The sequence below is a fragment of the Malus domestica genome, chromosome 08 (assembly GCF_042453785.1).
Source record: "Malus domestica chromosome 08, GDT2T_hap1".
In the NCBI taxonomy this organism is placed as follows: domain Eukaryota; kingdom Viridiplantae; phylum Streptophyta; class Magnoliopsida; order Rosales; family Rosaceae; genus Malus; species Malus domestica.
The window spans coordinates 12,211,326-12,281,888 of NC_091668.1; the positions used below are offsets into that span (position 1 = coordinate 12,211,326).

At 39.0% G+C, this 70,563-nt stretch overlaps 8 protein-coding genes across 14 annotated transcripts; 3 read left to right on the forward strand and 5 right to left on the reverse strand.

Moving 5' to 3' along the window:
- The first annotated feature begins 382 nt into the window (after positions 1–382).
- On the forward strand, positions 383–3,115 carry LOC103421244 (FCS-Like Zinc finger 11-like). Its single transcript, XM_008359270.4, has 3 exons — positions 383–676; positions 1,367–2,458; positions 2,566–3,115. Exons 2-3 carry the CDS (start codon positions 1,410–1,412, stop codon positions 2,711–2,713), a joined length of 1,197 nt encoding a protein of 398 aa, XP_008357492.3. The 5' UTR covers positions 383–676; positions 1,367–1,409; the 3' UTR covers positions 2,714–3,115.
- Positions 3,116–3,314: 199 nt separating this feature from the next.
- LOC139198033 (pentatricopeptide repeat-containing protein At3g22690-like) lies at positions 3,315–5,570 on the reverse strand. Its single transcript, XM_070826272.1, has one exon. The coding sequence runs from the start codon at positions 5,568–5,570 to the stop codon at positions 3,315–3,317; it is 2,256 nt and encodes a 751-aa protein (XP_070682373.1).
- A 1,504-nt stretch (positions 5,571–7,074) lies between these two features.
- On the reverse strand, positions 7,075–11,883 carry LOC103421242 (probable E3 ubiquitin-protein ligase RZFP34). 2 transcript variants are annotated; one of them, XM_029107034.2, is made up of 12 exons: positions 10,001–11,883; positions 9,344–9,880; positions 9,169–9,256; positions 9,021–9,080; positions 8,884–8,916; positions 8,635–8,712; positions 8,441–8,484; positions 8,149–8,189; positions 7,980–8,062; positions 7,781–7,872; positions 7,566–7,677; positions 7,075–7,477 (listed from the first exon to the last, which is right to left on the reverse strand). In XM_029107034.2, the coding sequence occupies exons 2-12, from the start codon at positions 9,481–9,483 to the stop codon at positions 7,367–7,369; spliced, it is 882 nt and encodes a 293-aa protein (XP_028962867.2). In that variant the 5' UTR covers positions 9,484–9,880; positions 10,001–11,883; the 3' UTR covers positions 7,075–7,366. The 2 variants fall into 2 exon arrangements, with proteins under 2 accessions (XP_028962867.2, XP_028962866.2); XM_029107033.2 differs by having other exon boundaries at positions 8,441–8,514; positions 10,001–11,757.
- A 10,515-nt stretch (positions 11,884–22,398) lies between these two features.
- Positions 22,399–25,745, forward strand: LOC103421249 (leucine-rich repeat extensin-like protein 4). The gene has a single exon (XM_008359275.4). The coding sequence runs from the start codon at positions 23,093–23,095 to the stop codon at positions 25,259–25,261; it is 2,169 nt and encodes a 722-aa protein (XP_008357497.4). The 5' UTR covers positions 22,399–23,092; the 3' UTR covers positions 25,262–25,745.
- On the reverse strand, positions 25,093–29,842 carry LOC103441391 (uncharacterized). 2 transcript variants are annotated; one of them, XM_029107037.2, is made up of 9 exons: positions 29,731–29,842; positions 29,467–29,532; positions 28,907–29,178; positions 27,904–28,564; positions 27,559–27,758; positions 27,209–27,453; positions 26,049–26,809; positions 25,764–25,828; positions 25,093–25,422 (listed from the first exon to the last, which is right to left on the reverse strand). In XM_029107037.2, the coding sequence occupies exons 2-7, from the start codon at positions 29,485–29,487 to the stop codon at positions 26,118–26,120; spliced, it is 2,091 nt and encodes a 696-aa protein (XP_028962870.2). In that variant the 5' UTR covers positions 29,488–29,532; positions 29,731–29,842; the 3' UTR covers positions 25,093–25,422; positions 25,764–25,828; positions 26,049–26,117. The 2 variants fall into 2 exon arrangements, with proteins under 2 accessions (XP_028962870.2, XP_028962869.2); XM_029107036.2 differs by having other exon boundaries at positions 25,764–25,833.
- A 3,446-nt stretch (positions 29,843–33,288) lies between these two features.
- On the forward strand, positions 33,289–35,112 carry LOC103441389 (molybdate transporter 1). Its single transcript, XM_008380066.4, has one exon. It carries the CDS (start codon positions 33,472–33,474, stop codon positions 34,855–34,857), a length of 1,386 nt encoding a protein of 461 aa, XP_008378288.3. The 5' UTR covers positions 33,289–33,471; the 3' UTR covers positions 34,858–35,112.
- Positions 35,113–35,699: 587 nt separating this feature from the next.
- LOC103421250 (probable ADP-ribosylation factor GTPase-activating protein AGD14) lies at positions 35,700–40,872 on the reverse strand. 4 transcript variants are annotated; one of them, XM_029107039.2, is made up of 14 exons: positions 40,655–40,856; positions 39,815–39,933; positions 39,475–39,536; positions 39,288–39,375; positions 39,145–39,206; positions 38,928–39,066; positions 38,283–38,711; positions 37,462–37,986; positions 37,174–37,335; positions 36,953–37,060; positions 36,773–36,856; positions 36,415–36,571; positions 36,294–36,339; positions 35,700–36,047 (listed from the first exon to the last, which is right to left on the reverse strand). In XM_029107039.2, the coding sequence occupies exons 2-14, from the start codon at positions 39,911–39,913 to the stop codon at positions 35,888–35,890; spliced, it is 2,121 nt and encodes a 706-aa protein (XP_028962872.2). In that variant the 5' UTR covers positions 39,914–39,933; positions 40,655–40,856; the 3' UTR covers positions 35,700–35,887. The 4 variants fall into 4 exon arrangements, with proteins under 4 accessions (XP_028962872.2, XP_028962874.2, XP_028962871.2 ...); XM_029107041.2 differs by lacking the exon at positions 40,655–40,856 and adding an exon at positions 40,535–40,594; XM_029107038.2 differs by lacking the exon at positions 39,815–39,933 and having other exon boundaries at positions 40,655–40,871.
- A 747-nt stretch (positions 40,873–41,619) lies between these two features.
- LOC103441387 (uncharacterized) lies at positions 41,620–48,465 on the reverse strand. Of its 2 annotated transcripts, none has more exons than XM_008380062.4 (5): positions 47,969–48,465; positions 45,331–47,808; positions 43,400–45,181; positions 42,877–43,129; positions 41,620–42,757 (listed from the first exon to the last, which is right to left on the reverse strand). In XM_008380062.4, the coding sequence occupies exons 2-5, from the start codon at positions 47,722–47,724 to the stop codon at positions 42,186–42,188; spliced, it is 5,001 nt and encodes a 1,666-aa protein (XP_008378284.3). In that variant the 5' UTR covers positions 47,725–47,808; positions 47,969–48,465; the 3' UTR covers positions 41,620–42,185. The 2 variants fall into 2 exon arrangements, with proteins under 2 accessions (XP_008378284.3, XP_070682982.1); XM_070826881.1 differs by having other exon boundaries at positions 45,331–47,791; positions 47,969–48,209.
- Positions 48,466–70,563: the final 22,098 nt, after the last annotated feature.

A 70,563-nucleotide genomic window follows, 5' to 3' on the forward strand; every position in this document is an offset into this window, starting at 1 on the left:
CAGCATAAGCTCTTAAAAAATAATTCCATTACTAACGTATTATTTGAAATTCAATGTGGATTAACTTTGATCAATAGATCTCGATACAGAGTATACAAACCAATAGATTCGTAAGCGATAATAAACGCTCTTAATCACTATAAACGGCACACAATTCAATGTAAGTTGATTATCACCTAGATTGAGATTGAAAGGATTTTACTCAAAATAATTATCTCAGTTACTATTACATGCATTCTTCCAAAATTTTCCAAAAATAAACCAGAAAGTGGTCCAAAACCATTTTGATGCTGACGTGGCAACAGGAGGAGGAGGAAGGGATGTATGTAGTGGCAGATGCTGGTAAAATACGTACAAAAGCCATTTCTGTGGGCAAAAATACATCGTCGCATACAGACATAATTTTATTCTAGAGAGAGAAAGCGAGGTCAGAGAGCGAGAGAGAGAGAGAGAGACTGAGGAGTATTTCAGAAGCTCACTGCTACGCTGATTTTGAGGCACGAAATAGAGGGGAGAGAGAGAGAGAGAGAGAGATAGATATAGAGGAGTGGAAAACAAGTTTCACACACACATAGAAACACCGATACTTCATATATTTACTACATTTGGGCCTTCTTCTTCCATCTGAGCCATCATCTCGCTGAAATTTCCAGAGCTAGAGAGAGAAAGAACCCAGGTGGGGTTTTCCTCCTTTTAACTCATCGTTCATCTCAGTTACTCTTTTTCCTTGAATCCAATGCTGAGTTTAGTCCGTTTATTCTATTAATTTTTTTCTGGGTTTTGCGGATTGAGCAAAAAGATTCAAGCTTTTTGTTTTTCCTGGGGATTAATCGCCTTCTAATGCATGTTTGATCGGATTAAATGGGTTTTTTCTATCTGGGTTTTCTCTGTTGCAATTAATTAAGTTGATTTTAATTATTTGTTGGTAATGCATTAATGATTTTTCAGGGATTCAACCCCCTTTTCTCCCTACATTGAGTTTTTACCAAGAAAGTCATTTTTTCCTCTGCCTTGGATTTGATTAGATATTTCTCTGTCATTCCAGACACCCTTAAATGCTCTCTAATAATCGACCCAATAAAGAAAAAGAAAATAAAAATCTTTATATTATTCATTTGGGTGATCCAAAACCACCACCGAAATATATCTTTCAACTGAAAGGCATCAAGTTCTTTGTGTATGTGTGAGGTCTATTGATTTTTGTGTATTTTCTCCTTTATTTCTGCAATGCAGCTCTTGGATTAAAGCAGATGATTAATGGGTTATTAGCTGTTGAATAATCTTTGATTAGTTAGCTTCTGAATATGGTAGAAATAATGTATTTATTGATTCGTAAAACTTGTTGGATTTTTTTTTTTGGGTACAGAAAAGAGGGCTTTTGGTTTCCCAAAAGGGGGAAATTTGAGAGAATGCTGAGGAAGAGAAGCAGGTCAGTTCAGAAGGATCAGCACCAAATGGGTCGTCTGCCAATTTCTGATGCTGCTGCTGTGTCTGATGTTTTAGGGCACAACCCTAAAAGCAACTCTTTTTTCAGTGTTCCTGGTCTGTTTGTGGGGTTGAGTACCAAGGGTTTATCAGATTATGATGCAGTTAGGAGCCCAACTTCTCCTCTAGATTTTAGGGTCTTTTCCAATCTAGGTTACCCCTTTAGGTCCCCAAGGTCCAACCAGGATGGGGGGCAGCAGAGGAGCTGGGGTAGCAGTAAAGTAGGATTAAGCATCATAGATTCTATTGATGATGTGAAATTTTTCGGGAAAGTTCCTCAGTCATCTGAGAGTAAGAACATTCTTTTTGGACCCGGAATGAGGATTAATAAAATCCCAGAGCCTCAGTCCAATGCCAAGTGTTTTGATTATTCACCGAAATCTCTGCCCAAGAACTATGCAATCTCCCCTCATTCCAAAATCAAATCTCCTTTACAGAAGGGTAGTTCTGATGTTCTTTTTGAAATCGGAGAAGCCCCATCAGAACCTGAGTCATTCGGGAAAATCCGGTCCTGTTCATTAGATTCTGGTAGAGCATTTTCGACCCTATCAGGATTGAGCAACCTTAACCCCAACTCCACTTCTGGAGGTTTTTGCCCGGAAAATTTAACCACCCGTCAATTTATTGGAGGAAGCCCCAATTTAGCCACCCAAATGAAAACTGGATCCATCGAGTCTAGCAATGGGTTTGTCGGGTCTCTTTCGGCAAGTGAGATTGAGCTTTCTGAGGATTATACTTGTGTAATCTCTCATGGTGCCAATCCCAAAAAAACTCATATCTTTGGTGACTGCATTTTGGAATGTCACTCTGAGGATGTGAACAATTTTGGTAAGAATGTGGAAAAGGAAATTGGATTTGCCCACCTGGGTTCGAGCTTGGAGAATTTTGGTCACTACCCTTCAGACAATTTCCTGAGCTTCTGTTACTATTGTAACAAGAAATTGGAAGAGGGCAAAGATATATACATATACAGGTACATTTACCGAAACAGACACATCTGCTAGCCTTCTTATGATATGCAAAAGCTTTTGCTAAATAGTTTTGGTTTTAGTATGATTATAATCATATGACTTCTTGCAGGGGTGAGAAAGCATTTTGCAGTTTGAGTTGCCGGTCGGAGGAAATTTTGATTGATGAGGAGTTGGAAAAATGCAATGACCAGTCTTCTGGGAAACCTCTCGAGTCGGATGAGGAACTTTTTGAAACTGGCTTGCTTGCCGATAAATAAGAGACGCCTCTCATCGTCAGCCACCATGCGTGTGATTGATGAGCCTCTCGCAGGCGCAGCTGATCATCCGTTTAGAAAGAGCTGTTTATGGGCATCGCCCGGCAGCCATGGATGATCGTTTTGTAAATTCACTCGTTTGCTAATCGTGCTTTCAGCTTTCACGGTCTTGGTGGATGATAGGATTCAAAATTAACTAGTTTTTCTTTCCATAAAATGAGACATTTGATGTATGCCATCAAAGTACTATATTTCCTTGTAATTCAAGTAAAAGGGCGATAGCCGCCTTTTTTGGCTCCCCATTTTTACTACTTCAGCCTTAAGTCTCTCTTGCCGCCAGAGTTGCTGTGTAATCTTGAACCAGTTTTTGACTGAATATATAAAAAGTAGTACTATTACATACAAGTCTTTCTCTTCATCTTCGAGTTTTGGACAAGTACTCCGGAGTATTGAATAACAGCCGTCGAATTGGATCAAACGGCTTTAAGTGGCGGAGTATTCAATACCTCGGAGCACTGTTGATTTTGAGCAAATTTTGATTGATCTTTAGAGAGGATGGATGTGAAAGTTTCTTGAGCATATAGATTGAAATTATGATATGAATTCACCAACAATCTTTACAAGTGCAGTTTCCGTCAACGAACCGATGGAATCTGTAGTTATCTCTGATTACAATCTCTCTGTTGTATGCCTGTGATATCAGTTTCATAGCTGAATGGCAATCTCTACATATCTGCAGATTATTCACTACTCGAATCGGAGTTCTGGGAGGGTTGCTTATAAGACCAAAAGCAACTGCCAGTCTTTCACTGTGGTAAGCTGAAGTTTCTTCCGGCTTCTGCTTTTGTAGTAAGCACTTTATCTCATCCAGCATTGCATAAATCTCAGCAGATTGAGGGTCTGAAAAATCCCAAGCTGTAAATGCATGAACATTTCCATCCTGTTCTATCAGACTGCATCCTGGCTGCTTTCTCACTCCTAGTTCATGTAGCTTCTTTCTTGCCCAGCTCACGTCATCCAATCTTCCAGCTTTTTCATAAATGTTGGAAAGAAGAGCATAAGCAGAATCACTTTGAGGGTCTATTTCTATGAGCTGCTGAAATGCTTTTTCTGCAAGTGTTACGTTGCGATGGCTTCCACATGCTCTCAACAAGGAACTCCATATAGAGATATCTGGTTTAATGGGCATGTTTTCGATCAATTTTACTGCCTCGTCTAAGCACCCGACGCGACCTAGGAGATCAACCATACAACCATAGTGCTGGATCTTAGGAACAATGTTGTAGACATTACTCATCTTGTTGAAGTATCTGTATCCTTCATTGACTAAGCCTCCATGGCTACAAGCAGATAGAAGAGCTACGAAAGTGACGTGATCCGGCTTTATTGATAGGGCTTCCATTTTTGTGTAGAGATCAATAGATTTCGTGGCTTGCCCTTCCATGGCATGTGCTGCTATCATAGCAGTCCACACAAACACATTTCTTTCAGTCATCTCTGAGAATATCTCGTAGGCTTTTTCGATGCTTCCGCACTTTCCATACATGTCGATCAGAGCAGTTCCCAACATGTTATCTACTTCAATGTGTTTCTTTTTTATGTAGACATGAACCCAAATGCCATGATTCAGGGCTGCAACACTGGCACATGAAGATAGTACACTGACTAACGTGACATTGTCGGGTTGTACATTTGAACTCTGCATCTTACGGAACAACCCAAACACTTCCCCGAATCGATGAGACATAGAATAGCAGTTGATCATGGTGTTCCACGAGACCACATCCTTCTCAGGGATCTCATTGAAGAAGAGTCTAGCCTTCCTAACATCTCCACTTCTGCAAAACGCATCCAACATCGAATTCCACGAAACGACACTCTTGCAAGGCAACTGCTCAAAAACTAAGCAAGCCTCTGACAGCCTTTCACATTTGGCATACAAATCTATCAGAGCATTCCCAAGAAATCCTTCAACATTCATTCCATATTTGACAACCAGACCGTGAATGGATCTGCCTAACCCGGAATCTCCCACGTGAACACATGCCGAAAGTACTGTGACCATAAGAACATCATCCGGGATCAAATCTGTTTCCCTCATTTGCCTAAACAACTCCAGACTTTCCTTATAGTAACCTCCTTGAACATAACCCGAAATCATCGTCATCCACGAAATCAAGTTCTTTTCTGCCATCTGATCGAACAGGAGCCTAGCAGCACATATTTCATTAGATTTCACATACCCACCAACCATAATAGTCCCCAAAACAACATCAATCTCAGAGCTTCCTCTACCAACAAGCTCAAGTGCCTTATCCATTCTGCCACACTTGACATACATATCCACCATACAATTCATCAAATTCCCCCCAATTTCCAATCCATTCTCCTCAATATACCGGTGCAACTCCTCCCCCGTTTCCAAATCCCTCAGCTTTGCGCACGCCAAAACTAAGCTAAGCATCGTAATCCCATCGGGTTTGACCCCATCAGCCTGCATTTCCTGAAACAAACTCAAAGCCTCATAACACATTCCCATGCGCACATTGCACGATATCATCGTATTCCAACTAACCACATCTCTCTCAGGAAATACCTCAAACAGCTGCCGCACTTCATCCAACTTCCCACATTTCGAGTACAATCCCATCAAATTCTTAACCAGGGACCTATTGTCCCCCAACCCATTTTTCAAAATCCGTCCATGGATCTCTGTCCCGTGTCGAAAGGCCAAAAGCCTCGAACAAGCATGAATCAAGAAGTGGAAAGTGGATGCATCCAAAGGCACTCCTTCACTGACCATATAACAGTAAGTTACAAGTACATCTCTAAAAGCTCCATTTCGGAGCTTGTTTTCCATAAGGGTGTTACAAATAACGGTCTCTGTCTCGTGGGTTTGGCTGAAAATTTGATGAGCATGATGAGAATGTTTGATGGTGATGAAGAACCAGAGAGCGTGGCTCGCCGTGAAGGGGTCACGGATGAGGTTTGTGGTGATTAATCGGGCGTGGATCGGTGCGAATTCTCTGAGGTTTGAGCAGGATCTCAACAAGGTGATGGCGCAGTTTGATCCTCGGGTGGTTTGATTAAAGACTTCAATTTTGGTTGTTTTTTGTGTGGAAGATAAGCTTGAGAGAGGAGCAGGAATGGCTACGGCCATCCTTGCATTTTTGGCCGTTACTTCCCTCCAAATTTCATTTTGTAGCATCTGTAAATGTAAGTTTATAGATAAGATTTTTTTCTTTCTTTTTCCTAATGCTTATGTGGGTCTTCTCGGCTACTGTAATGAATGAATAACCGTGACTTATCACCAGTTATCCCCCTTTAAAAAAAAATTATTGTTCATGGATTTGATAATTATGATTAGTTTAGGTCATGGATGCGATGATTATGATTAGTTCGTCAATTCATTTATTATTACTGTGTCGTGCAAGATATATAGATTATGTTGTCTGCATATATCATAACACATCAACTATTATTATTGTGCCGTGCAAGATATGTGAATTATGTTGCCCGCATATATCATAACATGTCGATTAGTAACAAAATTTTCGGACAAAGTATACTTTTGTGACTTGTGAGTCATCAATTTGTAGAGGCATTGAGAATGTACGATTAAATTAGAGGGCAACTAATGTACGGTACAACATATTAACTCCAAACCCATGCGTCTCGACGCAAGGCGGATGTACATTAGGACCAAAGTGGTTTGAGGACTAACCAGAGTTTGAAAAATACGTATAAAAGTCTTTTAAGAACTTTCTAAATGTTTAGAAATGGTTTTTTTTTTATTTTTTATGTCCACCAAGTGTTTAATTAATGTGTACTAAGCAAATTTCGATAGGTTACGTTGACAACACTAAAAAAATCCTCTTATATCATTTATTAGATTGCTTAGATATATCGATATCTATTGACATATATGTATCATAATTTGATTGATGACAAGAAGACCACCACGTAATCAAAGAAATGTCTTGGGAATAAATTCTTTTTTTAGCGTACTTCGCTCTGTTTCTAAAACCTTGAGACCCCAAGTTCGAGTCATGGTACGATTACAGAAGTGCAACCTCCCTCCCCGCCCATTCTTTTTTTCGGGGCTTTCCCCATATGCACACTCCTCTCCTTTCGTCGAGTAACCAAATAAGCTAGCTTCGCCCCAAAACTAATAATGGAGAATGGTTATCCAACTGATTTACGACTTTACCAAAAATACTTGGCTGCTTAAGACCGGAATTTACCTAACGCTTAACAAGATTCGATTCGCTCTATAAAAAAGACTAAAATGGCTGTACAGGGCAGACGAGGACGACACACAAAATCGAAACAGAGAAACGAGAAAAGAACATTCAGACGGTAACTTGAGAAACCATCACAGCTACTCTTGCGTTAATTACGAAGGAAAGCAACACATACAAAAACATGACAAGAAAATAGAATCAAATGAAACACGACGGTGCACCCCCGGCCAGAGCACTCCAACAGAAGACAACATGGAGGACCACAATTCCCTTCTTTCCACCACCGATATGGCCAGGGGGTTCAAAAGAGTCCGGAGCCTTTGTTGTGACTGCGAGTCTCGTGACACATCCGCAGCTGCACAAGGATAATCAATGCCAAAACCAATTTGATTGCAACCACATTGCCACCAGCTCAGCCTCTCGTTTGGCGAGTGTTGTAAGATTTACAGTTCAGACATTTCCGGGCCACAACATGGTACTGCACCTGTGAGCTTTTCCCGCAGTCGTTGCAGAGGATCGAAACCTGTCCGATAGGATCAAATAAGGAATTCTAACCACAATACTTACACACTAGGAAAACGTTGAGAGAGAGAGAGAGAGAGAGAGAGTACCAATCTGTTTTGATAGGGTTCAGGCATCGGTTGAGCTGCAATCTCTATGTCATATTTCTCCCATACCTTAGACATATCGCAAACTGACTTGGAGCAAAGAGGGCAAGCATATCTATCATCAAATATGAACAACCGGGTCAATTCGATACTTCTACTTATGATGCTCAATCAGGTAAATAAAAGGAATCAAAAGACGAAATCCGTCATATACTCACTGATAATGATCCCTCATCTCTTTTAAGCAATTCTTGTGAATTGTGTGCCCACATGGCATGACGGTAACATCATTTCTTGTTTCGAATAAGAACTGCAAAACACCAATGTATGTTCGCTAAGTCATCAACAATATCAAAACAGAATACTTTAGTATCCGTCATAACTCAAAAGCGGATAAAACCAAAACTCCAGTCTTACCTCAAAGCAAACAGGGCAGTCGTGATGCATTGCTCCCTCCACACAGGGGTGGCTGTTCTTCAACAGCACTGAGTAGCAGCAACCTGACAAGAAGGTTGGTTTACATCAGTAACGTGACGATAAGAAGGATGCTAAATCTCTTTGAAAATAACAGGCAGGCATTGCTTACCACACTTGTAGCAGTGAAAGAAATTCTCGCGCCCCCCAATTCTGTCACAGAAGAGCACCCGATTGAGTGAAACAGTAATTAAAAATTTCGGTAGCAGAACTACAAAGAAAATGGTGAAGGCAGACAAGAAAACGTGCATGAGTGAGTGTCGCAAGAACCGATGCCAATAAAAAGACCGTCACGTTCTGGTGCCAAAAATTAATACGGAAGTGAAACTTGCATAATAGGTAATGACAGTTCAGTCGCCAGGCTTTTCAAAAAGACAATTATAACAAGGATATGGAAATTCTACCTGCAAATCCCACAGCCATTGCAATGGTACTGTTTCTTAGATACCTGCAAACAAAACCAAAAAGGTTTATCCGCCTGCACGAGCTCGGCACTTAAATGCGTCAATATTTCCCATTCCAGGCTTACACCACTATCCTAATCATATATAATCGAAAACGAAAACGAAAACATCTTTTGAGAAAGTGAGGCACTTACATCATCATCAAATAGCTTGCAAGTCTCACAGAAGTATTTCCCCATACATACACCACAGTTGACACAAACTTGTTGAACCTGGTAAAGAAGCAGCATACAAAAGACACTTGAGAAAAGTGCGAGCAAAATTCTCAACCCTAAAGCATCTTCTTTTCTGCTACACCAACTTAGTTTCACAATTGTAACTATCTTGATTAAGGACTTGACACAAATCCAAAAGCAATAAATCTGTCGATAACCCAAACTCACATCTTGCTCAGTGTCGCAAAGTGAACATATCACCTGAAATATCATGCATATTTTGTCAGATTACGAAGCAGAACAGTATAAGTTAGCCTATTAAGAAGCAAAGATAAGGAGATGCACTAACACATAAACGGATTTACCTGTTTCACTTGATGACGCGGCATGTCATGTCTATGCTTCTGATCAACACTAATATCATTCTGTACACCAAAATGAAAAGTCAATGCAAATCGCCACAAGTGTTTATAATGGGTTACAATCTGAAACTGTTTAAAATCAAATACTCACCTTAGCTTCATTATGACAATGGCGACAATCAAAAATCTCATTGCAGCAAGGAGCTCTAATACTGCACCTTCGCCGATAGTGTGGACATCTGGAAAAATAAAACCATCATAAAGTTATCTTCGTGGCAACCAAATAAGAAAAGAAAATCAACAAAGAAATGAGTAAGAATAATTACCCATACTGCATGTATCCTTTCTCTAGCAATTCAGTGGCCTCCCCAGTAACCTTCGATTCAAGTTTGAGCTTATACTCGCCATTTGATAGATTACAGTGGGCATCCCCCATTATGTTCTGCCTAACCATTATATCTTGCATATCTCCAAACGGATATGGCAATACTTAGAAGCTGGAAATAAGCCTAAAGCACCTGCACGTACAAAGTTTAGCATCACTTGTTAAACCTCAGAGGCATTTAGTCACCCGATCAAGGCACGCAAACACCGCATGCCACTGCTTTCTTCTATAATGCTGCAGGCATTTGAAATCAGCAACAACAAATCCAAGCAAGGTTGAACAGCTCCAATCAGCATTTCCCCAAGAGAAGGATTCATCAAAACAAGTAGATATATAAACAATAGCTACAATGCAGCGCTCGGGAACTCCAGAGATTCCATCTTTGGAAAATAAGAAATAACAATGCATCACTTGATTCCTTGAAGAAGTCTCATAACCAAATCCAACTAGACTGGGCATGACGACTTGACGCCCCAACCTATGGTACAAACAATAGATCACACAATCAAATGCGTTTTAAAAAGTTGTAAAAAATAGGGAAAGAACGCTAGAGATGGAAAAATGTGTTTTGTTGATTGTCCATAGAGGACAGACCTACCTCAATTGGAATTCTGCACCATCTCTGCTTCGAGTACTGAACTCACCCAACAGGCAAAATTTTAAAGCACTATACCATCAGACTTTGAGTGGCTCTGCTCGAACCTTATAAGTTCTCTCATTATCAACATCGTGAACTACAAAAATAATCACAACTTTATCTCTTGACTTCCCTGATAGAAGATAACCCGCCTTCACAGCCTCACGAATAATACCCCCTAACCAAAAGAATGGGTGCCAAACCCGTCTCACTACCATAGTTGCAAATTGATAGGTTTTGAAAGACTAATGACCAGAGTATGAGCATTGAGACTCATAATACCAAGAGGGAATCAATGCTCGACTAGCACTAGTTTGGGGGGATGGATGAAGAAAACCCAGAAAACCATGCCACACCAGGAATTTCAGATACACGCCATACGGCAAACTCACAATGCTGTGACAACAAAGAAGTGGCGACAAGACCAAACTTGTAATATAAGAAGCCACATTGGGATAGAGCTTTGAAGACCCAGTTTTTACTTTTTAAGACATTCAAACCCCTCAATCAGAACCATGATAAACAAGCATATACGCTCTGCACTTGGCGATTTCACCTCTAGAACGGATACAACAGCCCTGTAGATACTGCCGTAGAAAAACCGTCAAATACTACATCATACTCACTCACGGAACGCTCACTGTGTCCATACTCGAAATTCGCTCATTCTCCACTTCTTCAGTAACGCTCACGTTTCAACAAATAAACCAAATTCGGAAACTACAGCAGCATGTCTTCACCATACGAACATTTCAAGCAGGGCTAAACATTTCTCTCGAAAATTAGCAAACCAAACATAATCATTATCGTGCCACTTAGTACTACGGTACAGTGATATTCCTTCTCACTTGTAAGTTAGAGGTCTTAGTTCGATTCTCACCAAAGACGAATATTTTTTTTTTTTTAATGCAACGATGGATGATTTTCATTAAACAAAGGTCGTTACAGATGGTACACTAAGGCAGAGAATCTTCAAGGAGGATATCCAAAATTATGGTCGATGGATAGTCCAACCAAATACATTCATGGGAAACTGTAAGACCAAATCTAGCTAGACGATGGGCAACCGCGTTATTGCTAGCCCATGCTATGTCACATCATTGCTAGCTCTTCCTGAGGCTAAACCTACCCATCTTAATTTAGATAATATCGTTTGTTCAAAAAAAAAAAAAACATAATCATTATCGTCATTAGCAACAACCACCAAATTACATCACACTCAGTCAGCTAAAATTATCACAAAATTAAATACTACAGCAGGTCTAATCCAATCAACAATTCACCAAATCAAATAAACCAGAGACCACGCAATGCACCATAAATTCACACAATTCATTGCACGTTACCATGAAATCAAAAGTTTCAGAATTCACGCAATAACACAGCAAACAGACCTAAAGGTTAAACAGAATCACAAAAACAACACAAATTTCAGCAATTTCAGAACCAAATTCCCTACAATTGTAATCAATCAACGAAGAAACCAAATCCAATTCAAATCAAATCAACACAAATTACGCAATTATACGAACTTCTTAAAGAATAACGAACTTTCAATCTGCTGCGACACAAAAGCGGTGCAGTTGCCGATCTGAATCTGATAACAAACGGCGATGGGGATCCGATTCGATATCCGGAGCTCCGAAACTAACAGAGAAGGTCGTAGAGAGAGAAACGCCGGGATAGTGACGGAGAGAGAGAAAGCAATGCGGAATGATGAGAGAGAATTCGAACGCGATTGCTATTTATAGCATTTGCGAAGATAAGATCGCTTCGCGAGCCTCCGAAATTGGCCCGAAATGGAAAGCGTGGGGACCACTGGTGACAGCTCTCAGCAATAAATTGTCTGAAAATATCTCCGCTTTTTCCATATTTAATAATAACGTACTCATTCCTATGTATCATCACCCACTGTATTATCCTGCATATGCGAATCGAACAGTCCTCATACCATAAATTTGCATCCAACAGTCATAAAGAGAGGGATCGCAGTAGTTACAGTGAAGACGACTGCAGAATATCATTATCCTTTGAAAGTCGGTGATTTATGTGATCCAAGCGTACAAGTCACGTGATGGCGATCCAGCTTGCAATTTGGATTTGCGTTGACAATACGTGTTACTAAATTTGGTCAAGGTGCTTGACTGCTTGCCCCGCGTGCAGACGAATTAAGTGTGGATGATTTTGGTGGTATCAAATAGATATCTAATTAATTAGTCATGATTATATTGTTGTTATATAGCTGGGTACGTTAATTTTACTTTAGAGTAACGTTAAGGACACATCGTATAATCAACATCTCATTAAATATATTATTAAAGATTAAGTACTTAAAACTCTTTAAATTTTTTGTGTCATTTCGAATTGATGTCAATATTTTTTAACATTCTAAACAAGTACCCAACCTATTAGAAATGTCACATCTGTTAAGCTCAGTTAAAAATTTGTTAAATGAACTAGGACTTACTTTGTCTTTACAATCAATAGAAAGTCATAGAAGCATATAACATTCACCAACTAACGATCACCACCCCCCATTAGGCCATTATCTCCAAACACAAAGCAAAATCATCAGCTCCACCGTACAACTCAAGTCGCCAACATTGAAAAGAAGGTCATGAAGGTTGCTAAACTGGTGTCGACTACCATGATGCGGCCACCACCATTTGCTCACAAACAAGAACTGAAAGTTTTATGAGCCGAGTTCCGACGAATGAGGAAATTACATGAGGAAAATCAAACTCCTTGAAATCCTATTTGAATTCTTAACTCCCTTCTTTGTTAGGAGATAGCTCTCCTGATGTAATTTCAATGTGGGTCCATTTTCAATTCAATTCAATACATGTTTGATCATTGAGTTATACAATTTATAATCTATATTTGAAATTTAGATTTTTGAGGCAACTAATATTAATGTTGACCATGATATATCCAGTTGGTGGATTTTGAATATAATGTATGTTTGAAAAATTAACTAGGGCTTAACAGATGTGACATTCAATAGGTTAGGTATTTGTTCAGAATATTTGAAAATGTTGAGACCAATTTAAAATGAGATTAAAAAGTTGAGGGTAAACTAATGTGATATTCCTGACATTTTTCTTTTTCTAATTGATGTCTTAATTTCTCTCAAATTTCATGTTTTACTTATGAGCATTTTTTTTTCATTTATTAATACGATGATGTTTATCCAGTTGTCTTGAATCTTGATAACCTTTTTGGTTTGTATGGCTCAACGTTCTATCCTTTCACTATGTCGATAATAATCTGATATTTGTTTTTGTATGACTGTTCCCACAATGTGCCCTGTTATCTTGAACACACAGTAGACACTAGGCAGGCACCGATGACCAGGGAAAGGGATCCGGACCGATGAACAGGTAAAGGATTCGGAGAGAATTCCTTCCTTCTAATCCATCAAATCAAATGATTTGTGCCGTTGAAATTTGATCAAATGACTACGAACAGGGGATCCACTTTAAAAGTTATAATAACTTCAACCGTTAGATCAATTTTCAACAGCATGAATTCTCTGATTTGATGGATTAAGAGGAAGGGATCCTGAGAAGATTTCTTTCCCAATGACAATATCGTTGTCATGGAAAAAGTGAAAAACTCTGCCCTTCTTCACAATCACATGCCGCCTGCCCCGTTTCCTTTGTTTCTTACTGTTGTCCCAAACGAGAATGTTTTGTATGTCAAGAATACAATTTGGTACACCTTGTTGAGAGTGTTTGATTCAACCAACTTGACAAAAGGCCACATACGCTTCACGTCACCCAGTTGTTGTCCATGTGTAGGCTTGAAAATCCGACACACGTGCTGGGGCGTGTTGAGAGTTGTCCCCACATCGGTGAGGGACAATGTTTGTTATGTGCTTATATGATCTTGGGTTACTCCTCATATTGCCAATTGATTTTATGGTAGAATCTCAATTTCATCACAACTGTCATATTTTAAGTAGGATTTTTTTATTTTTTATTTTTTTATGTATCTACCACTTGTATTATGGCAAATTTTTTTTTGTCAAAGTATTATGACACTTATTGTATTGGGCCGTGTTCTTAACACAGTGAAAAATATCTTTTAGAAAACCTAAAGAGTTAAAGAGGATGACATAGCGACTGTGACAAAGGTTTGTAGTTGAACCAACTTTCTCGCCCTCGATATGTTAACGCTTCATTAGAAGTGCTTTTATTAAAAACACGTTTGACATTTTATTTATAAAATAAATAAATAAAGTGCTTTTTGAAAAAGCACGTCCGAATGCTTTTCTAAATGTACTTCTATGACTTTAGAAACGGATTTGGATCCTATCTGGATCTAAATTATGGGGATCCTACGGATCCTCACATCTTAACCATTCATCGTAAATTGTGCGGTCAAAAATCATTTTGAATTTTTTTATTTAAAATTAAATACAAATAGTACCTAACAAAAATTGACCGCACGATGTACGATGAATTACTAAGATGTGAGGAGTCTTAGAATCCCAAAAAGAGGATCCGTAAAGGATCCTCATCATTTAAAACACTTTTAACTTTTTTTAGAAGCAGCTTGATTGGATAGCTGTATTGATCTTTGCATTTTGCATTGCATGAATCCTTCAATTCCCACTTTTCACTTTTGTAACGCTGAAGCTTATATATGTGCGCGTGGATGATTGTTAGCTAAATGTATATAAGTTAGACATGCATAATCAAACTATTAATGTTGTTACATTCATGCATGTACAATGACGCATGTAGATTGTCAACCATTAATGTATATATAAAATCTTACCGACGTAATCGAGTATCTTTGAGACTCATTTGCAAGTACAGTTGAAAGTTGCTTCTGAATGTGATGCAAGTGTCAATTGTTAAGTATCTAGGTCTAATACGCGTTATCTAGGTTGAAACACTGTCATCGCCCACTGTATTATCCTGCACATGCGATTCAAACAGTCCTCGTATCATAACTTTACATCCAACAGTCATAAAGAGAAGGATCGCAGTAGTTATAGTGAAGACGACTGCAGTATATCATTATCCTTTAAAAGTCAGTGATTTATGGGTGTGTTTGGTATGCGGGATGGGACGGGACGGAACAGAACGGGATGAGGCGTTCCGTCCTGCGTTTGGTACGCCAAAAATGGGTGGAACGCGCTGTTCCACGGGACAGAAATTGGGTGTTTTTGCGTCCTGCCTCCTCCCCTCGGAACGGGTTGTTCCACGTATGTGGAACACAAAAATTCCACCGTTTACCCTCCCTCTCTCTCCCGCAGCCTCCTTCTCCTGTACCTTCGTTACCCTCCCTTTCTCCTGTAGCATCCTTCTCCACCACAAACCTAGCAACCCAAATGCTTCGTTACCCAGCAACCCAGATGAATTCGAGCTCGATTTCGGGCTTTCCGAGCTGAGTCGGCTTTCTCTTCCTCTTCTCTTCTATTTCTTTCGTCGGCTCTCTCTCTTTTAACTGAACAAAAATGGACAAGAAGCTCAGGAGCTTACCTCACGTGCCAAGGAAACATATTTTACAGGAACCCCATCAAGCATGCTCGTAGAAATCAAGCTCCTAACATTCGACGGGAAGCTGAAAGCCTGAAAGCCTGAAAGCAGCAACTCCACGTCCACCTTCCAATGGCTTCCGTCAACCCCTGTTGCTCCTCAATGGCTCTTTCCCCTTCTCCGTAAGCCCCCACCCCCTCTCTCTCTCTCTCTGGGTTTAAAATTTGTATTATCCGTTTATTGATTTGAATAATCACAGTGATCTGAAATGTTAATCCTGAAATTGTGAGAGATAAATCGAGGTTTTTCATGTTTTGGAATTGAGGCATTGTGTGTGTAATGTGTGTTTAATGTTAAATCTTCAAATGGAGGAGGTAAATTGATATTACGCTAAACCAGGTAGTGGATGGAAATTGGGAATCCATATTCGCCTCCCTTAGCCTTTTCATATCGTTGGTTTTAAATTGGGGAAAAATAGTTTGATTTACTGGAATTGAAGAGAAAGATAATGAAATGAAGAGAAAGTATGAGTTTGATTTACTGGGTTTGATTTTTACTGGGAGATCTGAGCATGCGGGAGAGAGAGAGTCAAATGGAAGAAGAGAAAGCAGAGAAACGGGAGAGAGAGAGTCAAATAAAAATGGTAAGTTAGTCATTTAATCTAGTTTCGTTCTGTTCCATCTTGCCAGTACCAAACATGACATGAATCTTTGTTCCGTTCCGTTCCGTCCCGTCCCGTCCCATCCCGTCCCGTCTGTGTACCAAACGCTACCTATGTGATCCAAGCGTACAAGCCACGTGATGGGGATCCAGCTTGCAATTTGGATTTGGGTTGACAACACGTGTTACTAAATTTGGTCAAGGTGCTTAACTGCTTGCCCCGTGTGCAGACGAATTAAGTGACTTGACGTGGATGATTTTGGTGGTATCAAATAGATATCTAATTAATTAGTCATGATTATATTGTTGTTATATAGCTGGGTAATCCATGTACAACGGTTTCGTTAATTTTACTTTAGAGTAGGCCTGGCAATTCCTGACACGACCCGATAACCCGACACGACACGACCCGAAATTAACAGGTGTTCGAGTCGACACGATAACGAATCGGGTATTATCGGATAACCCGATAAGCACCTGTTAAGATAACGGGTTGGTTCGGGTATACACGTGGGTAACACGATACACGATAAGCAGAATATTAATTTAATAATTTTATAACCCTAAAAAATACTATAATAATTATATATATTAATTTAACAATTTTATACCCCTAAAAAGTTTAAAACTATAATTATATATATATATATATATATAATTAACTATAATAATTATATATACTATAATAATTATACCCCCAAAATATTAACTATAATAATTATATATATATATATATATATATATTAAATTTTAAATTAAAATTTATACCCCTAAAAACTATAATAATTATACGTACAAAATAAATAGATTTAAATCTACATAATAAATAAATATACATATATATACACACCATTGAACTTGATGGGATACACGAAACTAATTTCAACGATCAAACTGTCAAACTTGTTTGTATATGCTTCGAGATCGCATAAGCCAAAAATCACAAAAAATAAACATTCAGAGATCAAGTAATGAGACAAAACTTTTCGACGATTATAAAACAAAAAATCACGATTTAACGGTTATTTTAACTCCGATTTTGATTATTTTTTACATCTACACTCCTTGACCTTATATGAATACAATGAATGAACTCGATCTTCATTTTAAAATAGTTACAATAGTGGATACCACAAAATCTTATGTTATACTTAATGAAAGTATAAATAAACTCTTAAGTATTAGTGAATCTATTGTTTTTATGGGATATGCATTATACGAAACTAGTTTCAACGATCCAACCGTCAAACATGTTTGTATATACTTCGAGATCACATACACCAAAAATTGAAAAAAATAAACATTAAGAGATCAAGTAACGGGACAAAACCTTTCAACGGTTATAAAACGAAAAATCACGATTTAACGGTTATTTTAACTCCGATTTTGATGATTTCTTACAGCTACACTCCTTGACCATATATGAATACAATGAATTAACTCGATCTTCAATTTAAAATATTTACAATAGTGGATACCACAAAATCTTATGTTATACTTAATAAAAGTATGAATAAACTCTTAAGTATTAGTGAATCTATTATTTTTATGGGATACGCATTCTACGAAACTAGTTTCAACGATCCAACCGTCAAACATGTTTGTATATACTTCGAGATCACATACGCCAAAAATTGAAAAAAACAAACATTAAGAGATCAAGTAATGAGACAAAACTTTTCGACGGTTATAAAATGAAAAATCACGATTTAACGGTTATTTTAACTCCAATTTTGATTATTTTTTACATCTACACTCCTTGACCTTATATGAATACAATGAATGAACTCGATCTTCATTTTAAAATATTTACAATAGTGGATACCACAAAATCTTATGTTTTACTTAATGAAAGTATGAATAAACTCTTAAATATTAGTGAATCTATTGTTTTTATGGGATACGCATTCTACGAAACTAGTTTCAACGATCCAAGCGTCAAACATGTTTGTATATACTTCGAGATCACATACGCCAAAAATTGAAAAAAACAAACATTAAGAGATCAAGTAACAGGACAAAATGTTTCGACGGTTATAAAATGAAAAATCACGATTTAACGGTTATTTTAACTCCGATTTTGATTATTTTTTACATCTACACTCCTTGACCTTATATGAATACAATGAATGAACTCGATCTTCATTTTAAAATATTTACAGTAGTGGATACCACAAAATCTTATGTTATACTTAATGAAAGTATAAATAAACTCTTAAGTATTAGTGAATCTATTGTTTTTATGGGATATGCATTATACGAAACTAGTTTCAACGATCCAACCGTCAAACATGTTTGTATATACTTCGAGATCACATACACCAAAAATTGAAAAAAATAAACATTAAGAGATCAAGTAACGGGACAAAACCTTTCAACGGTTATAAAACGAAAAATCACGATTTAACGGTTATTTTAACTCCGATTTTGATGATTTCTTACAGCTACACTCCTTGACCATATATGAATACAATGAATTAACTCGATCTTCAATTTAAAATATTTACAATAGTGGATACCACAAAATCTTATGTTATACTTAATAAAAGTATGAATAAACTCTTAAGTATTAGTGAATCTATTATTTTTATGGGATACGCATTCTACGAAACTAGTTTCAACGATCCAACCGTCAAACATGTTTGTATATACTTCGAGATCACATACGCCAAAAATTGAAAAAAACAAACATTAAGAGATCAAGTAATGAAACAAAACTTTTCGACGGTTATAAAATGAAAAATCACGATTTAACGGTTATTTTAACTCCGATTTTGATCATTTTTTACATCTACACTCCTTGACCTTATATGAATACAATGAATGAACTCGATCTTCATTTTAAAAATATTTACAATAGTGGATACCACAAAATCTTATGTTTTACTTAATGAAAGTATGAATAAACTCTTAAATATTAGTGAATCTATTGTTTTTATGGGATACGCATTCTACGAAACTAGTTTCAACGATCCAACCGTCAAACATGTTTGTATATACTTCGAGATCACATACGCCAAAAATTGAAAAAAACAAACATTAAGAGATCATGTAATGAAACAAAACTTTTCAATGGTTATAAAACGAAAAATCACGATTTAACGGTTATTTTAACTCCGATTTTGATGATTTTTTACAGCTACACTCCTTGACCCTATATGAATACAATGAATGAACTCGATCTTCAATTTAAAATATTTACAATAGTGGATACCATAAAATCTTATGTTATACTTAATGAAAGTATGAATAAACTCTTAAGTGTTAGTGAATCTATATATTAAATTAAATTTAAAAATTTGATTAGAACTGTATAAATGTTTTTTTTATTAAGCTCTTATTTTCGAGTGTAGATGTAGTACTTAAACGATAAATGTGTTTTAATGTTTTGAAGTAATATTTATGTGACAATGTGTGGTATGTGCAAATTTAAGAAAAAAATATATTTTTCTTAACGGGTCTTAACGGGTCATAACGGGTCGGGTCACTTTACCCGTTGGGTAAAGTGACCCGACCTGTTAAGGACCCGTTAAGATAACAGGTGTGACACGACACGACCCGTTAAGATAACAGGTGTTACACGAAAACGACACGAACACGACAGACACGACCTGTTTGCCAGGCCTACTTTAGAGTAACGTTAAGGACACATCGTATTATCAACATCTCATTACCCTTAAATATATTATTAAAGATTAAGTACTTAAAGCTCCTTAAATTTTTTGTGTCATTTTAAATTGATCTTAATATTTTTTAACATTCTAAATAAGGACCTAACGTATTAGAAATGTCACATCTATTAAGCCAAGTTAAAAATTCGTTAAATGAACTAGGACTTACTTTGTCTCTACAATCAATAGAAGGTCATGGAAGCATATAACATTCACCAACTAACAATCATCACCCCCCCCATTAGGCCATTATCTCCAAACACAACGTAGCTCCACCTTACAACTCAAGCCGCCAACATTGAAAAGAAGATCATAAAGGTTGCTAAACTGGTGTCGACTACCATGATGCGGCCACCACCATCTTCATTGCTCGCAAAGAAGAACTGAAAGTTTTATGAGCCGAGTTCCGACGAATGAGGAAATTACATGAGGAAAAACAAACTCCTTGAAATCCTATCTGAATTCTTAACTCCCTTCTTTGTTAGGAGATAGCTCTCTTGATATAATTTCAATGTGGGTCCATTTTCAATTCAATTCAATACATGTTTGATCATTGAGTTGTATAATTTATAATCTATGTTTGAAATTTAGATTTTTGAGGCAACTAATATTAATGTTGATCATGATATACCCAGTTGGTGGGTTTTGAATATAATGTATGTTTGGAAAATTAACCAGGGCTTAACAGATGCGACATTCAATAGGTTATGTATTTGTTCAGAATGTTTGAAAATGTTGAGACAAATTTAAAATGAGATTAAAAAGTTGAGGGTAAATTAATGTGATATTCCTGATATTTTTCTTTTTCTAATTGATGTCTTAATTTCTCTCAAATTTCATGTTTTACTTGTGAGCATTTTTTTTTCATTTTTTAATACGATGATGTTTATCCATTCTTTATCTTGAATCTTGATAACCTTTTTGGTTTGTATGGCTCAACGTTCTGTCCTTTCACTATCTCGATAATGATCTGATTAATTTGTTTTTGTATGACTCTGTTCCCACAATGTGCTCCTAGCTTATGTATATTCCTGACGTTCTATCCATGATAATGCGTTCCTAGCTTGCAGAACTACAAACCGGAGAACAAAAAACATACCCCCTTTCGATAAATCTTAAAAACGATAAGATTTGAATTAAAGACCTTACTTTCGCAGATGTCGCGTCTTATAATGTAAAGTGCTTATGCCAATTACAATCATTGAGATAGAAGGCTATAAATGTGCCCTGTTATCTTGAACACACAGTAGACACTAGGCAGGCACCGATGACCAGGGAAAGGGATCCGGACCGATGAACAGGCAAAGGATTCGGAGAGAATTCTTTCCTTCTAATCCACCACATTGGATTAAGAGGAAGGGATCCGAAGAAGATCTCTTTCCCAATGACACTAGATCGTTGTCATGGAAAAAATGAAAAACTCTGCCCTTCTTCACAATCACATGCTGCCTGTCCTGTTTCCTTTGTTTCTTACTGTTGTCCCAAACGAGAAAGTTTTGTATGTCGAGAATACAATTTGGTACACCTTGTTGAGAGTGTTTGATTCAACCAACTTGACAAACGGCCACACGCACTCCACGTCACCCAATTGTTGTCCACGTGTAGGCTTGAAAATCCGCCACACGTGCGGGGGCGTGTTGAGAGTTGTCCCACATTGATGAGGGACAAGGTTTGCTATGTGCTTTATGATCTTGAGTTACTTCTCATATTGCCAATTGGTTTTATAGTGAAATCTCAATTTCATCACACCTGTCATATTTTAAGTAGGATTTTTTTTATGTATCTATAACTTGTATTATGACACTTTTTTTTCTTCAAAGTATTATGACACTTAATGTATTAAGCCGTGTTTTTAACATAGTGAGAAATCTCTTTTAGAAAACCTAAAGAGTTAAAGAGGATGACATAGCGACTGTGACAAACGTTCGTAGTTGAACCAACTTTCTCGCCCTCGATATGTTAACGCTTCATTAGAAGTGTTTTTATTAAAAACACGTTTGACATTTTATTTATAAAAAAAAACATTTAAAGTGCTTTTTGAAAAAGCATGTCCGAATGCTTTTCTAAATGTACTTCTATGACTTTAGAAATGGATTTGGATCCCATCCGGATCTAAATTGTGGGGATCCTACGGATCCTTACATCTTAACCGTTTATCGTAAATTGTGCAGTCAAAAATCATTTTGAATTTTTTTATTTAAAATTAAATACAAATAGTACCTAACAAAAATTGACCGCACCATGTACGATGAACTACTATGATGTAAGGATTCTTAGGATCCCCAAAAAGAAGATCCAGAAAAGATCCTCATCGTTTAAAACACTTTTAACCTTTTTCAGAAGCAGCTTGATTGGATAGCTGCATTGATCTCATTTTGCAATGCATGAATCCTTCAATTCCCACTTTTCACTTTTGTAACGCTAAAACTTATATATGTGCGCGTGGATGATTGTTAGCCAAATGTACATAAGTTTGACATGCATAATCAAACTATTAATGTTGTTACACTCATGCAACTACAATGGCATGTAGATTGTCAACCATTAATGTATATATAAAATCTTACCGACGTAATCGAGTATCTTCAAGACTCATTTGCACGTACGGTTGAAAGTTGCGTCTGAATGTGATGCAAGTGTCAACTGTTAAGTATCTAGGTCTAATTATCTAGGTTGAAACACGCGTTATCTAGGTCGAAACACGCATTATCGACTTTTAATAGGTTCATCATGAGACTCGTACGCATCAACGGTTAAAAGTTATCTACGATCATAAACAACCGTCATTAGCTGAGCTCAAACTCTTAATTATGTTTCCTCACTATAAATCCTCCCAAAATTATCGTATCTTTACAACACACACCCAGCTTAGCCCCCCCTAAAGTGGTGTCAAAAACTTGATCAAGTCCAAGATGAGCGTTAAAATGGGAAACCACCCCAAATTAACGGTGTCTATGTTTGGACTGATCCAGTTTCACACAGATGTAATAAACACATGCGCTCATCACTTCCAGTAAATCTAGTTTTTTTACCCCTAACTGCCGCTCCTCGTACACTTGGAGTACAGTGAAAACCGAAGATTTACCTAATCAGTGGCACTGAGCTTTTTTTACTTTCACCCTGGAGAATTTGATCAGTTTTCCACCTCCAAACCCCTCTCTTCTTCTCTGATACCTGCTGAGAAAGCTAGCCCGGAGAAATTGAACCCATTAGATGTGATCTCTTTGCATGTGATGAAGAGAAGAAACATTCACATTTTTGTACTCTCCATTTTCCTCATACCGATCTTATTCCTCGGTGCTGCTGCTGGCGAAGAGCTTCAGATTTCGCACAATGCCGGCCTGAGAGACTCGTTGCGGACGTCACATTACAAGCAAAGGCAGCTCTTGTATTACATTGACCAAGATGGGTCACGAGGTGAGACTGTGACAGTCCCAGACGCCCTTGTTTTTGAAAACTCAAGACTCAGAAGTGCCTACATTGCCCTCCAAGCATGGAAGCAAGCCATGGTCTCGGATCCTCGGGATCAAATATCCAACTGGGTTGGATCCGATGTGTGCAAATACACTGGAGTCTTCTGCGCCCAAGCCCCAGACGACCCGTCGGTCCAAACGGTTGCCGGCATTGATCTAAACCATGCTGACATTGCAGGGTTTCTCCCGGAAGAGCTTGGTCTTCTCTCGGATATTGCATTGTTTCACATCAACTCAAATCGTTTCTGTGGCAAAGTCCCAAAGAGTTTCAACAAGTTGCAGCTGCTTTTCGAGCTTGATCTAAGCAACAACCGCTTTGCTGGGGAATTTCCTGATGTTGTTCTTCAGCTGCCAGCACTAAAATTTCTGGACCTGCGATTCAATGAGTTTGAAGGTGAAGTCCCCAAGGAACTGTTTGATAAGGACCTTGATGCAATCTTCATCAACCACAACAGATTTTCCTTCGAATTGCCAAATAATTTTGGGAACTCGCCGGTCTCAGTCATTGTTCTTGCTAACAATAACTTCCATGGATGTGTACCGGCCAGCCTTGGCAACATGTCCAAGAATTTAAATGAATTGGTGCTCACTAACAATGGGTTCCACTCGTGTTTGCCAAGGGAGATAGGGATGCTAAAGAAAGTGACAGTGTTTGATGTGAGCCATAATCGGTTTGTGGGAGAGTTGCCGAAGGAAATAGTTGAAATGGAAAGCTTGGAGCAGCTGAATGTGGCTCATAACATGCTCAGAGGGACTATACCAGAAGGTGTTTGTGAACTTCAGAATCTGGCAAAATTTAGCATTGAGCACAACTTTTTCACTGTCGAGCCACCAATGTGTTTGAAGTTGAAGGAGTTTGACGACAGCAAGAATTGCTTGCGGAAAAGGCCAAAGCAGAGAACCTTGTTGCAATGCAAATTGGCTTTGTCTAAGAAAGTTGATTGTAGTTCTTTTGGATGCTATCCTTTTGTTCCTCCTTCACCACCATCACCACCACTGCCTCCACCATCACCATCACCGCCTACACCATCACCACCACCGCATCCTCCATCACCACCACTGCCTCGACCATTTCCATCATCGCCTCCACCATCTCCATCGCCTCCACCTCCACCATCACCTTTGCCTCGACCATCACCACCATTGCATCCACCACCGCCTCCACCATCTCCACCACCGCCTTCGCCATCACCTCCACCTCCATCACCATCACCGCCTCCACCACCACCACCACCGCCTTCACCATCACCACCACCACATCCACCATCACCGCCACCACCTCTGCCATCACCTCTGCCTCCATCACCATCACCGCCTCCACCATCACCACCACCACATCCACCATCACCGCCACCACCTTTGCCATCACCTCTACCTCCATCACCATCACCGCCTCCACGATCACCATCACCGCCTCCACCATCACCACCACCGCATCCTCCGCCATCTCCATCGCTTCCTCCACCATCTCCATTGCCTCCCCCACCATCTCCACCACTTTCACCACCATTAATATCACCTCCGCCTCCATCACCATCACCACCACTGCATCCACCATCACCACCACTGCCTCCGCCATCTCCATCACTTCAGCCACCATCACCACCACAGCCTCATCCTCCTCTTCCTCCACCTCCACCATCCTCACCTCCTTGCCTTCCCTCACCACCACCCCCTCCACCATGCCCTCATCAGAATTCACCACCACCTCCACTACCTTCTCCCCCACCACCTCTACATTCTCCCCCACCAACACCACATTCTCATCCTTCGCCGCCTTCACCACTTCCTTCACCTCCATCGCCACCACCATGTGTGCTAACTTCTCCGCCGCCTCCATCCCCACCACCATGTGTGTCATCTTCTCTGCCTTCGCCTTCACCTTCACCTTCACCACCAACTCCAGTAAATGATAGCCTGTTAAATTGAAGAACCCTCCTACCCTTCACCTCCACCACCACCATATTATTAGTGATTCCTTCCGTTTCTTCTCTACCTTCCAGACAGCTTTGAGACCAATACACTAAACTCCCACAACTCTGAAAAGCATTTCAACTTTTGAAATAATTGCCAAGTCTTTATCTCTACCACTGCAACCAAAGAACACAAAAGAATGCCATCAACTATCAAGTTACATGGTGAAGGTGAACACAAGAAGAACAAGGAGACAATGCACACGGAGGGTTATTCTTTTTTCTTCTTATTTTATCTTTTCAAGTTGTTATGGATTGTTTTTTTTTAAGTAGATAATAAGTTGGAAGATGTAGTACTAGGCTACTTGGAATGTAATTACAAAGATCTCTAGATTCATAATTCTGTTATATTAAGAGCTTTCTTTTACTTATATTTCGATCTAAATGTATTATGCAATGATGGATATTGGATTGAAAATGCTTACAAATCTTTAGGAAAAGTTAGGTCTCAATATTACCTTCTCCATTGATCTGCTTCAATATCCATGAATCAGAACAAGCAACCATAGAATCTTTGTTCCATCTTCGCTGCAGGCAGAAGAAAGTCACCAATCTTCATTTCATTTAAGAAAGGAAAAATAGAACGGATAATCTAAATAACAATTGAAAAATCAAACTCTAGTGAGAAAGGCTCAATACTTGAAAGCTAAATTTAAAACTGATAGCAGAAATGAGAAGCACGAATGCCAAAGAATTTCAAAGCTCACTGAGGCAAAAAGCGTGAATTGTACTTTGAGTCTTACCATGAGCCGTATCGAAGACCATTACTTCAAAGCATCATGTATGTGAGCATCTCCATTTTGATGGCCTAATCAATCAAGATGAGGAAAAAGTACATTGTCTGTTACATGTGAATTAATCTCTGAAGTTAAAGGCTGGAGCAAACCACTATTAGACAATACTTCCAAGGCTTTAATGTCCTGTTGCAAACGGGTCGCATGTAAAATGGCATGATCAAGAACTAGAGGATCATCTGGGATATTTTGAAGAAGAGTAAGCAAGGTCTGCCGATAAACTTGAGCAGCCAATAATGGTCTTGCAACCTGCCGATCTTTACATGAGATCGCTACCTTGATGACATGCTTACAGAGATTTCCCAGCCTTGACGAAGGGCAATCACAGAATGAGAATTCCGAACCAGGGTTCCAGATAGTGTATGCCAGGCTTCTGTCCGTTTGTGAGATGACCTTTGCATACTGAAGATTTTGCTCATCTAGTATGACATCAACATCTAGGATCTGCAATGCCTGATACCAAGCATTCGTTGAAAAAGACTTGTCCCTCAAATTTTCAAAATACCCAGTCTCCATGCTATATTGGTCTAACCAATACGAAGAGTGAAATTCAGTTGTGAGTGTGTGTATCAACCAGTCGACTCTCAACCAGGAATTCGCATATTGTTCATTGAAAAGCTTGGATTTCAACCTCGCATGATAGGACTCAATTGCAGCATTTGGCTCTGGACTGGCCACAGGAAGAGACCTTATGCAATTCACCCACAACTCTGGACAGCAAGGGCATATACAAATTCAATGTTTGGGATAACAACATGATAGCTTAAAATATTCGAAAGGGCCATTGTAATGGTTATTGGTCACAATATCTATCACATCAATTTCATTTTGTGACCTTATCACATTTCAGTATTCATGTGACCACACAGTTTATACTTCGCGTGTCAACTACCTAACAGGCCACAATACCATCCTCTCACTGGGTTTGAAACCAGCCGTGTAAAATGCAAAGCATAAAAAATTATATCAAACAGAGTTGAAACACAAAAACCAGCAGTCTCAGGCAGCATTGGCCGTTTGACAGAAAACACGTACTTGGGCCTCACTCCTGAGTAAGAGCAAAGATGTTTTCTTTTATGCATAAAGATCAGGCACAGAAAGGAAAATACCTAAATTTGGTAACCATCGCCTCTTAAAATAATCCATAAAGGCACATTGATCAACAAATACTTGCATAAACTCCTCAACTGCATCCATAGCATTCGACCCACTCCTTGTGCTATACAAAAGCCAGCCTAACTGCTTAAATACCTCTCGCTGCACATCAAAGTTGCAGCATGTCTTTAAAATCCGTCTTATCCAAGAATGCCGAGCATGCCAGATACATAATAAGACCCGGCATTGGAAAGCCTCCCTGGAATAAAGAAAATAATCCCAGTGTAAATTCAGTTCAGTGTAAAAACAAACTCTATGAGAAACCTGCAAAGCAACTCCCCCCTCCCAAAACTAATGATATTACCTTAATATAGAAATCTCAAAGGAAGGATCATCCACTAAAAAGGAATCGGGTCTCCATCCTGGGTCCTTCGTTCGGACTCTTTCAGCCAGTGGCCCAATCCACTTGTGGATATCTTGACTGATGAAAGAGGAGGTAATGATCCAAGCAACTGGTATGGCATTCCGAGATGGGTTGAAAACAAGTAATGTACACAACGGATACTGTTAAGAGGGGCCAAAAATCACAATAAGGATATGACATCTAATAGCAGGGGTAAAAAATCAGGTATTATGTCATCAATTATATGCATGACAGCTAACAACATGAAAGAAAAGGATCACAGCAAGTAACTATAAATCAAGATACCTTAAGTTTTTTTAAACCAAATGTTGAATGGACAGCTATGTAATTATTATGTCCATACTGGAGCATCTGTTGCAGCTGCCAATCTGTCTGTATCCCTAAAACAAATGGCTCTGAAACAGAGTTATCTTGAAAGTAGAAAACATGCTTGCGATGGCGTTGAACCCACATCTTTATACTGCATCCATCATTTGGATGTAACTGAGGAGAAGAATTACGAATCCCCCTTTCCATGTTTCGAACATCGTTGCGACTTAGAAAATCATCACGGTTATGAGGTCCACCATGCCCCTCGACCAGCTCCATGTGATGCTGAATTATATTGTCCAAAGGAATTCCAACATAAAGCATAGACATCACTTTCTGGCGTTGCTCCTCTGATATTCGTGGAGCATACATGGCTCTCGTTCCCATAGCATCCTGATCAAGTATACCATGGCATGGAGATCCTGACTTATCTACATGATTTCTCTGGTTATAGATGATGAGAGCAAGGAGTGGCCGGGTATATAACCGCTTTACAGTGAAATGGCATAGGCAGCCTCTCATCATGTGACGCCTTCCAGGCCTGCTTCCCTTTCCGGATGCGGGCTTTGTACTAGAACCATCCATCAGACCAGATTCATTCTCTCGGTAGTCTTCAGGACCATATGAACACCAGTATCTGATGAATCACCATATACAAAATTACGTGTCTTAGGTTTATGTTGATGATCACTTAATGCTTTTAATTTAATGGTATACGGTTGCAGCTACCTATGTTTGCAGTGGATTCAATAGTTAACATTCCAGATTATTGCACTCAAAAAAAAAAAAAGTTCCTGAATATAAATTTTCTGAAAGTTATAACTAATGATTTTAAATTTGAAATGAATTCCTAATTTTGCAAGTGTTGTACAAGCTGTTCGCAACTAGGCAGATATTAGTGCAGCAAATCAAGCGGCCATTTTCAACACGGTTAAAGGAATAGTGAACTCCAACACACAAGACAACAGAAACAACATACAGTGTATATTCAAGATAACCGTCAACCCTTGGCTTGCTGATGCTCCCCTCAGGTCTCTTCCTTCTTGACTCGACGCGGAAGCTGGCAGGGCATTCAGCATTTGAAGATTCTCCTTTTACAAAATCACCCACCCTAGCAAATGGGATTAGGGCAATATCATCGCCGCCTTGGCGACCGCCTTCCACTTTCACCCACTTAATATGAGTAGCAGAAAACTCGGCACACGGAGGATCTTGTACCGGAAGGTTTAGAATGTCCTCCATTCTTGCCATCTGTGTAATAAAATGAAAACCCAAGTCATAATTCTTCTAATTTTAATATCTTATGCAGCACAAAATTCAACCTAAGAGTTTTAAATAACTGGTCTGTGTTGGTTTCCAAATTCCAATATTCCCAATCTCATATGCTGCCTCTTTACTCAATCTAAACATGCAAAACAGCAAAGCTAAGAAATTTAAAAGCTACTTGAGATTACCATCTAAAAGTGCTTCTAATTGAAGCCAAAAGCACAAAAGAACTTCAAAGACTGAAAAAGTAAAAGCTGTTCAACAAAAATTTACCTTGTGTTCATGGCCCTTCATGCTTCTCCAACTAGCTCAAAAAATGTAAATTCTGAAACTTTTACTCTGCAAGTAATAATTTTCAAAGTTTAAACTTTACTCAAAACGAAAAGAAGAAAATTGGGCAGCTTTAGAAAGAGGAAGACCAGAGAGCAGCAGGTAAAATGCAAAAAAGTTACAGCTTACAGAAGTGAAAAATCCGGGAGGGGAATAAAAGCAATTGAATCTAAATTAAAAGTAGTAAATATGAAGAGGGTAATTTACCTCTAGGGTCTGCATTCGAATGGGAAGCCATGGGAGGAGAGTGATTCAAGGTCTTCCATGTTTTTCAGCGGAGTGGAGCTTTTGCTTTCTGGGATCAATTATCAGAGATCAGGCAAAGCTGTTAATTTACCAGAATGACCTCGGTTTTCCCACCTCTATTTCCTTAGCTTGTTGGGCTAGCAATTTGGGTCCAGCCCAAGGAAACACGTTGGCCCATAAGATTCGTAGACTATCCAAGTCCGAAATGTTAGTGCCATTTTGGAAAATGCCGGGGAAGCTCACGTCATGGTTAGGGATGGGCAACGGTTATGGCGGACGGGTAGCCGTAGTTATTTACCTATAACTGTTTATGTTCATACCCGCATAACCGTTTATCCGTTGGGTAATTGCCTAAACGGTTATACCGTACCCATAACCGTTTATAAACGGTTAACCATACCCATAACCGCATACCTATTTAACCGTAACCGTTTAATACCCGTTTACCCATTTACCCTTTTTAACCCGTTTATCTTTTTCTTTTCTTTTTTACCATTTACTCATTTTTCACCCGTCTACATGTTTTTTAACAACTTGAAAACTAAAAAAAAATTGTCATAGTTTTCTTTTTTTTTGACAATTAAACACCATTATAGATTCATCATACATTTCCATATTTTAATTTTTTAAGTCCTTATATCATTCCAATAATTGAAATAATAGTTTACAGACGATATTTTTAACTGTTACGAAATGAATGTAATATAATATTTGTTAAGTATTCTTCGGTTACGAAAACTGTTTAGAAGATAGTATTCTTGGGTTATTTAACCCATAATGTAAAGTATTAACATAATATATATAATGAGCTACATTATATTATAATTAGCTATATAAACCATGCACTATAGTCAATAGCATTGATCTAAGTTTTGTTCGATAGAGAACATGGTTAGGAGAAGGATTACACTTGTTGACCATGAATCATGTCTTTTCGGCAACAATCAAAAGATGCAGCATTCAAATTTAAGAGATGTGATTGTTGGGTTAAGAACACAACTTCTCATCCCTGGTCAAACAACCACACACACATATATATATATATATATATATATTTAAAATATTCAACATTACATATATAAAATAAATGGGTAAACGGTTATCTGTTTATAATCGCGGTTAATACCCATAACCACCAATTTAAATTTCACGGGTAAACGGTTATACCCATAACCGTTTATTTATCTAAACGGTTACCCATAACCGTAACTGTAAAGTTTAAATGGGCGGGTAATCGTGGTTACCCATAACCGCAAGTATTTTGCCCATCTAGTCATGGTATAAGGGCAACACTCATCTCCATTCTTGTGGTAGAGGGTTGCTTGCTCCTTTTATTAATGTTGGTGATGTACTCTTTTTTTTGTCAATAGATAGACTTTATTGCATATTGGAAAATGCCAGGTAGAGATAAACAGTTGGGTTAGTACTATCATTTCCCAAAGTGACTAAATTTTGAAAGAAAACTTATATACCATAATCATATTTAGTTTTATTACAACAATAACAACAAAGTTTTATCTTACTAAGTGGGGTCGGCTATATGAATCCTAGAACGTCACTCTGCTGAGTTTTGAGCAAAGTCTTCCATAAGCTCCGAGTACTGTCTTTCCTTATAGTCTCTTTCCAAATCTTCCTATGTCTTTCTCTACCTCTTTTTACATGAGTCTCTGTCTCATAAACACATTTTCTAACCGGAGAATCGATAGATCTTCGTTTATCATGTCCAAACCACTTTAACCGATTTTCTCTCATCTTATCTTCAATTGCGACGACTCCTATATGGATTTCCTCTCATCTTACCTCAAGTGAGAGTAAGATGACTAGTGCATGGATGACCAGCGCATGTACATGGGCTTGGTTCATGGGATTCGCGCAAGGTATATATCTTGTCAGAACTTTGTTTATTTTTTTTGTCCTAACCATTAATTAAAATTATTTGAATGTTTTTTTTTATTAAAATTTAAAGTTTTGAAATCATTTTTAATAGTTTCCCTAAAATAAGGCATCATCATTCATCAACAAAAACAAAGTAAAACATGCAAATGTTGTAAAATTAGTGGGATGAATGCCCACATGCATTTGGCAAAAGATGAGAAGACCTTAGAATAGTGAATTAATAGTGGAGGTGTGATATTGTCAAAAGGAGCAATGATTTCCCTTATTTGTATATCATGGATGTGGTGCTATAAATAGAGCACTCCGTGTGTTATCAAAATACACACTGCGAAAGAAAGAACTAAAAAAATAATATCAGTATCTCTCAATCCCTCTCTTTATCTGTCATCCTTTTTGTGTTATAGCTACTAAAGTTATAGTGTGATATTTTGCATCCACTTAGTTCATGTCCCTAACAAAGGTTATTTCTCTAACTTTTGTCTATTTATAACAGAAAACTCTTTACTTGCTCATATATATTGGTCCTTCATGAGTCATGACTCCCTTTATAGCGAGAGGGAGGATTTATTTTCTTAATGATGTGCCTTTTTTGCGGGCAGATGTGTTTGATCTCTTAATGTACACCTATAAGATTCCCTTCTTTCTGCTTGTGCAGATCTAAGAATATCCCATTCGTAAGTTGGTCCGTTCAGCTCCAAAATTTAACAGGAAATAACTCATAATCGAACGTTTACATTAACATCGGCATCTAGGCGAGAGGAAGAACTGATTTTATTAATTTTGGTGATGCACTATTTAGACAAACTTTATTGAAAATAATTATAATCGGACGTTTACGTTAACGTCGGCATCTAGGATGTTGAAAGGTCATATCAGCTTTCAAAACGACCCCATTTGAGTTCTGAATCGTTTGGCCCTTGCGCAGAGTCAGTGACCCTTCGTGGGCAGTATAGTGACCCTTTTGGCTAATATATTCGCATGATGTTAAGAAAGGGAGAGAAAAGGAATATATATACATTATACAATCCACCACAAATGATCTCTTCCCCAGATAAAGAATCCAGTCAACTACTAAAGTCTAACCAATTTGATGCTTCATTGATTTCCAGTTTCGTGTACCACATCTCCATTCCCTAATTAATACACTTTGACTTTTGCTAACTTTGGAGTTGCTTTGTACTATTTTTGAGTAGAGCGATAGCGTTAAGGGATCAAATAGTTAGTTGTTAGGAGAAGATAAATTGATAGAGATTGAAATCACAGGCACAAATAAGGTAATGAGCATTACTACTATTTTTTTTTGTCAAATGAAAAATTTGTTAAATTAAATGTTAGATTAAAAAAACCGACGAGGTTTGAACTCATGTCATCGTGCAATGACAACACTTCTGTCCACAATTATGGTAAAGGGCCACATTACCACCACTTTAAGCAAGGGGTAAAAATGCTTATTTATAGGGAACTAGGATTCTCTCATCTCCTCTTTCCATCCATTTTCATCCCCTCCTCTCAGATTCTCTATTTTGTCTTTCTCTTTCTATAAAAAATTAATATAAGATGTTAACATGACTTAACCGTGACCGTTTAAATAGAAAGAGAAGGGTAAAGAAAAAAAAGAGAGGAGAGAATCCTTCATCATTTACAGGATCCACATTCCACACACTTCAAGAAGAGTGAGAAATAGGGATTTCCTAGACATACAGTACAATCAATATGCCAACAGATCACTTTTCTCCGTGTAAAACTATACTATATAAATACATCACACTACCCTAAACTATTCGCATTAAACCAAAACCACATTCCATGGAGCCCCAAAACCACCAAATCCCTCCAACCCAAAACCCTCCTCCTCCGCCCAGTTTCTCAGCCAAAGTTGCAGAACAAGTAAAATCGAACCTGGTTTTCAAGTCCAAATGGGCAGAGCTAAATGGCGCAATGGGTGACTTGGGCACATACATTCCAATTGTTGTGGCCTTGACTCTCTCAAGGGACTTGAACTTAGGCACAACCTTGATCTTCACCGGCGTCTACAACATTATCACCGGTGCAATTTACGGTGTCCCGATGCCAGTCCAGCCCATGAAGGCCATTGCCGCCACCGCTCTAGCCAACCCGGATTTCGGCGTGCCGGAAATCATGGCTTCTGGGATTTTGACAGGTGGAATCATGGTTGTTTTGGGTGTCACAGGTTTGATGCAGTTGGTGTACAAGCTGATCCCTCTGTGCGTTGTGAGGGGGATTCAATTGGCACAGGGCTTGTCATTTGCGTTAACCGCAGTCAAATACATCAAAAAAGTCCAAAATCTCCCCAAATCTAAGGCTCTGGGAGAGAGGCACTGGTTAGGGTTAGATGGGTTGGTTTTGGCTATTGTTTGTCTAGGGTTTATAGTGCTTGGTAATGGTGCAGGTGAGGAAGGGCAGGGCGGTCATACCGTTCATGTGGATCCCCGTGGGGATGAGGAAGAGAGACCCAGCAGAAAGGCAAGGTGGAGGAAAAAAATAACTTCACTACCTTCAGCTTTTCTGATTTTTTTGCTGGGTGTGATTCTGGCTTTTGTTAGGAAGCCAAAGATTGTGCATGAAATTACGTTTGGACCCTCTTCCATGGAGGTGGTGAGGATTTCTAGGCATGCATGGAAAGAAGGGTTTGTAAAAGGTGCAATACCACAACTGCCCTTGTCAATACTGAACTCAGTGATTGCTGTGTGCAAATTATCATCTGATCTTTTCCCAGAGAGGGACTTTTCAGCCACTTCAGTTTCAGTGACGGTAGGGTTGATGAACGTGGTGGGTCCTTGGTTTGGCGCCATGCCAAGCTGCCATGGAGCCGGTGGGTTGGCTGGGCAGTACAAGTTTGGGGGGAGAAGTGGTGCGTGTGTGGCTCTGCTGGGTGCAGCTAAATTGGTGCTGGGTTTGGTCTTGGGGACCTCTTTAGTGACGATTCTGAACCAGTTTCCTGTTGGGGTTTTGGGGGTGCTGCTTTTGTTTGCTGGGATTGAACTAGCCATGTGTGCTAGGGATATGAACACAAAGGAGGAGAGTTTTGTGATGCTTATTTGCACTGCAGTTTCACTGGTGGGTTCCAGTGCAGCACTAGGGTTTGCGGTTGGGATGGTTGTGTATTTGCTTCTTTGGCTGAGAAAATTGGGCACCGACAAACCTGATTCTGTGATGTGTATGGATGCATGATCCATAGCAAACTGTTTAGGGACTTTAGACTTGTATTTATTTGGTGTAGCATATGTTTTTCAAGTTGCATGGTTGGAAAGATGGTGCAGGGTTTAGAAATTGCATTTGTAGTGAGTGAGGCAGATTCTGCATGACGAGAGCAACTTTCATACTGCGGGAAATAGTAAGAGTGACTTCTCGTATTAATAATATAATGTCATATGTAAGCTTCATTTCATATGTCACTATATTGCAGGAAAATGTGTTTTTTTTGCTTTTTGTAATATTTTCTTTTCATATAACTTTGCCTTCTTCTGATGGTTTAAGATTGGTAAGTATATATATGTTTTAAAATTTATGATTTATTTTAACTGGAAGAAAAAAATGAATGAAGTATGTAGCTAGAGCTAGTCTTGTTTGTTCCACCAATTGAGCCTCCACCATGCTGTAAATATTCTTAATTGATTTTATTCCCTTGATTGTATTCAAAGATTATGATCATGGTTTCCAGCTGCCATGGGCATATATCCCTCCTTTTTCTGGTAAGGAAGATGCCCTGCTTGTATGCACAAGGCTTTGAATATATTCACTACTGCTCATAGGGTTTTGTCTTTGTTTAGTTCAGGCAGAGAGCTTAGAAACCAATGAAAAAAAGCAACAAATAGAAAAACGAAGGAATAGGAGAACTTAGAAATAGGAAAAGCAAAAAATGGAAATCGGATCAACTAGCTCTCCCCTCCCCTTAATTGATATGATTTCTGATTTTCAAGTATTTGATTACGGTCAGGTACCTACGTGTGTGAGTGAATTAAACCGTTGGCGTTAATAACTGCAGAGCCTTTAACGCATCAATGGTCAGTTAATTCAACAGAAGCATCCCTCTTACTTCCAATATACTATTGTTTTAATAATATACAAAATATTACTGTGATGTGAGAACGTATTAACTGATTTTTAACAAGATGCTTGGAGGTGCTCTCTCCTGAAGACTTCCCTCCATATGGATGCAGACTTCCTCCTGAAGATGCTTGGAGGCCGAAATAACTTTCGATCATCCAAATGGGTTTCCTCTCATCGGAGAAAAAGTGTCTAAGGTGCTGCTGCTGCTGGGTGCTGGGTATCTGACGCTTGGTTGCTGAAATGATTGCTGAGTTGTGGTTAGGGATCCAAAAGCAGCTTCGTCCCTGCCAAAGCCGCCAACTCCCGGCGGTCTGCAATGATGACAATGACCGAAAAGTAGAGAAACTGAGCGCATAATTACAGACGAAATGGAGAATAACAAACACATAAGAGAGGGAGAAGAGAAGGAAGCAGAGACACGGTGTTCTAGTAGCACATGCTCTGCAAAATATGGGAAAGACGACACCGGTGGAGCTATCAAGGGCTGCTAAATGTCGAGCAAACTTACGTCCAGATAATATGTTACAGAAAAAAGATAGCTAAGAACGATAAATTACCTTAAAAATTGCACATTATCAGGTAATTGATGCCCCATGTATGCCCCTGAGATGATAATATTAGACATAAAACAAGAAAAGAAGCCAAGAAAGAAAACATAAGGTAACAAAGTGAATTTACTCGGAGAGAAAGCATTTGCGAACGAAGGCGAGTGCGAAGGCATCGTCATGGATTCATTAGACTCAAATTGCGACATAGTAGGAAGGCTCGAAGCATGCATCAAGCCTGGTACTGGAGCATTAGTCAGAGCTCCTTGCAATGAAGACATGGAAGGAAACTACACAAATATAATACTCGAAGGTTAAAATGAATATATTATCAAGGATCTGAACTCTAAGTTATCAATTTCTCGTTAAGAAACAAAAAATGCTGATAAAAATCAAGTAAAAACAGAAAACTAAGAGCATAAACTACAGCAAATTTGCAAAAAAGAGATGGAACAAGATACAAGAGGTATCAAATTGAATGTTGTGCATACATGTGTGGAAGTTACTAGGCTTTTTTCTTCATTAAGATCAAACGGGTTTTTTGGTTTTGCTGGACCCGGAATTGCTAGAGCCGGCTGTAAATGAAAATAACATGTCAATAGCCTCCATATTTTAAGCAGAAATTAATACACAACATATTCAGCTTTTATAAATCTTTACGCATTATATACCGTCGCGGTAGGGTAATACTGCATGTTGTACCCCATTCCCTGAGCTGGAGCAATATGCCAGCCTGAAGCTTGTCCAGGGGCTGATGAGTAACTTGCAGTAAAAAGGTCCTGCAGAAAATTTAACATAAGACGATCAAGAAACATTTTAGCTAGAATTTAACATAATGTCCAAGTTCACTAGAATCTTCAATCAATATGAAGAAAATAAGACAATTTCATACTGCCGGGAGTTCCTTTCGTATGCTAGAATTCATTTCCACTTGGGATCCAGCTCCACTGCCACTGTCTGTTTGTTCAGCTGGATTCAAAATAGATTGAGATGATTTTTCAGCAGGAATACTGAAAGATCTTTGTATGCTTGGTGCCAGTGATATGTTCCTCAACTGCAGATGTGTACATTAAGCAACAAGGTAATAAAGCCACGAACTAGATAAGACATTTAAAAATTATTATTCGCATTCATGAATTTTGAGAGTAATTAATTAAGGAGAAAGCTATTCTCATCTTACCTCGCCGTTTGAAGCTCCAACTACAAAATTGACATGTGAAGTAGAACCGCTATCTGCGGTGAAGGATATAGACGACTGATCTTGCTGTGTACTTAGTACTAACTGCTTCTCATCAGTACCTTTTACAGTGGTGTCACCACCAAAAATAGCAAGATCTTGCACAGGACCTGCATCAGCTGGGGAATGACCACCTGCAGGCATGGTGTTTATAGATGCAGTTGATGGAGCACCATCATTATGTGGTGTCTCAGATGCATTACTCACAGGAACACATGAGGGAGTTGACAATTCAAACAGCAAAGACTCCAGAGGGTCTGCATTTGGAACTGCAGTTGGAACTTGAGGTGCCTTCTCCGTTGTAGATGATCCAAATGAGGCCCAGTTGTTATCCTCATTGGGTGGAGGTGTTTGCTGCAATTGTGATTCTGTAGCATGTGGGGGCTCGGAATCAGTATTGAAATCAATCAAGCTTACTATATTTTGTTCGGTCGCATTCCCATCCTGACCACCAGTAGATTTGGTTTTCTACAAAGAAAACCAAAAAAATATAAGTGCATATTTTTCTTGAAAACTGTTCGAAAGAGTAGTATGAAGCTCAATAAACTTTTTGGTAATGTTGGGCCATTATATGCTATTAAAGTGCCCAGGTGCATGGATCTCACAAAAATAAATTGAAAGACAGCATTTCAAGAATTTGGACTCAGGATCTCCTGATTTGATACTGTTGGAACATCACTTACACAGAACCTCTGGTTTAGAACTACATAAAAAAAAACCTGTAGTTCAAACAACTAACCATCATAATGTAAGCAGGAACACACCTGATTATGAGCAGAACCATCAGTATCATTCTGATTTGCTGTGGAACTTTCACCAACCTGTGGAGGAGGCACGTTTTCTCGTAATTTATCTTTAACTGGGGGCACAACAGGAGAATGGGACCTTTCTGCGGTCTTCTTATTGTCTGGTGTCCTGCTTTGGACCTTGGATTCTCCACTTGAGGATCCACGTTTTTCCCCCCGAATCCTGTTATCAACAATCTCAAAACGTAGAGGAGGTCTTATAAAACCACCACTTCTTGAGTTTTCTGGAGAATATCGAGGACTTCTTCTCTCATTATAGTAATATCTTAAACTTCTTCCTCCTGGACTATTACTATTACTCCGTTCCAACCCGTCATCATCATGGAAGCTCCTGGATCCACTACGATGTCCACCAACCTTCTGGTTTTCATCAGACTCCTCAGTGCTCTGTATTAAATAAATAAGATTTTTTAACTAGAGGCAACCAATAAGAGCCTTCGCATAAAAATTAAAATAAGGTCTGTACTTGTAGTGCTTGCTGCTGTTGATATTGTATGCAAATAAGGAATGACCAAGCTTTCCACAAGGAAAAATTAGAACTATATGAAATAGAAATGTATTGAATGGGCAAATCTTATAAAAAAAATAAAAAAAAAGGCTCACCAATCGCAGCATTGGGAGCTTGTTGCCACTCCTCTCACTAGTGTAGATACTCCTCTCACCAGTGTAGACACTCCTCTCGCCAGTGTATTTTCTATCAACATATACATGCTTTATAAAACTCCTGAGTCCATGAAGATTACTGCAAAGTAGTATGTGAATTAGAGAACATCCGATATGAAGTATTCCATACTAATCAAAGAGTTACATGCTTAAATACCCGGCATCAGGGTAAGAATGGTACTGAGGATCCCATTCTTTAAAATAAATTTGTCTTGCTCGCTGTAAATGAACGTTTCAGTGTGAACGTTAGATAGTGGATGAGAAAGAATAATAGTGAGACGAATGAGTGTACCTGCTCACCTCATTTCCCCCTGCTTGAAGTGCACTAACTTCTTCTGCATTAAATTTAGCCATTGACACTGATTTTACTCGGTGAGTGAACTCCCGACTGGACAATTTGAAATCTTAACTGGTCAGCACTGAGAAGATGTAAAATCAAAACGATGCCATGCAAAACTTGTGTTCAAAACTAGATATGACTACTTACTGTACTCCACTACACTTTGTACAGACAAATGTCAAGAAGGTCGTGCAAACATATTGCGGTCCCTGCACAAAGAATACATTTTTAAAACAATCGTTGAACCAGTATCATTTGTTTGTAGGAGTAGGTTTGAAGGAAAAACTCATATTTACTTCCGCAAGAAAATTCTTATTTATCTTTCTAAGCGCATGAGCATGCATTTGCGGATTTCAAATATTAATTTTCAGAACTTAATAAATACAGTGTTTTCTACTTTTACTGATTTAATGCTGCAGATGAAGAACCATTAATGATGCCAGTATTTTTACTTATTTGGGAAAAATATAACAAGAAGATGTCATACCAAGCTATTGCAGTTGATGCATCTTTTATTCTCGGGAAGTTTTAAAAGACTGCGAATTGTTCTTTCGCTTTTCTCATCTTCCTTCAACCCTTTTCTCATTTTTCAGAAAATTATGAAACCTAAACAGAAGGAAGAGAATGGAGAAGTAATTATTGCAAGAACCAAGACAACCACTGAGCTTAATTTTCTCTTCCTCAAAATTTTCACCAAGCTGATGGAAACTCACAGGGAGAAAAACCAACCTGATTATTTAATCAGTGTAGATTATATCGATTTCAGCATGAAGAAAGTACATTGTCATCTTCCTAAAATATCGTTGATGCAAATAAATTGAAATACCATGTCCTCTCTCTCTCACACACGCATACTTTCTTAAAGAAAAGGGATTCCTTTTTCAACTAACCTATCATACCAATGCAATATATTACATCAACATCAATTTGCTTCCTTTACTTCTCCTACATTTTCTCAGCAACCAAATAGATGAAAAAGCAATTTATCCTTCCAATTGTTATCAAAATCCGATCAAATGAAGCAAAAGTGTTTAACAAATGCAAATGTTATTACCTGAACATCAATTGCCTTCCCTTTCTTTTACCACATTTTCTCAGCAACCAAACAGATGGAAAAGCAAGTTTTCTTCCAATTGTTATCAAAACCCAATAGAGTGAAGTAAAATAATTTAACAAATGCAAATGTTATTACACGAACATCAATTACCTTCCTTTAATTCTCCTACATTTTCTCAGTAACCAAACAGATGAAAAAGCAGTTTTTCCCTCCAATTGTTATCAAAATCCGATGAATTGAAGCAAAAAAATGCAGAAATTCAAAACCAACCTGATTATATAACCACCGTAGCAACTCGAATCTATGTCTGCATCCACAAGCGGGCAGAGAAGAAACCCTAGAAATTGGGAACCGAGAGAGAAATTGAAGATAGTAAGCGTTGCGGAAGATGATCGGAAGAGGCTGAGAGTCGGACATTTTTGGTGGGAAGTCGGTTAGAGAGACAGCGGAGGAAAGAGGTCAAAGGAAGAGTGAAATTTGCCGATCTTACAGCTTAACGATTATAGCCGTTGAATCATTGCTGATTTTTCAACGGTGTTTCAAATTTCTTTTTATTACCAAAAACGCCCTCCAAGTCTCCCAAATTAAACCATTAATCTTTTTCTTATCTTTAATAAACTATAGGATAATTCTAGGCTAATTTATTTAAATTACGAAAACTGAGATTTAAACTTGAGTGCATAAAGAGAAAACAGTGCTCTAGCAGACTTAGAAAAACCAAAGTCGGAACCATTAACATTCCATTGGTCGCAAATCTTGAGCCAAAAAAAAAAAAAAAATGTGTGGACCATTATTATATACCGTTAGACAGGTCATTTTGCGTTATTGGAAGAAATTTTGGGGATAATCACCAATTCCATTATCGTTAACGATGGTAAATCATTAACAAGAGCTCGGTGCAAGAAGAAATGCTCTTAATGACTTGCGGTAGAAGCGACTGGCCGTTTGAATTGTCACTCACTACTCAATTACCTTGGCTTGATCATGCAATGAAACATGACACTCTAGCAAATTAAATCAAGGCCAAATCACACAAATTATCCATTTCATTCGAGTTATATAACAATAACTGTTATTGTTCCGGTGAGGGAATAAACTCTTTTTACTACCCGTGCGGTTGAAATTATGGCTTTTATAGCTTTTACTGCAACCGCGCAGGTAAATATTAAGGGATTTATCACCCCCACTAGCCGTTAGTTTGCATCAAGGCGTAGTATCTCGAGTAAAAAACTAGATTGTTTGACAGCAAAAGGCCATATATTCCTTTCTTTTTTCAGTAGTTGTATTATGTGGGCAAACTGCTCCTTTAATACCGAACACTTAAAAAAACTGGAGGTTAAGGGGGAAAAGAACAGAGGAAAAGGAAAAAAAGATCTGTACAATGTGATTGGCAGCCAAAATTTCATATACCCTTTTCTTCCCTAACCTGCAGGATGCCGATGATGATCGGTGATACAACAATGGCTGAAGTGAGCAGACAGACAAACGGACTTCAAGCTGGTAAAAGAATCTCGCCCGTCGAAGAATCAGAGGAAGTTGAAGCATCCGAGCATCGAAGCAATGAGTTCTAACCCATTCTTGCTGTTCACGGCTCTCATGTTAGAATTTCTCTATGGTATCTGCGTAAAAAATACCGAATAAAAAGTAGCCACCACTAATGACAAAGTAGAACCAGAACCAAGACCGATTCCACCAAAAACACCGTCGGAGTCTTATGTAGTAGTCTCTATGGGCTGCAGAATCGCAAGCTGAAAGGGATTTGGCATTTTCATTGTATCATCTCACTCTAAATTGTGGTGTTCTACTCTTCATCGTCACTGGAGTCCTCAGAAGAAGTTTTGATCGCTTCCGCGGTCATGAGAGAAACCACGGCCCTGTGTATTGCTAGATCTGCTCTGTAAAACAATCTCCGAGCTCTCTCTCTCTTGAGCCTTGCCATTTTATGTGCATGTTGGGCGGCACCAGATGCATCACGCAGTCTGAACTCATCGAGATCAGAATCATCCAACAGTCCCATGCCATGCCTCGGAGACACTTCTGGTTGATAATAACGCTGGCTTGACCAATCAGGGATATCCGCATTCCATCGATGAAATTCATTTCTGTTTCCTACGACTCTAGGACTGTATGAAGACATCATCTGGGGGGCAACATAAGATACTGTCCTCGCAAATTTCTTCGACTTGCTTCTATGAATTCTGCGGAGATGATTTCTCTCAAACCCATCATTGCTCACCAAGATGTTCGCTGCATCCCTTGGTGAAAATACCCCAGGTGATGTCTGAGACAAGGGGGAGTCGTCTAAAGAGTCATAGTTATGGCCTGGATATGCCAGCCTTTCATCACCGAAAGCAAACCCATTTGATCTTCTTCCTGAGAGAAGAAATAAAACCTAATTAAGAAAAAATGCTTCCAGAAGAAATTAGTTAAACAAAATAAATGTAGCGTAAAGATTTCAATTAAACATACTAAATAAGGCTAAAGAAAATTACCAATAGCATGGAAACCATCGTGATCTCCTAACATGCCACCATTATGTCCAGAAAGCGAAAATTTCTTCTGTGACCGTGTTGATCCCTTGTTGGGAACTTCTAGTCCCCGTGGTTTCAGACAAAAAGCAAACATTGGTGGCTTCTCAACTGATGCAGGTTTCCCGTAGCATCCATTGGGGAGGGTGGTATTGGTTTTGATCATAGCTTGCTCCCACTCTTTTACTTCTTGTTGATACCTTTCCCATGATGGTGGCTGCAAAGGGAAAAATAAATTTTATGTAATGCATCAGATGAACGAAAAGACAGATGACCTTTCCACGAGGAAAAGAAACAAACATTCAAACACGGCCAAGAAGTAATAGACATAAGCATCCAACCCCCCAAAAGATCCATAATTTGGGTTTCAAATTACACAAGAGTTACGGTAAAAAGGAGAAAGGGAAGGAGGGGGGGTGGGGGGTGGGGGAGGGGGATGTATATTTTCAGTAAAAACAAAAAAGACCCATTAAGAAAGAATATGTACCTGAAGATGTCGGATTAAAGGCATTCCCTTCCTCTGCCTTTTCTGTAGCCAATGCTCATAAATGGATAAAATCACATCCATGGGCCCAACTCCAGCACCAGCCATGAGCTCTTCTATTTCTTCAGATGTGAACTCATCACACTGTTGATCATATGCAGCCTTTTCAAACATGTCCATTGTTTTCTCAAACATCTCCTCGTCAATCTCTGTTGAGCTACTGTTGTGAACTTCAGAAGAATTTTGAAACTTCAAAATCCACTGCTCATCATCACTATCCATATCATACAATACCCGAGATGGGTCCAAAGCCATTTCAACATCTGTTTCTATTTGCCGGAAATACTTTGCAGAACTGCGAAGAAATGATATTTCAATTGAATTATCATCACTTTCTTCAATTAAGCGGACACCAGGAATAGGAATGTTTTTTACTGAAGCAGAGCGGATATTCCGATTGTAACACTCTTCATGCATCTCCCTAAATAGTGCCCACTGACTCCTATCTGGAAACTCTAAACCCCAATTCCAGTCCTTTCCTCCTTTCCACATCATAGCATGAGTGTAGCGGTTTGTTGTCCCAGGCTGCAAAAATTGATGTGCTTTGTATGAGTACTTTGTAGTCCCTGAAATTTTTACAGCAAGCTTCCACTCATTATGATCAAAAAGCTCTAATACAACATGGGCCCCACATTCCCTCCACCCTCTGTCACTGCCATTGACTAACACATTTGTTTCACATGATAAGAGTTCCAAATTTCTTTGGGAACCTCTGGAAGCATCTGATGACCTCTTCTCATTATTAGCCCTCCTGATTCGTTTATGAGAAAGCCCCTTCTGGAGGTTTCTTTGCTTCGAACTAAAGTCAAAACCTCCATAAGGCGATGTATAGGACACCTGAGTTCGGGGCTTCTTTGGTCCACTGCCAAAACCATTATGGAAAAGGTCAGCTTTTCCATCCGTCCAACTATTTGAGAGGTGTCCAAGTGATGAACTATTTCTATTTCGGTGCCCTGTACTTCTGGGAGCAGTGGGGTTAGGGCTGGGAATAATGCTACCACTCATGTTCCAAGAAAATTCTGTAGGCTGTTGAGCACTTTGCACCTCCCTATCCACAGGCTTCTCATACCGGTCAAATGATGGAATTTCGACAGTGAGACCATTCGGAAAAGATTGGGAATCAGTGTCGGACTTGTCTCTACCAACCAAAGGCCTTGGGGATAAAGAACATTGATCTGACTCTGGATGATGGCTTTGCAACGCTTTCAACTGTACAACTTTATCTGTTCCAGTCTTTTCAAGGACACCAGTACCATCAGAGGATACAGAAACATCAAGACTGCCATTTTGGAAATGCTGAGATGACTTTGTCCGAGCTCCATGGCATAGAGAAATAGCATTGTCTGCATCTAGCTTGGCACAGGATCCATCAGAAGTAGCATTACTTGGTGGAGCCTTCAAATTTTTCTCAGGAGTAATCTTCGAACCTCCGTTAATAAAGTCCTCGACAACAGACCAGTCAACTGCCAACATATTGTCACAGTTTTCGACATGCTCCACTGAATCACGGTCCCGAAAACAGATATTAGCAACACAATTTTCCATAAGCAGCTTAAGATGCAAACTAATGAAGAAAGTAGGTGCAGCAGCAAAAGAGAGGGCAAGTGGAGGAAGTTTTCTGCAGAGCTCATCATCACGAGAAGTAGAATCACTACTATTTACAGATATAGATTCCCTGAAACTCCCCTTGAAGTTAATACCCTGCCTGGGCCTAATCCGTGTACCCTGGTTGATGAAAAAATTATGGAAGTGAATACCTTCATAATACAAAGACATTGAAGAATAATATAATTCTACACAAAACAGAAGACGGAAAAAAATTCAGTTAGAACCAAAAATTATATTCAGAAATGTAGAGAACACAAGACAAATACCTTGACAAAGGAGGAATTCCCGCAAAGAGACATAAAAGGTGACTGATTTCTTCCATTTTGAAGTGCTTTAATACTATCATAGGTGCATTCAGACGGGGGCAGTTTCTTGGTAAGCAAACAATGGCTCGTAAGTTTAGAGTCTAGGTACTTCCACTTTGAATTCTTTACTTCAGAAAAGTTGTAGAATGCAAACACAAGTTGCTTCCCAAGATGCTGAACACTGGAGAATTTAAACCTGATTGAAGTTGCTGGTAACTGGAAATCAATAAACTTCCCCTGCTCATTAGGTTGATGAAACAATGACAGGACAAGAAAAACAAAGGCCACAGCCTGCTTCAAGCAACCTTCAAACAAGAGAAATCTCAGTCCAACTACATTGTCAACAAAAAGCATCTCCAAATAAACCTTTGGCCATGAAATCACCACTGCACCATACTGACGCAGCATTGTGGCACGAAATAACCAAAACTCTACTCTAAAGGAATCATTAATAATTGAATGCACTGGAAGGCCTAACTCAAAAGTAACTCTTCCTGGTTCTATCCGTGGAGGAGTTAATTTCAGCAGTCCTGCATCATCAATAGACCACAATGGTCCATTGGCATCCAAGCTTCCCAAGAAATCATATAGTGACCCAAGTTTACTCGCAGAGTCATGGTCATCCTTGGATGTATGAGACAATTCAGACTCATTCTTCCGAAGCCGCCTTCGAACATAAACAATAGGCATTTTGCTATCTTTGGAGCCAGTGCTGCCTTGTGAGGTAGGCTTTTCTTGCATCACATCATCAGATGATCTGCCAGGATGGCGAGAATTTTTTTTATCCCTTTTAAAGGAGCTGTCACCCAAAGATTCATGTAAAGTGGCATCTTCATCAGACAATGGTGGCACAGGCTTTAAAGATAGACCAGATGTTTTTTGCTTCTTCACAGCACAGGAAGGAGACTTGACCCGACCCGTAGATCGTGCCAACCATGAAATAATGGGTTCAGTGTCTATATAGCTGCCTATGCCACTATCATCCTCCGAAGTCAATTCTCTCTTTTTCTTTTCTTTTCTGCACTTTTTGTCCCCTTTTCTCTCATCGGGACTTCTATTCCGCACCTTTGATTTTTTCCGCTCTGTCCTACCGGGAACTTCACTAGGGAGTAACAAGAGCTTGAACCTCTCATTTTGAAGGTCAACCCATTCTTCGTCACGATCATCATATTTCACATGATGAAGTTTTTTTTCCTTGTCATAGTCATTAATAAGACCATAGTACCAACTTTGGTCTAAAGGCCAGAAGACTTTGATTCTCCGGTTCAAAACCCAGTAAGCATCCAAGTTCCCAAAGAAAACTTCATAGAAATGGCGCCTTTTCCGCGAATGTCCCTTTTCATTGTGTTGTTTCCTCGGCCTCAATACTCTACCAGAATTGTCAACCGAAGGAGATTCTGACCCAGAAATAGACTTTGACCTATGGCTATCAAAATCCTGTCCAGAAGACAACAAAAAAGACAACCCATTTGCAGAAGCCTTGTTGTTTGAAGAAAACCCAGTGCAGCTGGGATCAAACCTTGATGAAAGCATCCTTGCTGCATTCTGTTCAAGATTCTCCTCATCATCTTCTTGTAAATCATGGCCTTTTTTCATAGAACTATCAACCAAAGGCCCAGCTTCCTTTTCAGAGCTTTTACTGTCAGGTGCCAACTCCTTCCTCTTCCTACGATTCCTCCGAGACTTCTTCAAAGATGAATCACCATTGCTTACAGCCGAATGACTTGTAGGAACGTCTTCTTTCTTAGCATGTGGTGCTGAATTCAACTCATTATTTATGTTTTCTTTGAAATCATGCCGACCCTTCTTTTGTTTAACTTTCAAGGACTCAGATTGAGTACCTAAATCATCACCATTTAACTTAGCTATCTGATGAGTCTGATCAATGACACCCGCTTTACCAGCAGATTCATCTGGCAGCTTTGGTGCCTGACCACCATCAAATTTCTTCCTCACTAGAAAACCCCGTTTACGCCTCGGGATTTGAATAACCTTATTATTCAAACTAAGTGACGAAACACCATTCAACCCACTACTGCTATCCAATCTATCACTCGACCCAGATTTCCATGACTCTGGATCATGTGAACCAGAATTCAACCCGCTATGATACACTTTGTCTAAACTCTTTTTGCTACTAGTATTAACATTCTTCAAACTACTAAGAGAAGCCTCTTTCTTACTCTTCTTTGTCTTGCCCCTGTTCTCATCACCATCCCCGGCACTAACTTTTCTCTTCAAGCTCTTGTTTTCGACATCTTTCCTACTTCTCGATTTATACAAACTCTTCAGATCCAAAGATCTCGATTTTTCGGGAATTTCAGTGCCATGTGAGTTCTCTACTCTATTTTCCATCAACAACCCCTCAATCCAACCACCCAAACCGACGAACCCAAATTTTCACATTCCATCATACACGCCCCTACACATTTTTCAGATCTGTAACACCAAAAACAACGCAAAAAAAATGACAAAAATCCCTATAAGAAACCAAAATCAAACGATCACCCCCTATGCCCCAACGCATTCAGATAATTTCCAGTAAAAACAACAAAAAGCACATCAAATTTCAGATTAATCAACTCAATTGCACGCGTACCTTAACCGCCAGAATATGAATCATCGGTCCCTCGAATGAATCGCGAAGATCACGAACGCAAATCATGAATTAGGGTTCGAATCCGCAGCTCCCGATTCGAAACCCTAATGTAATTCCCCAATTCTCGAAATTAATTTTCGACAATGGTTGAAAATTTCCCCTTTTTCTTAACCGTAAAGAGACGGAAAAGAGAGCTAGGGTTTCTTCGGTACCGTGAGACTGAGGATTTTGATCCAAAAATAACCAAAAATTCGAACACAAAATGGAAAATATACGGATCCTCTGGATAACGACACGTGGCGAAATCTGGGATGTTCGATTGGCACGTCCGAGGTGAGCATTCACTTCCTGTGGTTCAATTTATATCACCGTCGGCTATAGCATTGCAATTTCGTGACAAAGAAGCTGAAAATGGACGGTCGGATTTCGTACCAAAAACATGGACCGTTCAGATTTCATGGTTTTTTGCGGATTTAAAAAGTGGGCCTCAATTTCCCTGAAATATCGGAAATGTCATTGCGTTTGTAGCCGCAGTGTCTAGTATTTGACAATAGCTGTGCCCATGTAACACGTGGCGCGTTAGAGGAGCGCGTGATCACAGTGCACTAGCAGGCGGTGCCAGCACCGAGTGGAAGTTAATAACCGTACATAGTGACGTGGCAACGGAAACAAACAAATTAAGTAGCTACAGGTAAAGCAGCAAGAGATTATTGTCTGCATCGCTTCTACCTGCTGGGTGGTGAAACTTGTCACCTGCGGACCCCACGTAATTAGATAGAAATATGTCATGTGATGGGAAAATTTTTGTTCACTACCATTTAATATGATATATGTTCATCATTTTATTTATTATCATTAGATGAGTTTGAATTTCGAGATTCGTGTAGTGGATATGAACAAATCTAAAAATCCAAACTCATCTAACGATAATAAATATTATACACCACACTAAATGGTGGTGAGCAAAAATGCGCTCATCGTGTGATGTGCCATCATCATTAACATTGGTGGATGCAAACCACTCATTTCAAAGTTTGCCACGTGTCGTATCTCTTATAATTTTTTTTTTGTTTCTTATGATCAAACGATTTTTTTTTTTTTAAGGAATGTACGATGTTCATTAAGCAAAGTAGAAAACATACAAACTGTGCACAATTAGTCTCAATACAATCTTGCTCAAGATTTTAATCTGGTCGAAAGGAAAAGAGTGTCTCGCACAACAAAATAACCGATCTTCAAATGACAATACATAAGCAAATTACGAAACATTTTCGAACAAAATATCCCTAAGCAAATCAGGTGGTTCTTCAAACCACACAAACGATATTATCTACACTAAGGAAAGGAGGTGGGCTTAACCTTGTTCAAATTCTCATTTTGCAAGAATCGAACCTAAGACCTCTTACTTACAAGTGAAGAGGAATATCATTACACCGTAGTACTAAGTGGGCTCTTAACTATAGTTAAAAAAATTCTTAAAACTTAATAAGGAGAGAAAAAATATATATATAAAACTAATTTTGCGTTCCTTCTTCTACTTCAAACCATCTTTGTTTCTTCTGCTAAATCAACCCTAATATTTTATTTCCGCACCATATAATTCCACCCACACTACAAGTTAAAAACTTGAAATGTTATTTTTCCACCCACTTTTAGTTTTAAAATAACCTATAACATATATGTAAATTCTTTTTTAATTTTCAAAATAACAAAAGTTAGAGTGTTGATAATGTCAACCGAGCCTCCACTTATCGCAGAGGCATCCTTTCCTGATTTTTTTTTTCGGTGAGAATTTCAATATCCGGTCACTTTCCAGATCTCCAGTTGATTGCAACTCTCATTCATTCTCTCTCCATACCTGCAACACAACCCCATTTCATCTCCCGTCCAAACCTCACAACTAATGTAACGTTCTGCCCCAAAACATTTATTTCAGAATATAATTTCGATGATAGGCCCAACTTAAACTCTTGTTTATTTTTACTACCATAAATCAAAATTCTTTATTCAAATTTCTTAATCACTCACAAAAACTATAACCAAATTTACTTACAAAAAAACATAAGATTAAATTGCATCTTATTCACCAAATTCCTTTTCTAAAATCAAATTCTCCACAAGATTAATCTTTATTATTCAAGGTTGCATCTAACCTCTGTTAGATTGCTTACGTACCCTTGAGTGAGATCAAACATTTCGTAGTTCACCATTTATTCTTTTATCCATTTCCAAAAATAGTCTAATAACGAAATATTCAACATTAGCTTTCAACATCGAATCACACCAAATGGGTACCAATTACAAATTTAAAATATCAAAATCTGCATGGGAATGCAGCTTCGGGCCACTAGCCATGCGCCGCTGTGGGTGGCGGTTTCTGTGAGCAAACGGAAACCCCAAATTCCGACAAACACTAAAAATTACCAAATTTTATAGGGTTATAGAGTTCAGTGACAGGAACAACTTTCATACCTGGGCTGAAGTCCAATTTGGCCAGGAAGTGCTCAAATTTGCCTTGAACCCATTGGAACCCTAGAATTTGGGCAACTTCAATTCTACTTCTCCGGTGCTCCGCCGCCCCTACAACTTGTTGGGCTTTATTCCAGGGCTCAAGGGAAGTCTAATGGTGGAGGAGATCGTCAGTTTTTCATTCAAAAATGGCGGATTTCCGCTAATGAAACTTTTGGTGTCTCGTCGTAAAACGCCATAAATTGGCCCAATTTCTGTCCAATCTTGAATGAACGATGAAGGAGGAGTATCGGTGTGATTACAGGTGATGGTTGGGTGGAATTCGCCTAAAAAATGGCTAGGAACCATCGGAATCTAGGGGTGGGTTCAAAAAATCGAAAACCGAAAAAACCGAAAACCAAACCGAACCGAAACCAAAAAAACCAAACCCAACAAAAAAACCGAACTGAATTGAAAAAACCGAACCGAACCGAATTCTTTTGATTCGGTTCGGTTTTAGTGATCTAGAAACCGAACCAAACCGAACCAAACCGAATTAATTAAATTAAAATTTTATTTAATTATTTGTTTTGGGTATTATTTTCTAAACCCAATTTGTAAGTTAAAATGTGCTAAACCCAATGTGTTGCCAAACTTTAAGCTCAAAATATTTAAAAAGGCCTATAAAAACTCTAAACCCTAACCTATTATTTCTCCCCCATATAAGGTTCCAGAACCAAACCTCCTCCTGAAGTACCTATATCCATCTCCATAGCACTGTCTACTTCTGCCCCAACTTTCTTTTTCAAATCTACTCTCATATAACATGTAACAGAATCCATAAACATTTATTTCGGGTAGATTACTTGCGTAATTTGTGATGGAAAAGAATCCAACACACACTAAATAAATCCACCCACACATTACTTTTACTAATCAAGTTGTCGACATGTAGTTACAAGCATACATCCCTGATCTTTGAACAACATCATACAATTTAACTTTTCTAAATCATTTGTACGATTTTTGTGTTGTGAGGTTGTTAGTTTGGACTTTGGAAGACTTGATTGATGATTTTAGTTCAACTTTAAATGTTTATTTTCATTGTCCTTGATTCTAGTTAGAATGCTTATGTTATGATTGTGTTGGAGATGTTAAAATGTTATGATTGTGTTGGAGATGTTAAAATTTAAAATTTCAATGTTTTTCATTTTTTGAAGGAAAAAAAAAACAAAAAACCGAAACCGAACCGAAACCAAACCGGAAAAAATCGAACAAAAAAAAAACCGAAAAAAAAATGAACCGAACCGAAATCTAACTTGGTCGAAAGGGTTGGGTGTGTGGGTGTACTGGTCGACGGGATCCGGTGTCCCACACCTATCTCCCTTCTCTCCCTTCTCTTGTTTCTAATTAGGTCTCTTTCTCTTCTCTTTCTCCCTGATTGGGCAGCCCCCTTCTTCTTCCTTCTTCTTTTTTTTCTAATTTTTTTTTCTTCTTTCCCCTCCTCCCCATTCGTCCATCCTCATCCTCCTTTTTATTTTTATTTTTATTTTTATTTTTCCTCCTTTTCTAATTGGTCCCTTTCCAATTTAATGGGAACCCAAATATATTAAATTTATATTTTATTTAAGAACTTTTAACATCCGTAACTTTCCGTTTCTCGTTTGGATGGATGAATGGTTTTTGCCTAAGTGCTCGTAGGATCGTCCTTTATCCAAATATATCAAGAAATATGATAAAGTATGTGAGGATAAAATACGTCATCATATAATTACATTGAGCCAATTAGGGCATTTTCGTCTTTTCACTTATCGAACAAATATCCGCCGTAAATATAAATACGTCGTAACTACTAATACGACTACAAAATACTTAATTTAATAATCAAATTCAAGAACGGGATTTCACATTTCCCCACTGAAATATTCTTAAGCATTTAGTGATTCATTTTCCTATTTTGCCCACATATTCATAAATATGAATATCCTATTCATATACTTACAATTTTTCAGGGTATTACATTCGACCCCCATTAAAATAAATATCGTCCTCAAGATTTCTACCATCGAGTCCACCATCCCTTTTATAGTGAATAAAATCATAATCTCAGTCTACGATTTTATTCAAGCTCAAAAAATAAATAATTTAATGAAGCAATTATCTATACTCAGACTTCCAACCACATTCGTTGGTAAAAAACACCAGAACTTCTAGCCACACACATTGGCAAAATAAATATTAGAAATCCAGTTACACTATTTGGAATTTCCAAACGTTTGAATGGCAAATGGTTTAACACGAACAATTAAACCCCAACTAGCCTTAAGCTTATTTACTTGTTACCAACATTTATTTTACCAATTTTTCTATACACATTAAGTTTGTGTATTCTTCAAGATCATGTAATGGCTTAGCCCACATGAGTGCTCAGTATGCCACTTCTATTGGTAATGTCACTTATCATTACTATCGGTTGAATAAATATCAGACTTTCAAGCCATAATCATTGATGGCTAAGTAAGTATCACAATTTCAAGACAAACCATCAAAATTGGCAAACCAAATGTCATAAATTCTAGCAAAAATCATTGGATCTTCTAGTCACCATCATTGTATAAAAATTAGAAATTTAAAACAAATCCGCAATTTCTGTTTATATTAGACGAACTCAAATCCCATTCTATAATTTTATTCATGTCCACCAATAATTCAATAAATGAAGAATCTCCATGGTCTTTCCACCATTCCATGTATAATGGACAAATCATAACCTCAGTTTATGATTTCATTCCAGTTCGATTAATCATCATGACTTTCATAAAAATTAGAATTTCCATCCATCATTATCATCGGCCATACAAATATAAAGAATTTCTAAGCATAATCATCATTGGCCAAACACAAATTTTACCACAACTTTCTTTTTATCCCAATAAGTAACTAGCAGTCTAGAAAGAATTGTAATATACTTGGCAATTATACCTTCTCACACATCACGTTAATAACTCATTCTCATAGCCCACACATGGAGATTTTCTTCCGGAAACAATGGGTCTTTGTGCCCATTCAACCATTCCTTCACATTTCACGGGTTATTTCGCCCTATTCATCGTTCACGAGTCACTTTGCCCAATCACACATCCTCGGGCCTTTTTGCCCAAATCAATTTCCACAGGCCCTTTTTGCCCAACTAAACATTCTTCCCATTTCGCGGGTCATCAAGCCCAAATCAATATCCACGGGCCCTTTTCGTCCAAATCAACATCCACAAGCCTTTTTCGCCTAAATCAACATTTCCCAATTGCACAGGTATAATACGACTTTTCTATCTACTTGTTACAATTTCATAATCATCTCAACGTTCAAAATTTTCATATTACATATCATAAATTCAGCCCAATTCAAAATTAATCCAAAACTTTAGTCAAACGCTCATTTTTTTAAAGCTCTAACATGAACTATGGTATTTTAAAATTTTCTACTTCTACTCAATTCAATTCACTTCACAATATAGGCATTTCACATAAATTCATCATTAGTAAAAAACTTATGAAATAATGCAATATCAATGCAATTCACAATTTACATCCACAACATCAATAATATCTCACATATTGTAAGGTAGGATCATTTGCTCTGATACCATTTTGTAACGCCTTGCCCCGGAACATTTATTTTTGGGATATAATTTCGATGATAATCCCAACTTAAACTCTTGTTTATTTTTACCACCATAAATCACAATTCTTTATTCAAATTTCTTAATCACTCACAAAAACTATAACCAAATTTACTTACCTAAAAACATAAGATTAAATTGCATCTTATTCACCAAATTCCTTTTCTAAAATCAAATTCCCCACAAGATTAATCTTGATTATTCAAGGCTGCACCTAACCTCTATTAGACTGCCTACATACCCTTGAGTGAGATCAAGCCTTTCGTAGTTCACCATTTATTCTTTTATCCATTTTCAAAAATATTCTAGTAACATAAATATTCAACATTAGCTTTCAAAATTGAATCACACCAAATGGGTACCAATTATTGATTTAAAATATCAAAATCTACATGAATATGCAGTGTCGGGCCACTGGCCATGCGCCACCGTGGGTGGTAATTTCCGGCGAACAGAAACTCCAAATTCCGACAAACACTAAAAATTACCAAATTTTATAGGGATGTAGAGTTCAATGAGAGGAACAACTTTCATACCTGGACCAAAGTCCAATTTGGCCGGGAAGTGCTCAGATTTGCCTCGAACTCGCCGGAACCTTAAAATTTGGGTGGCTTCGATTTGACTTCTCCGGTGCTCCACCACCCCTACAACTGGTTGGGCTTTGTTCCAGGGCTCAAGGGAAGTCTAATGGTGGAGGAGATCATTGGTTTTTCATTCAAAAATGGCCGATTTCCGCCAATGAAACTTTCGGTATCCCGTCGCAAAATGCCATAAATTGGCCAAATTTCCGTCCAATCTTGAATAAATGATGAAGGAGAAGGAGGATGGGGGTGATTGCAGGTGATGGTTGGGTGCAATTGGCCTGAAAAATAGCTAGGAACCACTGGAATCTAACCAGGTCAAAGGGGTTGGGTGTGTGGGTGTACTGGTCGACGGGATCAAGTGTCCCACACCTCTCTCCCTTCTTTCCCTTCTCTTGTTTCTTATTGAGTCTCTTTCTTTTCTCCTTCTCCCTGATTGGGCAGCCCCCCTTCTTCCTTCTTCTTACTTTTTTTTTTTTTTTTCTAAATTTTTTTTCTTCTTTCCCCTCATCCCTGTTCGTCCATCATCCTTCTCCTCCCTTTTATTTTTTTTTATTTTTTCCCCTCCTTTTCTAATTGATCCCTTCTCAATTTAATGGGAACCCAAATATATTAAATTTCTATATTATTTAAAAACTTCTAACGTCTGAACTTTTTGTTTCTTGTTTAGATGAACGAACGGTTTTTGCCTATGTGCTCGTAAGATCGTCCTTTATCCAAATATATCATGAAATATGATAAAGTATGTGAGGATAAAATAGTCCTCGTATAATTACATTGAGTCAACTTGGGCATTTTCGTCTTTTCACTTATCGAACAAATATCCGCCGTAAATATAAATACATCGTAACTACTAATATGACTACAAAATACTTAATTTAATAATCAAATTCAAGAATGGGATTTCACATTTCCCCACTGAAATATTCTTAAGCATTTAGTGATTCATTTCCCTATTTTGCCCACATTTATAAATATGTATATCCTATTCATATACTTACAATTTTTCAGGGTATTACAACTAAGCCTCTACAAAATTTTCCCAAAATTTCATCCTTATGATGGATATCCAAATTAGCGACAACCAAATCCCACCCCTCCAAGGTCAATTCCTTCTTTTGGTATCACATTTCATTTTTCAAAATTTTAAATAATTATTTCATTAGTTAATGTTTTGAATAACTATTATATATAATTAAACCAAAGAATAGAAAATGAGGAAAATATTTATTTGAAGGAATTGATATAGTTGCAGAGAGATGGTGAATTGAGATGAAAATCTTTTTTTCTCTTTGGTCCTTAGATATCAGTTAGAAACATAGAAATATGTTAGAGTTAGGTGCAAAATATAGAAACTGGGGGACCATTGTGCAAAAATACCCCCGTATGACAAAATTTTCTTCATCTACAAACATTACCGTGTCACAACTCCACGACACCATTCTTTGTTCTAGCAAAGATTAAAACTTTCCAATATTTCAATTAGATCCAGCCATTCACGCGATCGCAATCCAGACGCAACTGTTCATCATTCCTGTGAGCTTCAATTTTGATTCAGTTGTTCTTCACTCTACTCACAAAAACCTCTATTTCGCGAGTCTAGGGTTTCAGATCTCACACCCATGGAGGTAATTTCCCAATTTCATGCTAAGTTCTCTTTTTTACTATTTGGATGCTCGGAAAGTTGGTGAAGGGAAAAAAATTGGGGTTTTAATAAGGTTTTTCAATCAAATTCTGCATCAATTAGGCAAATTAACAAAGGTAAAAATTATGTGATTTGAGTTTTCTAATGGAGTAGGCATTTGAGTATTGGAGTAGATTTATGTGGTTTTAGGTGGTTATGCTATTGTAGAATTCAAATTTTAGCCTTTTTTTTAAGAATGCATGCTAAAGCGGCACAATCATCGTTTCGGGATCAGACGTAGGAGTTTTAGAGAGTAGTAAATAAGTCATTTTCATCAAGGCCGGGGCAGAATGGGCCAAGTAGTGGATTGAAATCGAAATCAAATAAGCAGCGTTTCGCGGTTTCCATTCAGTCGGAGTTCAATAAGAAAGCCTCCAAAATCAGTTATGGGATACATCTGACATCGCTGAAGCTTGGAAAGCTAACAAAGTATGAGTTATTGATGATTGGTAGTATAATTCTTTGGTTATTGTTATTGTTTTTTAGCTTGAAATTGGAAACCATGTGAATTGATTTATGCGGTGTGTAATTCTTGTTAATGTCGTGATGCAGCATGTCGCCCTTGATATTTGTATTGGTTGTCGTGATATTATTATGATTCAAGATATTGAAAGCGTTATAAGACAATCTTGTGTTACAATTGAAAGAAAAAACCCGTAGCTTTTGCTATATGAACTCTGTACCTAACTGTTATAGGGAAAATCTTGGCTCAAAGTTGCTAAACCATGCGTCTTGCATAAAATATTATAATGTGTGGATTCACAAATGGCATAAGGTGTTGCTACTACTTTCATCCTTAATTTGGTAGATTGATAGCTGATGCACCATGCTTCATCCCTCATTTGAACGTTCTGTATGACGATTAAATTAGATTTAACATTTAGTACTGGATTTCTTTCCACTTTAAAGTCTGAATGCCTAGAACGGCATAGAATTTGTTTTAATATTGGTGGCTTTTGTGTTTCTATGGCTATAATTCATCAGGTTTAAGGGACAATTATGTATTTATTCAAATGTATCTGTCTTGTCATGTAGTGGCAAAGAGGACTTCCATGTTTGATGATCCTACCAGGGAGATTCAAAAGACTACTATAGTCATCAAGCATGATATTATTGCACTTAACTCCGCAGTGGTGGACCTTTAGTATCTATCTAACTCCAGAAATGAAAGTGGGAATATTTCTAGTGACATGAGTAGTCATTCAACAATAGTTGTTGATGACTTGAAAAATCGGCTGATGAGTGCCACAAAAGAGTTTAAAGAAGTGCTCATCATGTAAACTGAGGTAAGACCTAATGTTGAATAATTATTGCTTGTCAATTTAGTTAGGTTGGTGCTTAGCATGAAACCGTTATACTGTTTTTGCTCCTTTGGTTATTTTCTATGACTACTGAATCTTTTGTTTGGTTTCATGAAGAATTTAATGGTTCATGAGAATAGAAGACAATTGTTTTTTGCGTCTGCATATAAGGATGCTGCAAATCCTTTTGTTTGCCAATGTCCACTGGCTACCATGTCAGCTGCTAGTTCTTTAAGTGCTTATCCTCCTCCATGGGCTGAATCACCCTCTTCATCATAGGCATTCTCCAAGTAAGAGATTGTTTTTTTTCTTGTTTTCTTATGCATTTTGTGTTGTTAGTTATGGATAACTGATCTTGAATGATTACATTGTAATACATTATGTGTATGAGTAGCTATATTTATCATATATCCACGTGACATAGGGGACACCAAGGATAATCGGAGAGTCATCTTGCACTCATCCCTAGTGAAAACAATAACGGAGGGAGAAGTTGAAGATGTCTTTTCTGGAGTGCTAATGATAACAATTCCCTTGATAAATCCTTTTAGAATATTATGAATTTTCATTGTAAAATTTTTGGTTTATTCTCTCAGAAATTTGCAATCAATGTCGCTGCTGCTTGCATTGACCTTTTTCTTTGTCTTTCTCTCTTTTCTTCGTTATGATTTAAATAATCTGAAAAATCAGTTATCACAATTTACAATACAAACTTCTAAACTTTTGTATTCTTTCATATTGATTTGAAGATGTTGTTTGATTATTCTTCTTAATAATTTCATTTTCCAACTTTTGATTGTGTCTGTTTCGGTCGTGTGGTCTATAACTTAATATGGAGGCGCAAAACAATTGAGATGTGTTAGTTCATATATAAAATTTGAGCTTGTATTGTGGTTACACATTTATTGGTTTCTGAATCTACAGGAAGCAAATGGATAGGGAGAGTCAGACATTGTTCTAGTAGCAACAGCAAAGATATGAGCTGGTCCTAGTTCAAGACAGTTACATACAAAGTAGAGCTGAAGCTTTGCAAAATGTTGAGCACACTATTCATGAGCTAAGCAATATTTTTAACTAGCTTGCGACCTTGGTTTCTCAGTAAGGGGAGGTCGCCATCAGGTTTTACTCTATCTCCAGTATCTTCCTTTGATGTCGAATTCAGTTGGTAGTGTTCTAAGCAGACAATACTATTAGTAGATCACTTTATATTTTTTAGCGTTTCACACACTTGGGTTTTATTGTTTCTGGTGATGCGATTGGTAATTTGTCATTGTAAATTGTAATGGTCATCCATCTCAAAAATTGAAAGCTATGTTCAAATATAACCTGCGCAAGAAACTCTTTATCCAATATTTGAGCTCTTTTGGCCCAAGAAATAGTTATATATATAATTGAACAAACATGAGTAACAAATTATTCTTAACCAAGGGTAAACATTGCATTATAAACGGTTTGTCTCTAATGGTGGTTCAACATTTTTCCTATAAGATGAGTAGCTGAGCTGATCAACCATATTTGTGCGCATTCAATATGATCCCGACATCTATGTCTGTTGTTTTCGTTTGGTGCTAAATTTTCTTGTTAGACAGAATATGTATTTTGAAGTTTGCGAAAATTGTTAATCTTGATGGTTTTAGGGTCAAATCATTTATGTCTGCGTTGTGTGATGTATGTGCATCTATTGCGTGATTGGACTTGGATTTTCATAAATTAATTTTGATGATGGTATTTCTTCCTGCGGAATTGATGAGAACATGGAAGACACATTAACGAACATAGAGGGCACACAAGGGGCGTTGCTCAAGTATCTGAATAGCATATCATCCAACAGGTGGTTGATGATCAAGATATTCTTTGTACTAATATTTTTCCTCATGGTTTTCCTTTTTTTTTTTTTTTTTTTTGTGGCATAGTCATTTGTAGAGAGAGAGTGAGAGAAATGGAAGGGAAGAAAATGATAACGATTTTTATTGATTTTAAAGTTGATAAAGCCCTTTGTATTCTTTGTATTCTTTTCATGTCATGTTTTTGCTTCTTCGAATGTCCACGCGGACATAAACAAGCTTAGTACCAGGGTTTTCCTATTGTAATATATATTTTCGGGATACATGAAACTGTAACATTTGTTGAGAACAATGTGACGCTAAAAAACTATTCGTTTATTTGCTCAGTGATTGTTCTCTAATGTGATTTTCTAATTAAGTTCCTTGGAAGAATACCTTCTACTGATTACAGAGAAACTTTAGAAGGGCTATCTAATTAGACATCTCTCTCGGCACACGAAATGACCCAAAATTTGTGCTGACCAGCTATTTATAGTTGACCAAAGACAAAAAAACACTATGTAAACTTAGTTTTGGAGGCAAATTGTTTGCCCTCTTGTTTGGGTGCCCTTTCCATCCCTTCCTATTTGTGCGGTTACGGTTAAGCCACATCAACATTTTATATTCTTATTGTTTTTTGTCTTATTATCTCTATAAATAATCAATATAAAATGTTGACGTAGTTTAACCATGACCGCACAAATAGGAAGGGATGGGAAGGGCACCCAAACAGAGGGCAGACAATCTGCTTCCCTTATTTTTCAATATCAATGACAACTAAACAAATAGATCTAAACTATACAGAACAAACAATAAATTGTTTTGTGAGTTTGATTGCGTTGGAGGACCAAATTCACAAATACAATAAAGTTAGAGGACCAATTAGTAAAAACAAAAAACATAGCCTAACTATATAACCTCCCTGATTCGGTAATCCATTACATTATCCAATCCTCTTCAATTTAGCCCTACTTCCATTGCAAACGTAATTCATAATCCAATTTCCCTACCTCTCTCTCCCTCTTCTTGTAAATCCAAATCCTTAGGGGGTTGTAGTCAAACTCAGATTTGAGAGGATTTTAAAAGACTTTAAAATTGTAGTGTAGTCAATTAAAAGATTTTAAAGGATTTTAAAATCCATTCAAATCTAGGTATAGTCAATTAAAGGATTTTAGAATCCTTTAAAATCTAGGTGTAGTCAATTAAAAGATTTTGAAGGATTTTAAAATTCATCCAAATCTAAGTGTATTAAAAAAATTAAGATTTTGGAGGATTTCAATAAGTTGTGGATTTTGTGGGATTTGAGAGCCAAAAGTATATATAAACAAGACTAAAAAGAATCCAACCTCACCCCTTAGGATTTCAAATCCTTCCACCACAATCCATCACAATCCATATGAATTTTTTGAAAGTCAAATTGTGGAGCCAAAAATAATCACAAGGCGACATGTGGATTTTTGGATAAAAGAGGACAAAAATACCCTTGAGGTATAGCGGGATTCCTACGCACGAGCAGCGGGCAATCATCCCTCAACCAAGTCAAAAGTGCCCAAAATAGGTAACAATTCAAAACCTATCTCATCAAATCCCTTCTACAAGGTAAGTCCCAAAACTTATTTCATTCCATATATTTTTTACCCTTTTTTAGCTAATCAATTAGCTATTTATTTTATTCATTCCATAACCTCCAAAATTTTCTTTCTAAAAATGTGTTAATTGGCTAATTAATGGATTAATTGCCTAATTAATCCATTAATGGCCAAATAAATCACACATTAAACCACAAAATACACCCAAAAAACATCCCAAAGGCCGGCCACCTTTTCTCCAAAGGGGACCGGCCATACTCTATACATTGAGCCCCATTTTCTCTACAAACCTAGGTCTACACTCTTGCAAAACTCCAAAAACTCTCTAAACACTTTTTCTCTCTAAATTCTAACTTTGGCATCGGAGGTTCTTCGGCCAAAGCCCCCCATTCATCGTGGGCGCGTGAGACTCTTGGCCTTGACCCTAAGGTGTTAATTATTTTGTAGGTGCAATTTTGTCCAAGAAGAAGAAGACGGAAATTTGCATCCACAAATTGGTGCTTTCATTGAAAACAGAGTCACACACTTGTAGAAGACTCCCCGCATCAAAAGGTTTTTCTATTTTCTTGTCCATTTATAGATTTTTCGTACGTTCTTATTATTAGAATTTTTTATTTGCAAAGATTCTTTGATAAAACATAAAACAGAAATACAATGGCTAGAAATTTAGAAAGTTCCACAAGTGAAAATTCCAATATTCTAGAAGTGAGATCACGACGATTCACGAGGCTAAATGTGATCATAAGAGCGGCACCATCGTTACAGGTCTTCACCATGGCAATCACCGCAGTGGCCACCACGGTCACCACTATCCGTGGCGAGGTCCATGACACCGCTACCAAGCCCGAGTCGTGCTATCCAAGGCTCACAGCACTAAGGGCACGGCCAAAGCCATGTCATTCCAAGCCCAACGTGAACTCAACGTGTTGCCAAGCCGAGCCCAAGCCTCGCACCCATGTGCATCACACTTCGAGCAGCTTACGTTCGTGGCCTAGCCTGTTCCCGCCGAGCAGCCCACTATCGCGGCCCAGCCTGCTTCCATCGAGTAGCCCACTCTTATGGCCCAGCCAATTCCCGTGGCCGAGACTGCTCCAGCTGAGCAGCCCACTCTCGTGGTCCAGCCTGCTCCCGGCGAGCAATCCACTATTGTGACATAGCCTGCTCCAGCCGAACAGCCCACTCTCGTGGCCCAGTCTGCTCCCGTGGCCTTTCAAGTAGCCCAAATCGATCTAAGATTAGTTCAACTATCTCGACTACAAATTTCCAGACCGACGATCAAACCAGGAGCATTTTCACCACATTTTTTTGAGGATTTGGCATTTCCCAATTCAAATTTCACGCCCGAAGTCTACCACACTTCCACTGCTCAAGAAGACGCATTCATTCCAAGCTATTCCAACCTAAATGGAGAACAACACTTGTTTTGACAAGTCATAAAGTTGACAAGCGCCCTCGCAAAGCAGACGACCTTGGTGAACCAGCTCTTGCAGCGCACCGAGATGCAACGTGCCTCAGACAAGGTGTCCTGAAGTAGGACAAGGGCAGAAAAAAAACTCTTCAGCAGCGTCCCGGTAAGCAGCCACTCGACCAGCCACGAACCAAGCGTTCAGGCAGTGTACACTATTGATTGGATCCCTAAGATAGCGTATGCTCTCGTCTTAGAGCACGAAAGAGCGTGCATTCTTGACTAGGCCCACAGATAGCATACATTCACAGTTGGGGTCACACTCTGATAGTCAACATGAGCAACCTTCCAGGCGAAGTGTTCATTCGCGGCTAAGCCCACAAAGAGCATCATCCACCTTACATCGAAGTAGGCAGCACAACGGACGGAGAGAAGCAGTCACTTAATTTGGCTCAAGTTCAACTGGTAGCCTGTGAAGAACTCGCTAACCTGCTAGGAACGCACTACACACAACGCATCCATGGCATAGATGAGCCAAACACATGAAAGAGCAACTTAGACCAGCAAGTCACGGTTGGGGGCAGCCGAGAGCTCCATTACCTCAACAAAGGCAAATTCAGTACAGAGACTCTTGACCAAGCAATTGTGCAATTTTCAACACAACGAGGTCACCGACGTGGCATTACGACGGAACATGACCAACATAAGCAGGTCATCCTTTACGGACGAGATCGACCAGGCAGAGCCTTTACGCGAGTTCAGCATGCCATATTTCACATCTTTCAAAGGGGATGAAGACCCGGAGAGACACTTAAAGCACTACTGGAGCGCAATGATCCTCTATTAAAACAACAATGATCTTATGTGCACGATATTCGCCACCACTCTACAAAGCGAGATGTAAGATTGGTTCTACACCTTACCGCCACAATCCATCAGGAATTTCGACGAACTTTCTTTGGTTTTCACCAATGAATATTTATCTTATCGCTCGATCAAAAAGAAGTTTGACCATTTGTTCGACATCAAGAAGAACCCAAAGGAGTCATTTCATGACTATGTGAGGAGGTTCAAAGCAGAGAAGATAAGGATAGTTGGATGCAACGACTCGATAGCTAGGGCAGCCTTCTAAAAATGACTTCCAGTAGACCACCCGCTATTCAAAAAATTGATTATGAAATAATATCTAACTCTGGCAGACTCTTTCGCTCTGGCAGAGAAGCATGCACTTTAGGAAGAGGCTCGCCAATGCACAATCAAGGACTTGAAGAAGTACCCGACATCACTTCCCTACTATCTAAACCGGAAGCATTGGATGACTTATTTACATGTTTGACGGAATCTAAAGCAGCAATAAGCTCTACCGACCCGACTACCTGTATTCTACAGTTCAAAAGCTCTCCTTAATGCTAGTAAAAATTCAAAAGCTAACTTTGACGATAGTTGTTGTAACCTAGAAGCTCAAGTTTTACCTTTAAACGCATGTAGTCATCCTCATGACGCATTATTTCGCCCAATCCAAACACGCGACGATAAAGGCGTAAGACCCCGACGAATGCAAAGTTTTCTAACGAATGTAAAAATTTGGCCCAAAAGACGCGCCAAGGGCAGACAAACACTGGAAGGACACACTAAAAAACAAGTTTTGTCCTTGTCGCCCCAAAAGATTATACATAGAGGAACATGTACTGGCAGTTCAACACCACTTCCTACTACATGTCACACGGTCCCAACTGACCCTTACTCCATAATTCAACTTTAGAGTGGTCCAATACTAGCAGTTGAGCATCTCTTGCTGTGTGTAACATGGCCCCAGCTCCACGGCTCCCTACCACGCATTCATGACGCAACAGAGTGGCCCAACGACGCCCCGGAGGTAGCCGAGCGCGCCCTAGCCGCGCCTGCTCCACTCGATGGAGACTTCTGGCATTTGCATGTCCACGTGCATCTAACTATAAAGGTTCAAGAGCAGGCGTAGTCCTTGTCATCCAGACGGTTCGATGCCTAGGTTTCAAAGTATCCAATAACGAAGCAGAATACGAGACCCTACTAGCAGGTTTCCAAATGGCAAAAGACTTGGCAGTGAAAAAGCACACAATTCATTCTGATTCCTAGCTAATCACTAGTAAGATTATTTGAGGTGTTTCAGACTTACACCCTCACTTAAGTTTCACAGGCAGACAACGCTCACGTGGATGCACTAGCCAACCTAGGCTCCGCCCTTAACTACCAACTCAAACGCTCTATTCTGATGGAGTATCTAGACGAGCCGAGCATGGAGGCGAAGCCAGCAGCCGAGGTGTCACAGGTTAGTACAACTCTAAACTGACAAGATTCCATCATAGACTACCTGGTCAATGACACATTCCTTAAGAAAAGATTGGAGTCTAGGAAGCTTCAAATCAAGACAACACGCTACTACATGTGGAATAGCATTCTCATCCGAAAATCCTACATCAGACCACATCTTCGCTGCCTAGCGCATCCCGATGACTTGAAGGTTCTAAGCTCAATCCACGAATGCGTGTGTGGAAATCACTCCGGAGGTCGATCCTTAGCATATAAGGCTTTTAACGCAGGTTACTATTAGCCTACCATGCACTAAGACGCTAAGCAGTTACTACAAAAGTACGACCATTGCCAACGCTACAAGTCGGTACCAGCACTGCTTGCCAGGGAGCTACATCCGCAGACGAGTCCTTAGCCGTTCATGTAGTGGGCAATCAACTTGGTAGAACCTATGCCGCCTGCTACTGGGGGTAGAAGCATGATGATCGTGGCAATCGACTACTTCACCAAATGGGTAGAAACAGAACCCAAGATGACCACGACTCAGACGAACATAGAGCACTTCATATGGAGGAACATCATTTGCCGATTTGGCATTCCTCAACCCATCGTCACCGACAACGGTCCGCAACTCGTGGGCCAAGATGTGGCAAAGTTCTTCCAAAAGTATAACATCAAGCAGCATATGTCCATGCCAAGATATACTCAAGGCAGTGGCGGGCCGAAGCATCCAACAAGATGATCCTCCACTGCCTCAAGAAATCCCTTACCAACAAGAAGGGAAAATGGCTAGATGAACTTCCCAAATGTCTATGGGCATATCGCACCACCAAAAGACAAGCAACTGGTGAGACTCATTTCTTTTTGGCATTTGGCTTAGAAGCAATCATTCATCCCAATGTTATCAAGCCAAGTATCACCGCACTACTACTAAGCATTGATCATAATAGTAAGGAGATGACCACAAGCTTAGATCTGGTAAAAGACAAAGCGCGAGCAGACCATCACCTGCATCGCAGCCTACCAGTAACAACTCATTTCCAACTACAACAAAAGGGCCAAGAACCGGCAGTTCCAGCCCGAAGATCTAGTCTTAAGAAAAGCCTTCATCACTGCCCGCAGAGAAGGTTCCAAAAATGTGGATCCTATCTGGGAAGATCCGTACAAGATCAACAGAGTAGGTGGCAAGAGTAATTACATCCTCGCTACCATGAAACGATAAAAAGATCGAAAAGCAGTGGAGCATCTATAATTTGAAAAAGTACCATGTGTGACCTCCCGCTATATCAAAGCTCGAAGACTCAAGAAGCTCAACGGGCACCACCTCACAAGCCAAGGACTATCCAGTTGTTATGTAGTTCCTACCTTACAACTAAGTTTTCGTTCGTTTCACTCGTTTTTCAATAAAGAATTCAGAAGTAATTACAACTTGGCTCGACTGCATGCTTACAACAACTGATCACTCATGCACTTCAAAAGAAGACTGCGCCCTTCTTAGGGACTTATCATAGTAATTGCGCCCCCCGATGGACCAACCATGCTTTCTGGTGTGAGAGGGTAACTAATTGCTCCCTAGTGTGAGAGGGTAAACCAATTCCCCGACACCCACATGGGCCAGCTCTCTAAAACGGGAGGATAAACTTTACACTCCGAATATCCATACGTGGATGAGCTTGGCTACCTTAGTATAACTAGATGCACGATGGCTACCTTAGTATAACTAGATGCACGATGGCTTGCGCCGGGATTACTAGAAGTAGCCACAATGGTCTTTTTCAAAGCTTAGCTAACTGAAGGATTTTGAGTTTCTTGGCCTAATCCGTGGGGAACCGGGCCCTAGAGACGGAGATGGCACATTACGCAGTACGCCCTAAAAACGGCTACCCTAGAACTCTAAAGCTGCTACCGAGTGCACTAAGGTAGCCTACGGCTTCTGAAAGACTGCTTACGGCTTGCCTTTCGAGTAGTAAAGCCGGCTAGACTTATACAACCGCACATTCTTGTGAAAGGTTAAACAAGCTAGCGCGTATATACGAAGCTTTATCCACTGCCGACATGTTACGTAGTTGATAGGCTTCACCTCTGCCAAGCGCGGAACACCTACACCAAGCCCTAAAATGTTGTGATACTTGCTACGCAACCTACAGAATTAGAGAAAGCCAAGGTTAACAGCCTAGTGGTTATGCGGACTTGTTTGCTTCTGTAAGTAAGGCATCCGGCTGCCAACCATATGGCTAACAATTTTGCAAAGTTCTACACCAACACCTACGGTTGCATAGGCTACGCGAGCTTGTCTACTTATAACAAAGTAGCATGCATACAACTGGTCTATCAAGTCTAAAGGTTAGGGAATGAATAAAAGAAGTGAAGATGAAGAAAAGCGAAGGAAGCATGTTTATAAACAATTAGCAAACGCCAAAGGAGTTCAAACAAAATAAGAGCTACAAGGAAAAACAAATAAAATCCTAAAGGCTACCTAGAAGACTACAGTAACTTGGACATCCCACGACTACTCGGTCGCCACACCTTCAGTAGCGGCATCACCCGACGTTTCTCCTTCAGCTACCCCAGCCTGGGCACTAACTTCTCCAACTACTTCACCAATGGAAGACTCAAAAGTAAAAGCAAGCAAGTCTTCCGGAGAAATTGAGAAGGTCTCGAAACCTCAAACCCATCATTCTCACCCTTCAGCTGCTTATTCTTTTCAAGCAGACCAACACGAACGCGCTGCAGCTCATCCACTTTCTTCTTCAAACTTTCATTGATCTTCAGTACACCTTGAAGTTCCAACACTTAGAGTTCAAGCTTATCGATGATTCTCTTGAAGTGGATCACTTAATTATAAGCAGCAATCAACTTTCATTCTTGGCATAAGCAGCGAAATGAAGCTCAGAAACTACAAACTTAAGATATTGAATCTGAGCTATGTAACATCCAATGTCATTCTCTGCACTTTCATACTTAACTTGGATCGCGTCAAGCCTAGTCTTCAAGTCAACGATCTCGTGGCGAGCGGTCTCAAGCTGCAGAGAAGTGGGGGCAGAAATATTAGACCCCTTCAAAGCAACAAACTTATAATCCAACCTCTTGATCTCCTCGGCTGAGGAATAAGCTTTAGATGCCATAGTCTTCGCCACCTTCTTGGCAGCCTTGCTATATATGCATCATAGCAAGCATAGTAGCCTTTCTATATTGGGTCATATTCTTCGCAAAGGAACTTGGGCAAACAACATTTCTACCGCCATCAACAAACTTGGCACAAACGTCCATGTCTTCAAGCATATCTAGTTTCAAAAGCACACAGATCTCAGCAGCTTTTCCAGAAGCAGGCTTAATGGATTTCTCACAGCTGCTCACGCGAGCAGTCTCATTCTTCCTAGTAGGCGAATTAGTCTCAGCAGCAAAGGGAGTGGGTCTTGGCGCCACTTTAGCAGCAGAGTCCACCTTATCGCTATTCATAGTAGCAAGCCTTTCCAAAGGTGAATCGAACTTAGCTGCTAACCGACATCTTGGTACAGACTCGGCACTGGGAGTGTGATAGGACCTTTACGCTGAGCAATCCTATCAGCAATCGTACTAGCCATTCTCGACATGGCAGGCGCCACAGGCTCAGATTTAGCAGCCTCATTTTTTTCTTTTCATTGGAAGAAGTTATGTCAATCATAGGTATCTCGGCAGCAGGCAGACCTTCATGAGCAGCGGTGGAAGTCTTTAGTTTTTCTCAATCAGCATTTCTTGAGCAGGTGGGGAAGATCTCTTCTTTCCACCTTCATTCAAAATAGGCTCCACGACAGCGATCAGACTAGCTAATGCATCCGCCTTGATCCTATTTACCTCATCTTTTGGGAGCAATCTACCTTTCTCCCGGCGAAGAGAACTAAGCAGCCAACGCCATTCACGGTACTCAGCAGGGGAACTCAACCTAGCATTCCAACAGGCAGGAGGCTTGCATGCCCAGCATTCCAGCAGCTCATGAGGCCCGCGACCTCTTTATTTCTCTCAATCGTTAACCTGGCATTCCAGCAGCTCATCAGGTCCAAGAGCCCAAAGGACATGAGCCATGCGGCTCACCTAGCACTACATTTCAGCGCTTCAATCTGCAGTCCCAACCGCACAAGCTACCTATGGCTATTGCCAAGTTGAACAGCCTAAAGCAGTGGTCTCTGCCACAACATTTCCTCGGCCAATGCGGAGCCGACTCCTAGCCCCTGCCAGCCAATGTGCTGCACCATTACGACGGCTGCCCTGCGACAGCACTATCCAAGAAGAAGATAAGAAAAATTAAAATTTTCTTACATCGGTGTGGCATGAAGAAGACGAAGAAATCAACGAAAGACGGTCATTTGCACAGATAAGATGTAGAAGATTGCTAGAGGAGGGGGAACAAATATCTTATAAGCTCTCTCTCTTGTAGGGTAAAGTAAATCGCTCTCCGAAGTTGATTTAATAACCCATTTAAGGTGGACTTAACTAGACTTTGAGAGAAATTTATTTCCCTTTCCTAAAAGGATCTAATTTCCTATTAAAGGGGGAATCTACATAAAAAAAGAAAGCAATCCTATGTTCCTAAAGTAAGAACATTTCTACACCTGCTACCATTTCCTACGAGCAGCCCAACAAGTGTGGGGGCATTTGTGGAGCTAAAAATAATCACAAGGCGACACATGGATTTTTGGATATAAGAGGACAAAAATATCCTTGAGGTATAATAAGATTCCTATGCGCGAGCAGCGGGCAATTATCCCTCAACCAAGTCAAAAGTGCCCAAAATAGGTAACAATTCAAAACCTATCTCATCAAATCCCTTCTACAAGGTAAGTCCCAAAACCTATTTTGTTTGTACCATACTTGACCAATCCCGAAACTACTCAGCACCGGTCAACATTATACCGTTAAGGACCCAGAAGAGTTTCCTTCCAACCAGGAGGCCAATTATAGCGTGGCACGTGACATCAGAAGCCAATCATAGCGCGACACGTGTCAACATCAGAAGCCAATCACAACACGACACGTGTTAATGTCAGAATGAAACTAGAAACATTCTTCTATAAATAGAGATCATTCTTTCACAATATTTTCTAATGTCATTAGTACTAAATCATTCACTAGTACTCATAAAATGAGAGCTTGAACTTATGTACTTGTGTAAACCCTTCACAATTAATGAGAACTCCTCTACTCCGTGGACGTAGCCAATCTGGGTGAACTACATACATCTTGTGTTTGCTTCCCTGTCTCTATCCATTTACATACTTATCTACACTAGTAACCGGAGCAATCTAGCGAAGGTCACAAACTTAACGCTTTCTATTGTACCAAAGTCCTCACTGATTTTCTACATCAACATTTGGCGCCGTCTGTGGGAACGACAATTATTCCCACTATCTTCAGCTTTGTTAAGCTGATTTCCACCATTCGTACACTCTTTTTTTACTAGACATCCCTCTCCAACATGGGGAGTAAAGGAAGCCACAGCACGCAGAATGACACCCCTCTTGCACTTGGTGCGAGACAACGAAAAAAGGAAAGAAATAGGGTTACTTTTCAAGCTAAAGTCGATGAGCTAGAAGCTCAGAACAACAAGATAGCAATGAAGAATGAGGTCCTCCAGGAGTAGTATGAGAAGCTCTTTGAGACGCTCCATGAAACTAGGCGTACTCAAACACATTAGCTCGTTACCCCTGTGGACATCAACCATCATCTGGGTGCCCCCCAACATGGAAGGTCACCTTCATTCGACATGGGTATCCCTGATGAGGAGTGAGCTAATCATCAAAACATTGATTAACATGAGAC

Coding starts and splice junctions, on each gene's coding strand:
- LOC103421244 (XM_008359270.4), top strand. CDS start 1,410: ATGCTGAGGAAGAGAAGCAGGTCAGTTCAGAAGGATCAGCACCAAATG. Junction 2,459..2,565: donor AAAGATATATACATATACAG/GTACATTTACCG, acceptor GACTTCTTGCAG/GGGTGAGAAAGCATTTTGCA.
- LOC103421250 (XM_029107038.2), bottom strand. CDS start 40,801: ATGTCCGACTCTCAGCCTCTTCCGATCATCTTCCGCAACGCTTACTAT. Junction 36,857..36,952: donor AGTATTACCCTACCGCGACG/GTATATAATGCG, acceptor TTTCATTTACAG/CCGGCTCTAGCAATTCCGGG. Junction 36,048..36,293: donor GATAATGTGCAATTTTTAAG/GTAATTTATCGT, acceptor TCATCATTGCAG/ACCGCCGGGAGTTGGCGGCT.
- LOC139198033 (XM_070826272.1), bottom strand. CDS start 5,570: ATGGAAAACAAGCTCCGAAATGGAGCTTTTAGAGATGTACTTGTAACT.
- LOC103421249 (XM_008359275.4), top strand. CDS start 23,093: ATGAAGAGAAGAAACATTCACATTTTTGTACTCTCCATTTTCCTCATA.
- LOC103441391 (XM_029107037.2), bottom strand. CDS start 29,487: ATGAAGGGCCATGAACACAAG. Junction 28,565..28,906: donor GGTTATCTTGAATATACACT/GTATGTTGTTTC, acceptor GTGATTCATCAG/ATACTGGTGTTCATATGGTC. Junction 27,454..27,558: donor TTTGAGATTTCTATATTAAG/GTAATATCATTA, acceptor TCTTTATTCCAG/GGAGGCTTTCCAATGCCGGG.
- LOC103421242 (XM_029107033.2), bottom strand. CDS start 9,483: ATGCAAGATATAATGGTTAGGCAGAACATAATGGGGGATGCCCACTGT. Junction 8,713..8,883: donor TTTGCGACACTGAGCAAGAT/GTGAGTTTGGGT, acceptor CTTCTTTACCAG/GTTCAACAAGTTTGTGTCAA. Junction 7,873..7,979: donor ACTGCCCTGTTTGCTTTGAG/GTAAGACTGGAG, acceptor GGTGTTTTGCAG/TTCTTATTCGAAACAAGAAA.
- LOC103441389 (XM_008380066.4), top strand. CDS start 33,472: ATGGAGCCCCAAAACCACCAAATCCCTCCAACCCAAAACCCTCCTCCT.
- LOC103441387 (XM_008380062.4), bottom strand. CDS start 47,724: ATGGAAAATAGAGTAGAGAACTCACATGGCACTGAAATTCCCGAAAAA. Junction 45,182..45,330: donor GGAATTCCTCCTTTGTCAAG/GTATTTGTCTTG, acceptor TTCATCAACCAG/GGTACACGGATTAGGCCCAG. Junction 42,758..42,876: donor CGATGGTTTCCATGCTATTG/GTAATTTTCTTT, acceptor TTCTTCTCTCAG/GAAGAAGATCAAATGGGTTT.